The sequence below is a fragment of the Camellia sinensis genome, chromosome 9 (genome assembly GCF_055761805.1).
Source record: "Camellia sinensis isolate YWXY chromosome 9, ASM5576180v1, whole genome shotgun sequence".
NCBI lineage: Eukaryota > Viridiplantae > Streptophyta > Magnoliopsida > Ericales > Theaceae > Camellia > Camellia sinensis.
The window spans coordinates 67,594,949-67,667,037 of NC_138969.1; the positions used below are offsets into that span (position 1 = coordinate 67,594,949).

The following is a 72,089-nucleotide window of genomic DNA, read 5'->3' on the forward strand; positions in this document are numbered from 1 at the left end:
ATGAGAAATTTTATAAATATAACCATTAATTTATAGTTGGATTGTTTAGATCACAATTTTATCGAAAAAAAATAAACAATAGGCAAGTCTTTTAAATATATAGTATTACACAAATCTTTTTTTATCAACTTCTCACTTCAATTTTTCATAATCCGTAAAAATAATATAATTGAAGATATGAAATTAATTGCACAATTATACAATTTTGTTTAATAGTTCATCTCATAATACAAATTCATTGAATCTACTATTGCATATTATTTACATACTATTAATGTAAGAATGCATTAATATTACCATGTAATATATTTTTATATATTAAGAGTTGTTGAGTCTCATTTCATGTGCCACGAATATCTTGTATGATGAAAAATATAGCGTTAGTCATTAGTATATTTTCATTTATGTAGAAAATGTGGAATAATTTTTTTAACAAAGTGAAATAATATTGTAGCGTAATATTTCGATCGATATAGGAATTTCATAATTATTTTCACGATGTTTATAGATCCATACTTATAGTGTTTACAGGGTCACTTTCATAAAACTGTCAAGGTCCATAATTTATGAAAGCATCTGTAAGTAATCAGCATATAATAAAAATTGATCAAAACTTTTTATTTGATTTACTTACTTTCTATATCATTGAGTTGTAGCGATAATATTTGGGTATCATTTAATTTTTTCCTTATAATTTGACTAAAATATGTGCATGAGGTATATTGTTTTTCTTGAACTTCACAACAAATATGACAATTCCTACTTTAACTCATCTAACTTTGCTTGGAGAGCATGTTACAATAGATCTTCTTTAGTTTTTGTTTCAACATCTTCTTGTTTTTCTTCTTGCAAACCATTATAACTCATTGTAATAAAAATATTTTGATGAGTAAAGGTTTGTAGCGATATCATATTATTATAAATTTCAAAATCTATTTTCCCTCAATAATGTGATTTTTTCTGCAAGGGGAAAAAAAAGTACAATTATTATCGTGATAAAAGTGTTTTGTAAAGTCTTTGTTTGTTATTGAAAGTGTTTGTTGTGGACACTTGTTTGTAAGACATGTATCTATATATGTATTGAACATAAGTTGATAAGAGAACAATACACAATTTCACAATTTTTTTCCTAACAAATATAACTATATTACTAAATCGATACATGTTAGAAAATTATAGTATCCGATGGTAATATAGTATTACAGATTGACGATGTATGAATACAGTAATATATATAAATTTACAATTATATTTTTTTTTATATATATTTATATATGTAGACATTGACATATATAAGATATTACAAAAGTAAATTTGAAATCTTTTGTAACAATATAATACATGTAACAATGAGAAATTAATTATTCATAATTAAATAGTTGGTCATAATGTACATGTTTAGTATTACATTTTTGTGTGCATGCACTATTTTTTTATTAGATTATTAAATTCACATCAAAATTGAAAATAATTTGTGAATAATTTATGTAAAATTAAATATTAGTGAAGAAAGATTTTAAAAAGAGAAGTTTATAATTTTTGGTTTGGTTTGTTTTTATTTTGAATCTTTTGGTTTTCATGTTTTTATCTGACACTTTTGTTTTTAATAACCATTTTATTTTCTTTTTATATTCACTTTTTATTTTTTAATTTTACTTTTAGATTTAGATTCACTTAATCTAAATATACTTAGAAAATTTTTTTTTGTGTATTCTTTTTGGAAAAAAAAATTTATTAATATTAACTAATAATAATAACAAAAATATATAATAATAAAAAAAATCAGAACATGCTTGAATTTATAAAAAAAAATTACCAATATTTTACTTTTAATTCTATTTAGATTATTAGATATTAGATTTTCATGTGAAAGTATAATTTAAATATAAAATATAAATAAATTTCAGTATCTTTAATTACCAAAAATGAGAAAATATGAAAAATCAAAAATTGGAAAACATATTTAAAAAATAAAGCCAACGATAGTAGTTCATATTTAGAATTTTGACATCATACCTTGGTTATTAAACTACCATGTAAAATATTACAGTTCATAAAATATATTTTAAACAAAAAGAAAGTGTTCGAAGATAACCTATGAAATTTTGAGATACAACACAAATCTCTATTTTAAAAACTCATGTGCTTTCCTTTATTTAGATTCAAATGAATGCATACACCTTTAAGATTCAACCAAAATTATTCACAGTAATTTAATCCATGATGGACAATTGTAAATATTATGTATATCAGTATAGAAGCAAACACAGAAAATAATAAAGAGTAATTATTTTTTGTTTATCAATCATCATCAATGTAAAAAATATGTAGACAACTTTTTTTTTATTTATTTATAAGAAGGAATATGATTTATTTATATTTATATAAGACTTTTGAAAGCAGATATATCGTTTTTTAGTGTTCAATTTCAAAAATAAAAAGATAGTTGATTTATATAGGATTATTCATTACTTTTAGAAAATATAGTAGATTTGAAAAAGTAAAATTGAGATTTAAAAAAAAAAATTAAAAATATGACATTCTCTTCACACTTTTATAATAGTAGTAGATAGATAGTAAATATATATATGATATGAGATGAGATGATGATAAGAAATAAATAACTACTAGTGTTTCACCGGTGCTGTGCACGGGCTGTGTTTGTATATATGTGAATTACAATTTTTAAATATCTTCTTTTTTTTTCTTTTTTTTTTTTTTTTTGCACACAGAAAAAAGAAATATAACAAATGTATTATATATTCAATCAATTATTTTATGTTTTCTTTTATTTAAAATTTAAAAATAATGTATGGGCAAAATTTATAACTAAATTAAGGAAAAATTTATTGCTAACAACATTTTTTTTTCTACTTCTATATAAATATTTAAAAAAATAAACATGAAAAAAGTAGTCAATATAATATTATACATTAAGTAAAAAAAATGTAATTAGCAATTATGCTTACATAAATTTACTATAGTTTTAATTTCAAATTAAAAATATATATATATATTTTTAAGAGCATTTTGTTTAGCTAGTACTAAATAGAATTTTCATAGCAAAAAGAAAAGTTACAAAATTTTGTTGTAAATTTTCAAATGTCTATTGTTAAACATTCTATTCTACTTGCATGTTTGTTTACTTGCTTGCTTTGGGAGTTTTGATCTTTCATCTTTACTCCACATTCATCGTATTGTTTTATTTATTTTTCTTCTTCTTACTTGATTTTCAAATACTTCTTCCATAGTACATCTTCAAGTATATTGGGAAAAATATCATACACTTAAAATGCACAAAATTACAATATATAGAAGAAAAAAAAAAGTAAGTAATTGGCCAAAACTAAAACCACTTTAAGAAAAAATAAAAAATAAAAACAAAAATCAAATTGTTTGAAATAGAAAATGATTTATTTACTTATTTATTAATTTTTAAACATAAACTTTTATAGAAAACAAAGAAAATTATATAAAAAAAAGTACAGAAACCAAACATAAAATATAATACAAAAAATAAATGAATTATAGAATTTTCAAGAAGTGAGATTCACAAATAAATTTTGTAAAATCTTGTCTATTCATGTACTTTTTGTATATATTTTTTGTATTTTTAATTCCGAGAATGACATTGAAATAGTCTACATTTCTTGCATTAGGTCCATCTAATAGTTTTAACAAACACAGATGTAATAAATTTCAAAACACAAAATGTGACAACTGGGTCTTCCTTTTCCTCCTTTTCTTTCTTTCTTCGCTCCGTCTTTCTTTTATTTTCATTGAGCTTGAAACGTCCGAAAATAGTTCTCTAAATAAAGTTCTTGCTCTTGTTTTGTCCAGTGTTGAATTTCACGTATTCCGGAGGGTGCACGAGTGAGTTCAGAGTGCCGGGCGTTGAACTAGAATTTTTCTGGGCTGTCTGGCTTAGCCGCACGTGCGGGGGCCACAGGCCGCACATGCGGAATGCAGGGGAGGTCTGGGATTGCATTCTGCTTAAATTGCAGGTGCATAGAGGGAGGCGCAGAGGGAGCCACACGTGCGGGGGTCATTGCCGCACGTGCGGGAGGCATGCTCCACACGTGCAGGGGCAAGTGTTGCACGTGCAGTCGGCCTGGGTCCGAAATTCTGTATTTTTTTTCTCATTTTGGCCGAGTTGCATCTCATTTTGGACTTTTCTCTCTCACTCTAAAGCATCATTTTACTCTATTTTCTCTCTAAAAACTTTCACCAAACCACACAAAAACCTTGATCTTGAAATCCATGGAGCATTGATCTATCTTCTTCCACAAACCTTGGAGAGCAACACAAGGACCACATCTTGTACGGTGGCGATTGAGTTTGGGGCATTTTGGATTTTCTAGGGTTTCACTTCTTCTTCTTCATCAAACTTTGAGGTAGGGATTTCTTGAGTTATATATACAAGTATTGCTATTTTGATGATGATTTAAGAGTTTTCTTCTAGTTCTTATGTTGATTTCAACATTGTGATTTAAAAAGTGTAGAGAGTTTTAAAAGTGGGTTTGTATCTTAATCCTTTTGCTAATTTTAAAGGGTTTCCTTCTATTAAACTTAAGAAAAATGGTTTTGATAGGGTTTCACTAAGGAAATGAGAAAAAGTTTGGTTTTTATACCAAGTTGTAACGCCCCCAAAATAATACAATAAAGATAACTCATATGCGGAATAAATATGAGAAACAACATACATTCATACATCAGAGTTCACTGTTTAACAAACAATTAAATGCCATGAAGGCTTACATCTTTTCAAGTCATTACTTGGTTACACGAATAGAGTCTCGCTCTTTACAACTTACGCCCTTGGCTATACAATCAACAAACATACACACATCAAGCATAAATATGAAGTTCTTGCTTTCCAAAAGTCCATCCATGCTATTGCCTTGGAGGTAACACCTCACCTGCACCTGAAAATGATATTCCCGTATAGGGTGAGCCAACAGCCCAGTAGAGATAATCTAACACAATTTATGAAATTTAGCAAAGGTATAAATACCACGTATATAAACAATACCGATATGGAAGCATCCCCAAGCCCGCATATTCATATGCCACTAAGACCAATATTATTCCATTTTCCTTCAATTCATTTCTAATTCATATATATACTACTCAATTCATAACTTAAATCCATTACCTTTCAACAACTAACATAAGATTACAGCTCAATGGTTTTCTAACTATGCAAAACACACATAAACACTTCAAACCTTTCCATTTTACGAAAATTTCGTCCGAAGGAACCGGCACCCATTTATATATATATACTTTTGGGTCTTTCACCCAGGACACTCCAGCCAACTTGCTTTAAATGGAGTCCATCCCTTTTCTCCTCCCAAACAGTTGTTGGCATTGGAGACCACCTTCCAACCACTTTTTTGTGGTGAAAACCAGAAAAAGTGGTCGGCCATCAACTTTATCTGGTCGGCCGACCAGTTTTTGCTGCTGGTTTCTGGTTTGCTGTAACAGAGAACAAGAAAAGGGCATGGCAAAGTATTTGCAACACATATGTGCACAATTATCCTCCCTATCACTACATAAGCTCAAAGGAGTATAGTTCTCGATCCTCGGGCCACTAATCACGCATCTCGATGCATGATGGTCGAAGAGCCAAATTGCACGACTCAATGTGAAATGAATGCACACACGAACACATAAAGCCCAAAACTCCATCATGTATAGTCAAGAGTGTCAGCGACCGGGAATTGAGACACGTTTCATCACTTCGAGTATGAAACGTCCCTCGTTTTCCGTGTTTGGACTAACACCATTCCAAACACAATGCAAAGCAAGCATGGCATACACAATGCAACTCAAGCATGCAACTCAATGCAATGCAACTTAAGCATGCAAACATGCAAGGGACAAACATGCAAACGTGCAATTAACATACTAGCACACACAATGCTATGAACTACATGGTGTACACAATGCTTATGACAACTAGCATACACAATGCATATGGTAACTAGCATACGCAATGCAATGAACATGGCATGCACAAATGCAATGATCAATCATGCAACGACATGGCATACTTAATGTTATGAACTACATGGCATATTCAATGCACAATGGACTTAAACCAAAATGGATAGGCCTCAGCCATGTCCAAATCAGTGGCCATAACACCAAGATAAAAGCACCGAAATGCAAAACATGCATGCACAATGCATTGGCCAATCAAGTAGGCCAAAGAGCACAACTCTCAAGAGTGCTCAAGGAGTGATAAAAGTGAAAGTGTAACAACACTAAGTGCACTGAAATGAAGTAAGAAATGATGCTAAATCATTCAAACAACACAAGTATGACATGCTAGCACCCTAAGGCATGGAAGCTAGCAAATAGGACTACAAAGGAGGCATGCAATGCATGGCACAAATGCATGAACTAAGCATGGACAGAGCTCAAGTAGGTCAAAATAAGGACCCACACATGCTGAGATGATGGCTCAAATACCTAGGCATGCAAACATACAAGCTAAGCCATAAACTAGGCAATAATGCACGACACTTAAAGGCATTCAAAGCATGAATGAAGTGAGGACATGGCAAGTCTATATGCTCTGAAATCAAGTATTAAATGATGCCAAATCATCCAAATAGCTCAAAGATAGCATGCGCGAAGCATCGAAACACAAAGCTAGCAAGGCCAATTGCACTATAGCTATACAAAGCATGAGGCATATGAAAAAGGCAACCCAAAACAGTTCTAGAACATGTTAAAATGAGTCCAAAACATGTATGGATGGAAGCCAAAATGTGCTAGCATAAAGGGGCATAAGACATGGAATATGTAAGGCAAATAGGGTGAATTACACTACACCTTAGAGCATCTCCAACGGTTCACCTAATTTTTCACCAAATCTGAGTAAAAAAATGACAATTTTCTCAATTTGATACAGAATGCTCCAATGGTTGATTTTCATCAAATCTGCTCCAGGGACAACCAGTTGGTCGACTGGTAAAGCAAAAAAAAAAAAAATTTTTTTTTTTGAATTGTTTAAACCTACCTATTTGAAATGTTTGAACCTTTTAGTGGTCAATCGACTGGTCAACCGGTAAGGCAAAAATATTTTTTTTTTGAATTGTTTGAACCTACCCATTTGAACTGTTTGAACCTTTTCATGGTCGACCGGTTGGTCAACCGGCCGAGCAACCGGCTGGTTAACCGGTTCCTCTCCTCCAACGGTCACAAACAGTAATTTGCTGAAATCTGTATCCTGTTCTCAGTTTGATGATTTTTTTTGTTCGATTCTCAATTTGATACTAGTTTGGTGGAACCGTTGGACTTCAAAAAGTGGCTTTTTCACCAAATTTCAAATTTGATGTCAGGTTTGGTGAACCGTTGGAGATGGTCTTAGGACCAACCATGATATGACTTAAGCACCAAAAATCAGAGTTATATTATGGCAAAATAACCCCAAATAATCACTGAACTGATGACTCGCAAGCTATGGCATGAATGCATACGCAATGGCTCATGTTAAGGCATAAAGGGACAAACCCTCCAACGCATTGATTGAGTGATAAATGCAAGTGCATGGCCATGAAACATGGACTGAAATCACCTAATAAATGATACCAAATCATTCACATAGTCCAAGTAATGCATGCCAGAGGATTCAATGCACAAAGCTAACAAGCTAGATTGAACCAAGGCTATACAAAGCAAGTCATGCAGGGCCAAGACAACACAAATCAGACCTTAAACATGCTAAAACATGAACAAAATGTTCTTAGAGCTAAGTCAAAAACATGCTAAAATGACATGTTAGAGCATGAGACACATTAGGCTATTTCATGGAATTGCACTACAAGTGCATGGAGCATACAAGGGCCAACCAAACCAAACCAAAACAGAGTCATGACATGGTAAAACATCACCAAAAACATGCTAAAATGGAAAGAAAACAAGCTAGAATGACATGCTCAAACATGAAGCATACAAGACTAGTTTAAGAGATTTACACTACAAGTCTATTATACATGCATGGACTGACAAAACCAAGTAAAAATAGATCTAAGGCATGTCAAATGATGGCCAAAAACCTACTGAAATGGAGTCCATACATGCAAGAAAGGCATGCTACTTTGGTGAGCCATGAATGGGATTACACTACACATACAAGAAGCATGCAAAAGGTGACCAAACCAGCAACGGAAAGAGTCAAGGAAGGCCTTAGAAGTCACAAAAAAGTGTCTAAACTAAGCCTCAAAATAGTAGAAACACATGCTCCTTTGATAGGCCAATAATGCAAGCAAACAAAATAAGAAGAGAGGGGATCACCCCCCTCTGATTTAAGGCCTCAAAACCACATGTCTACCACTAAAAATCCACTGGATTTTAGTGGCTAGGAGGCCAAGCAAGGGCTAGCTCAAAGGCCTCAAGTGATAGCCCAAAACAAGACCAAACAAGGCACAAAAGGGGGTAGAACACCCCCAACACCCAAGGAGCCTCAAACAAACATGTTAAATACTCAAAAATAAAGCCTTTTTCAGTTGAAAGTTAAGCCAAACAAAGCATGCAAAGATGGCTAGAAGAGTAACCAAAATAAGTTCAAATATGGTGGTGTGTAGCTAGGAGTTGTAGGGCAAAAGTGAAGGAATAACACTCTTTGAGGCACAAAATATAGAGGGCGAGAAGAATATGAAGAGGGAGATGTATCTATCACTCTTAGCCAATTTCAGAACCTGGAGAAGGGAGAGAGGCCTCCCCTCTTATAGAAAAACATGAGCTAAAGCTTCTTGGAGAAGCTTAGAGCTTGGATGCCATCCCTCCATACACATGTATGGAGGATGCAATCTGTGCACTCCAGCTAGCACAGCTGGCATCCACAACACCTGTAGAATATGCAGGAAGGCTGCCGACCAGTTAAAGTGGTCGGCTGACTACTTTTACTGGTCGGCCGACCACTTTTCATGAGAAAGTGGTTGGCCAGCCACTTTTTCTGGTCGGCCAGCTACTTTTTTTGGTTTTTCCGAACAAAAAGTGGTTGACTAGTGTCGAAAATGAAGCCCTAGAAGTCAGCTTTCCAATGGCACCAGCCTTGCATCAAAATTCCAACTATGCAAAAAGTTATGCCTATTTTGGTGAAACCGCGCAGTTTCGGTCCAACCAGATTGATCCCCTACTTCAACCAACCATATCTCCCCCATCCAAGCTTTGGTTTAGGAGATTCTTGAGTGAAAAATGAAGCTCTATAAGTAAGCTTTCCAATGGTGGTGGCCTCATAGCTAAAATCCAAGTGTATAGACAGATAGGCGTGATTTAGCGAGGACCGCTCGGCTCTCTCTTAGCGATTCATACCCACCTTCTTCTTCAACTTGGTTTCTTCCCTCTTCTCCAATTTTCCTCAACTCCAAACCCCTAAACAAGGTGTTTTGAAAGATTTTTCAAAGATTTCAACTCTCTTTCATCCATTTCCACTTCGTCCTTGCTTGGTTTACCTAAAAGCGCAACATTTAACGAAATGCGAGCGTCGGAACATCGTAAGAACTTTATTTTCAAAACATTTTGAAAGAGAGGGTTTCAAGGTCTAAAATCTTTTGATCAAGATTGTTTTGGTCCAAAAGGGATATGAAGTTGAGATTTGACTCTCTCCCTTCCGAAGAAACTGAACCTTTGCCCTGCTCACCTTTCTCCACCAAGTAAACCATCAATAGTGCCCAAGTCTTAAGGGCGGTCAAAAATGGGGTGTCTACACTAGGTCACACCTTCGAACCTCTTACACCTAGGACCATCTCGGAACCACTTTGGTTGACCTCCATCTTCACCCTGGCGTCTTAGCCGAGATGTCATCATCTAGGCCGAGATGCTATCATCTAGGCATCCGACATCCTTGAACCTTATACCTAGTGACCTCGTGCCGAGACTGGTATGACTTAGACTGAGGTGTGGCACATCTAGGCCGAGGTGTGGCACAGTTGGGCTGAGTGTTATCCTTCTTAGCCGAGATCATTGAGACCTTACTTTTCGAAGCCTTTGTCCTAACCCGAGATCATTACCTACCGGAGTGCCCATGTCACCTTGCTTGTTGTATACACTTTGTCATGCTCTTGTCTTGTCAGTCAGTCAACTTTTGAGGAGAGCCAACCAGCCGTTGCCACGTGTCCCAACAGGGGGTTAAGTCAGCCGACAGTAGAGAAAACATATCATTTGTTGTATCTTTGTCCTAGGAAGAGAGAGAAGCTCTAGGAAAAGTAAGAAGGAGTTCTTGAAAGAGGAGTAGATTTTCAAGCTTAATCCTTAGAGTCTAAACCGTTTGATCCGTGTTTTGAGGTTAGATTCTTGATTTGCTCTTGTTGTTCTCCATGTTTATCTAATCACATTGCATGATCTAGCATTATTCATGAGCCATGCATTGATGTAAAGCTTATTTTAGAAAGAGAAAATGATGTTCTTGTGTTCTTGAAATAAAACCATGTTTTGATCCGGAAGTTTGTATCAAGATCTATGTTTTCGTGTTTGTTTTCATGAAACTTCCAAGTATGGGTACCCAGGTCCATGTTTTCGAACTCATCTCATGAAATCTCAGATTTTGTAATAACAAGTTAAGATTTTAGCATTCATGTTCTTCATGTTCCTCGAAGGGAAACCCAGATTTTCCCGACTTCATTTCCTTGAATGTGGTCATCGGGACCACACCTCGGCCAAGAGGTGTGGGACCTCAACCAAGACCTGGTTGGTGCCTAGCATGTTTTCCCGAGATGAGAAACAGTGATTTAACTCCCAGCACATGTTTTGCTTTGTCTTGAGTTAGTTTTGAAAGAATGCCGAGATCATTTACACTCATGCAAGGCTTGTTTTAGGAATGCATTTCATATCCATCTTTGAGCATCTCTTCTTGTCTTCTTGAAATGCATTCAATGGGATTTATTATGTGCTTGTAGGCCTTGGATCCTTGCTTGTAATCCCCACACCCGAAGAGCTATGTGATTGGTATTTTTAATAAAGCTATGTTATAAAGTTTTGATTTACTTCGCTTTGGAAAAGTATTTGATCAAGCATGAATGACTATCCCTAGTTTTGTATCAAGTATTATATTTGTTTTGATGACATTCTTGAAAAGTCCTTAGTGCTAGGGGACTATAATGCAACTAGTACCCTTGTTTTGAAAGTCCTTAGTGCTAGGGGACTATAATGCAACTAGTACCCTTGTTTTGAAAGTCCTTAGTACTAGGGGACTATAATGCAACTAGCACCCTTGTTTGAGATATCTCCCTTGTCTTGCCACCGACGGTTTACCGTGTGGGTTGTCCGGAATGTCATCCCTTGTATTATATTGATGCTAGTAAGTATCCCTTGAAGCTTTGAAAAGATTTGATAGATGAACTTGGTTCATCTCTTGATTTGTACAAGCGATGATATGTATTTGTTTTGATAAAGATCTCGGATATCATTCATTTTAAACCTTTATTTCTAATATCATTCACTGAGTATCCAAGCTCACCCTCTCCATATATATATGTAGGTGACGAGCAAGAAGGCGGTGACGCCTAGATGATTATTTGCAAGTTGTTGGATTCATATTTTGTAGCATCTTGAAGATTATGCTTCTTGGCTTGGCCATTGTAGTTCGTTTTGTATATGTCGGCTTGGGAAGCCTTTTGATCAAGGTGTAATATGTATTTGTTTTATTTGTACTCGAGTTATAAAACCACGTTATGTATGACATTTCATTTGATCTATGCACAGCTCTTGTGGACTATTTAGATTTAAATTTATTACTTCCGCACATGTGAGCCCCATATTTATACTCTGATTGTGTGTGACTTTGTAAGTTGGCCTTTGGTAATCTCGGATTATTGGCCATCATGGCACCATTCTACTAGGGGTGGAATGGGGTCGTGACAATATATATATGATTGTTATAGTTTAACGTGTAAGGCAAGTTGCGAGAACATTTGGAATTATGTGCTAAATTATCTATCTTGTTCCTTAATTAGGATGTGTCGGGAAGGGTTTGGACTTATGGTGGTAGAGGTGAAAGGCGTGGTAGGGGTCGTTGGGGTGTGCACGATGTACCGATCCAAGAGATTCCGGTGCAAGAAGAGGGTTTAGGCCAAGCTAACATGGCCGAGCAAGTTGGGCAAGTGGAGATACCGGGGCAAGCAGGTCAAGCCGCAATGGGGGCCCTAGCCCGAGAAATTGCGGGGCATTGAGGGAGTCCATGAACATACTTAGAGCTGAAACCCAAGCTAGGGAGAATGTCGTAAAGACGAGGGCAAGTTTCCTTACGAGGGAGTTTTTGCGAGCCAAGCCGGATGAGTTCCATGGTGACCCCGAGCCAAAGAAAGAGGATGAATGGCTCGAACAAACTGTGAAGACTTTTGAGATGCTTTATATAGAGGATGGTGAATTGAGGGTGACTCTTGCGAGTTACTACCTCAAAGGGGACGCGGGCCAATGGTGGAAGTATGCCAAAGGCCTAATTGAACCGACATGGGAGGCATTTGTGGTGACCTTCCAACACAAGTACCTACCTCCCACTACTAGGGAGAGGTTGAGAAAAGAGTTCCAAGACCTTAACCAACTTAACATGTCCGTGGTCGAGTTCGAAGCGACCTTTTCTAGTTTGTCCCGGTTTGCACCGGAGTTGGTAGCGACAAAAGAGTGTCGTTGCATTGAGTTCGAGAAGAAGTTGAGGACGAAGATCTTGTTCAAGGTTGCCAGGAACATGATCCGGAATTATGACCGTCTTGTGAAGGCAGCCTCATATGTGGAAGTTACCATGGAGGTCGAGAAAGAGAGACTTTGGAATTCGAAGTCTAGGGGCCAAGGGTCAAAGGGAGATTTTAGGCCCAACAAGAAGAGTATAAACACATTTTCATCTCAGTCTCAGCCGCAACAGTCTAGATCCACTTTCCCCTTGCCTAGTACGGGCCCGGGAAGGAGTGCGCCGAGTCGGTTCTCTTGCTTCAAGTGTGGCCAACCGGGTCACAAGGCCTTTGCATGTCCACAGAAGGGAGGAGGATAGCAGATGTTGCCACCGCCACCACCTAACTGATCTTAGAGTCAGTCTTAGAGTAGAGGGCAGGGGCTTACCTGCTATCAGTGCAGTCAGTCAGGGCATATAAAGAGAGCTTGCCCACAATTAGGAGGCGCATCTAGCGCATCAGGGTTGAGGCAGACTCAGAGCCACCAGCAGGCTTACGCAGCTCAGACTTCATGAGTTCATCAGAGAGCCGCTTCGACTCAGTCTGTACAGCAGGCCTATACTCCGAGGGATGAGCAGGTTGATTAGAGGCCACAAGGGTGTGTGTACGTTGTTACCGCGCCAGAGTAGTTGGCAGGATCCTCAGTAGTGAGAGGTATTTTTATTGTGTGTAATTCTTTGGCCAGTGTGTTGATAGTTACAGGTGCGTCTCATTCATTCATATCTACTGCATTCGCATCTGCATTGGGGTTAGAGGTGGCACAGTTAGCATCTCCGCTCATAGTAGAGTCACCAATTGGGAGTATAGTTGACTTAGATCGGGGATGTCGTAATTGTGAGATAAAGCTTGCCGGGGCGTAGACTCCCATTTGCTTTTGTGTTGTTAGACATGTCGGGTTTTGACGTCATTCTAGGCATGGATTGGTTGCCTTCGTATCGGGCAGTGATTGATTGTTTTCGTCAGAGGGTCACAGTGTGCACATCAAGTAGTGATTGTTTTTACTTTCTGGGAGACCGGGTTGATCGGGTCTTATCGCTAATATTTGATTCTCATAGTAGGAACGAGCTTTGTGGTCTTCTTACTACTCTCTTAGATAATGAGGGTAACGGGACTCGAATTGAGTTGCCGAGGGTAGTTTGCGAATACTCGGACATGTTTCCCGAGGACCTTACTAGTTTGCCATCCCACCAGGAGATTGAGTTCACCATCGACTTAATGCCTAGAACGGCACCAATTTCTATGGCGCCGTATAGGTTTGCACCCGTGGAGTTGCATGAGTTGAAGATTCAACTCCAAGAGCTTTTAGACAAGGGCTTCATTCGCCCTAGTACGTCACCTTGGGGAGCGCTGGCTCTCTTTGAAAAGAACAAGGATGGGTCGTTGCAGTTGTGTATTGATTACCGCAAGTTGAACCGAGTTACTATTAAAAACAAATACCCTTTACCCAAAATAGATGACTTGTTTGATCAACTTAGAGGGTCTTGTTGCTTTTCAAAGATAGACTTGAGGTCGGGGTACCATCAGTTAAGAGTCCGGGAGGAAGACATCCAGAAAACGGCCTTTCGTACGCGTTATGGCCATTATGAATTCCTTGTATTGCCATTTGGGTTGACTAATGCACCGGCTTCCTTTATGGATTTGATAAACCAAATTTTTAGGGATTACTTCGACCATTTCGTGGTCGTCTTTGTGGACGACATCCTAAGTTATTCGACTTCCGAGGAGGAACACGAGGCTCACTTGAGGGTAGTGCTTGATTTGCTTAGGAAGCATCAATTGTATGCCAAATTTGAGAAGTGTGAGTTTTGGCTCACCGAAGTGAAGTTTTTGGGTCATATGGTGTCAAGAGAGGGAGTAACTATAGATTCTTCAAAGATAGATTATGTACAAGATTGGGAACAACCTAAGAATGTTTTTGAGATCCGGAGTTTCTTGGGATTGGTAGGGTATTACTGGCATTTTGTGAGGGACTTTTCTAGATTAGCCGCGCCTTTGACTAGATTGACTAGAAAGGGGGTTAAGTTTGTGTGGAGTGAAGCTTGTGAGAAGTCCTTCCAAGAGCTTAAAACTAGATTGACTATGGCACCGGTGTTGATAATTCCGGAAAGGGGTTTGGATTATACTGTCTTTTGTGATGTGTCTCGGGATGGACTTGGTTGTGTTTTGATGCAAGAGGGAAAGGTTGTAGCGTATGGTTCACGGCAATTGAAAACTCATGAGAAGAATTACCCTACCCGTGACTTAGAGTTAGCCGCAGTAGTGTTTTCCTTGAAAATTTGGAAGCACTATTTATATGGTGAAAGGTTTGAACTTTTCTCCGACCATAAGAGCTTAAAGTATCTGTTTTCCCAAAAAGACTTGAATTTACGTCAACGGAGGTGGATGGAGTTTTTAGAAGACTATAATTTTGAGTTACACTATCATTCGGGGAAGGCCAATGTCGTGGCCGACGCCTTGAGTCAAAAAACCGTGAGTAGTTTGGCAAGTGTAGCCATTCGAGACTGGGTTATGCTGGGTGAAGTCGGCAAGTTTGAATTGCAATTGGGTGAGTCCGAAGAGGGTGCAACATTGTTTATCTTGAGTGCTCAACCTATCTTGATTAGAAAAATTGTAGAGGCACAACAAGGAGACCATGAAGTAGAGTTAATTCGTGATAGAATCTCCAACGACAAGGAAGAGAAGGGTTTGAACATTCACTCAGATCAGAGTGTACGTTACCTAGATCGTCTATTTGTGCCTGGATCTTATAGAGATGAAGTGCTTCGGGAGTTCCATCACTCTCTCTTTGCGGTACATCCGAGAGGCACTAAAATGTATCGTGACCTTAGTCGTCAGTATTGGTGGAGAGGTGTGAAGCAGGACGTCACATCCTTTGTGTCGAAGTGCCGTACTTGTTAACAAGTGAAAGCCGAACACTAGAGACCAGCGGGTTTGTTACAACCCTTACCAATAGCCAAGTGGAAGTGGGAGCACGTTACCATGGACTTCGTAGTTAAGCTTCCTACAACACAGCGGGGCAATGATGCCATTTGGGTAATTGTTGATAGGTTGACTAAGTCCATACATTTCATTCCTATGCATACTAGCGACTCAGTTGAGCACCTGGCAGATTTGTACGTTCGAGAGATAGTTCGGCTTCATGGGGTTCCAGTAACCATTGTGTCAGATAGGGATCCTCATTTTACCGCCCGGTTGTGGCAAAGCCTTCAAGAGGCATTGGGAACCAAGTTGACCTTTAACACAGCTTACCACCCTCAAACTGATGGGCAGTCAGGACGCACCATTCAGATTTTGGAGGACATGCTTAGAGCTTTTGTCCTAGATTTCAAGGGGTCTTGGGAGAGGCATTTACCGTTAATTGAATTCGCCTACAATAATAGTTATCAAGCTAGTATCGAGATGGCACCGTTTGAGGCCTTGTATGGCCGACCTTGTAGGTCACCAGTTTGTTGGGCCAAGGTGGGGGACGCACCGTTGTTGGGTCCAGAAATCGTTAGGAAGACAACCGAGAAAGTTGCTCTCATTCGCAAGAGATTAACTACGGCTCAAAACTGACAGAAAAGTTATACCGATAAGAGGAGACGACCCTTATCTTTCGAAATGAGTGATTATGTGTTTCTTAAGATCTCACCTAGGCGGGGTTTAATGAGGTTTGGCAAGAGTGGGAAGTTGTCTCCGAGGTTCATTGGGCCTTTCGAGATATTGGAGAGGATTGGGGAGGTGGCATATCTGTTAGGTTTACCGCCACAACTTTCAGGGGTCCACAATGTGTTTCATGTGTCCATGCTTAGGAAGTACGAACCCGACCCTTCTTATGTGTTGGATTGGGTCAATTTGGAGGTAGATGAGGATGCCTCTTATGAGGAGCAACCGGTTCAAATCTTGGATACCCGAGAGCAAGTGTTACGGAGCAAGACCATACCGTTAGTAAAGGTGTTGTGGAGGCACCGCGGGGTGAAAGAGGCAACGTGGGAAAGGGAGGTGGAAGTCCGCTCCAAGTATCCAGATTTATTTGAGCATGCTTAGTTATTTGTTTTAATTTTTACTATTTCCCTAGTGTTGATGGGACAAAGTGTTAAATTGTGGGTCACATGTTGTTATATGTGTTGCTAATCCAAGCATGAAATTATGGAAGAATGATATGTTGCTAAAGATGTTTTATTTCACATGTCTTGTGTAAACGATTGCCGTCTTGATGAAATGAAGATGAAAGGAATGGTAAATGTTGGTTGAACATAAATGTTGTAACTTGAGAATGTTGTTAAAATGATTGTAGTTGCTAGAACACTTTGGTTTGGTGAGTTTATTTAAATTTCGAGGACGAAATTTCCTAAGGTGGGGAGGTTATGACAACCAGGTCTTCGTTTTCCTCCTTTTCTTCTCCTTTCTTTCTTTCTTTCTTCGCTCCGTCTTTCTTTTATTTTCGTTGAGCTTGAAACGTTCGAAAATAGTTCTCTAAATAAAGTTCTTGCTCTTGTTTTGTCCGGTGTTGAATTTCATGTATTCCGGAGGGTGCACGGGTGAGTTCAGAGTGCCGAGGGTTGAACCATAATTTTTCTGGGCTGTCTGGCTTAGCTGCACGTGCAGAGGCCACAGGTCGAACGTGCGGGAGAGGGCCGCACGTGCGGAATGCAGGGGAGGTCTGGGATTGCATTCTGCTTAAATTGCAGGTGCGGAGAGCGAGGTACGGAGGGAGCCACACGTGCGGGGGTCATTGCCACACGTGCAGGAGGCACACTCCGCACGTGCGAGGGCTAGTGCCGCAAGTGCAGTAGGCCTGGGTCTGAAATTCTGTATTTGTTTTATCATTTTGGCCGAGTTGCATCTCATTTGGGACTTCTCTCTCTCACTCTAAAGCATCATTTTACTCCATCTTCTCTCTAAAAACCTTCACCAAACCACCCAAAAACCTTGATCTCTTGAAATCCATGGAGCATTGATCCATCTTCTTCCACAAACCTTGGAGAGCAATACAAGGACCACATCTTGTACGGTGGAGATTGAGTTTGGGGCATTTTGGATTTTCTAGGGTTTCACATCTTCTTCTTCAACAAACTTTGTGGTAGGGATTTCTTGAGTTATATATACAATTTTTGCTATTTTGATGATGATTTAAGAGTTTTCTTCTAGTTCTTATGTTGATTTCAACATTGTGATTTAAAAAGTGTAGAGAGTTTTTAAAAGTGGGTTTGTATCTTAATCCTTTTACTAATTTTAGAGGGTTTCCTTCTATTAAACATAAGAAAAATGGTTTTGATAGGGTTTCACTAAGGAAATGAGAAATTGTTTGGTTTTGATGAAAAACCCTAGAAATTGGAGATTTTTTGAAAAATATGGAAATGTCCATGAAATTCTTTATTTTCCTTTTGATAAAAAGATGAATGGGTATAGATTTCATAATGTGGTTTGCAAAAGAAATGGCAATCTTGTTGACATATTGAAATAGAGAATTTGTTTTAAAAACTATTGTTAAATAAATGATGATGTATGGTTGTGAGATGACAATTATTGTGCACTATGGATTTTGAGAATTTTAACATCTGATGTTAATGTTTGAAAACACTACATTGTCTTGAAGAGACTAGATTGTTAAGACTTGTGAAATGAGAAATTGTAGCTATGTTGATGACGTATGATTATCTTGTGAAAGAACATTTAAGAGAGGAAATGAGAAATGTGAATGTTGACATTATTGTAGAAATATTTGACGAATGGAGAGATGTTATGAGGTATGGAAAAATCATTTGCAATTGCATACTCATTCAATTGTTATCTATTTATTTATGCATTGTGAATTTAGATTAAAAGTATTTATTTTCACAAAAGAAAGAGTATTGCAATAAGAACTATGGAAATGTGTTATGGGGTAAATACGTAGATAAGTTCGAATATGGGGTGTAGATGAGATTGATAAGTTGGCCTGAGTGTCCGGGGTGAAAGACCGAAAACACGCACGAAGGAGGTACCACTTCCCTTCCGGTTAGCAACTGGTAAAGTGGGGTTATTGGTAGTGCTTGTGGAGCCTACTTGCAGACACCAACCTAGGGATTACCTGAGTTGTATTTACCGCCCCCATTGATTTAAAATTGGAAGTTTTGGAAACTGTTGAGTTGTAAACCGTTATTGAAAAATGATGATTCTTAAGAAGAACATGAAATGAAATCTTCTTTAAAATAGTATTTCATGGCATTGACATTTGCATTTTACATTGAGAGTTGCATGTATGTACTTTGTGAGACTTCTCTACTGGGCTTTATGCTCACCCCTATGGGACTTTGGTGTAGGTAAAGATGTGGTGATCCCGCCAAACTGAGGGCATGGATATGTTTTGGTGAAGAGTGGATTGCTCTTATTTTTGTTGTGAATTTTTGTAAGCCAAGGGCTAAATGTGTATGGGTCCGAGAGATCATTTTGTGTAACCGGGTAATTGCCTCGGAAGATGTAAGCCCTTAAGGGCATTTTATTTGTTTTGAGACTAGATGTTTCATATGTTATAGATTCATGTGTACTAGTTTATCAATGAATGTATAATCGCATGTGAGATTACTTTTGTATAACATCTGGAACTATGTAAAGGAACATGGTGAATATATCATTCCGGTATCCCTTGAGCCATGGTTATTATCTTAATTGGAAGTGGGTTGATGTATTTTCTATGTTGGATTATTTCGAGGTGTTACACAAAACACAAACAATTATGAGACAAAATATCTAAAAATAAATAAAAACAGCGTCCAATGATGATGTAAAAGCACACCTGATGTTTTAATTGGAGGTATAACCAGATAAATCGCCTTAGAAAATAAAGGCAACCTTTATTTTTCATCACAACAATTATATATCTCAATATATAATTTTAGCGTCGCTCACTCTTCTACATGTCCAATTCTCTATCAATATTAACATGAATACATGAACCAAAAAAAAAACTGAGAAGACAGAGATATGGTTTGAGATCTTTCAATTGCTGAATTCTATTAATTAATAGTTATTAAGCTTCAATGATCGGACTTCTAATATTTGTTATCCATTAAAGTTTAGTTCTTTGATTTTATCTATATTCACTTGATAATTTGAGAGTGAACACGTGTCAAACTTTTACACAAACATTTGGTGCATTTTTTGAGCATTATTAATGAAATGCACAGTGTAAATTTTTTTTTTTTCTATTTTTTTTTGCAATTGCAACCTGTTATTTTTTAATAAGAATTTATATTTGTTTTAGATATTTTTTTAATATATAATTATTTTTTTTAGTTTTTTATAAAAAATAATTTAACAATCTCCTAACTAAACATAGTATATTGGAGAAATTAAAAAGGGTGTGGCAGTAGGTATGGAAAAGTCAAAAATGCTTAAGAAATTTAGCCAAAACCCTTTCATCGGACCATTGTTTAGTGAAAATGACTGACCAATTTGTTTTGCTTCATAAACCCCTGAGAAGAAAAACACATAATTGAGTAAGGACAAAGTAAAATATCTTTTTTTTTTTTCTTGGATAATATTGCTAGAGTAACATAAACCAGAGTAACATGTTATTGTCAGACAAAGTAACACGTTACTGTGAGACAGAATAACATGTTACTGTCAAACAGAATAACATGTTACTATTACTATTTACATCAATTTCAACGGTAATAAAAAAAAATTATAAAGAATTTCATAATCAACATAGATCATAATTGATAGATCTTGATGAGAGAATTCTAAAAATATTAATTTTATTACAAACTGACGTCTACATAAAAAGTTATATTATATTAAAGTTTAATATTTTGATAATAATCATATGTGTTTGAATTTTCAAAAAAAAAAATGTTTATGCTGGTCTTTAATGCATTAAAGTTTAATTATGAGGAGGTTTTGACCAAATCTCCCAAAAGGCATGGGGGTTATGAGAAATTAATAAATGCTGAGATTTTTTTTTTTTAAATCAAAAACTTAGAAAATTAGGATTGGGATATTAGAACTCCCACAAAAGCTTGTGGGTTAAAAACCCTCTTTTCCTTATATAATACTAGCATATCACATGTGCTATGCACGGATTGTGTTTACAATTATTTATATATGTGAATTGTGATTTTTGAATATTTTCTTTTTTTTTAAATGTCTTATTTTTTTTCTTTTTTTATATTATATTAAAGTTTAATATTTTGATAATAATCATATGTGTTGGATTTTTCAATGAATTAAATGTCTTTTTTTATTATTATTATATTATATTAAATTTAAATATTTTGATAATAATCATATGTGTTAGACTTATCAAGAAATTTTTTTATACTTGTTCTTAATGCATTAAAGTGTTATTATGAGAGATAATAATCATGTGCTGGGACTTTTCAAGGAATTCATATGTGTTGGATTTCAAAGAATTTATTTTATGCTTATTCTTAATGCATTAAAGTGTTATTATGAGAGTAAGACTTAGGAGTTGGGAAAAGTTAATAAATGCTAAGATTATTTTTTTTTTAAATCAAAAAATCAAGAAATTTAGATTGAGAGATTGGAGCTCCCACAAGGTTTGGGGTTAAAAACTCCCTTTTGCTTAATATATAGTATAGATTAGTGGTAACCCGTGCTACGCACGGCATGTAAAAAGTTAATAATATATTTTTATACAAAATAATATAAATAGTTAAATTTTTGTATGCAAATTATGAAAACAAAGAAGATTGAAATTTATAATTTAAGTCTCACAATTTTATCACAATTTATTTATTATTTTTTAATTTGTCACAAATTTAATCATGTAACTTTCAACCTCCCTTTCTAGAATTGCAAATTTAAGTGGGCTCAACCCAAGCAACTTGAGTCAGAGCTTCAATTTTTATAAAGATTGAACTATATAGTTTTTAATTAAGTGAGGATCTATGCAGAAATTCAAAATTTTAAATTAAATTTGAGTAGACTTGGGTAGAAATATCAAATAATAACCTGAGCAACCAAAACAAAATTATATAAATATATAAATTATTTGCTACTTTATTTTTTAAAATAACAAATAAAATTAATTAAAAATTTAATATTAATGAACAAAAAAAAAAAGCAATATACTTAAGATTTCCAGTAGAATTTTTTTTAAAAATATTTAAAAAATACACCTTTTAGAAATGGATCATCACTTTTGGGAAGTGCCATATTAGCACACTTTTTTTTTTTAAATCTTTTTATCTTTTTTGGGTCACATTACATTTCTACTTTTCTACACATTTTTTTGATAAAAAGTAAAAAAATATACTTAATTATCTTTTTTGGGTCACATCAAATCTCTATTTTTCTATACATATTTTTGTAAATAGTAAAAAAGTATACTTATTTAGCACTTCCCAAACTACCACTAAGTTGATATTAAAAAAATTTACTTTTTATAATAGCATAAATAATTTAAATATGATTTTTTTGAAATTATTTTTAATTCAAAAATTACAATAAAATATTAAATAAAATAAAACAAATTTCTTACAAAATAAAAGTATTTGAATAAAAAAAGGTAAGAAATTTAAAATTTAAATATGATATTTTCACTTAATCTAAAAATAATTCTAGATGAATAATAAATTATCACCTATAACCCTCATTCTTTCTTTTTTTAAATAAAAAATTTTAACGAACTGTCACTTTTAATAAATAAAAATAATAAAAAAATCAACGTTTCTTCCTAATTTATTTTAGCAAAACTAACTTTTTAACACTTTGAACCAAAGATATCTTTATTCTTTATTTTAATTTTCTATAATTGACAATTGAAATTTTAAAAAAAAAAAAAATCTAACAAAATCCACCATGTTTGGTAAGTACTAAAAAAGTTATGTTTTGTTCTTTTGTGAAAAAAAAAATTATATTAAAAAATATTATTGTTCAAGTCCTTATAGTTTAGAAGGATATAATTTTTTTTATAAAATTTAAAATAAAAAAAGAAAAAAAAATCAGTGTGTTTGGTTTGAGTTTTTTGGATTAAATTTATTGAAAATTGAGTTTTCTGGTTTTTCTGTTTTTTTGTTTTTAGTGAATATTCTTAAAATTTTAAGCATTTTTTTTACTTTTTTAGATGCACCTTGCTTAGATGTATCTAAAAAGTAAAAAATTTGTAAAAAAATATTTTAAAAATTAATAAATACATATAAATACAAAAAATATACTGAATTCTCATTTTTTTTTTTTTTTTTGTATTTGTGGTATTTAGTGAATTTTTAAAAGGTTTTTTTTCACAATTTTTTTTTACTTTTTAAGTATATTTATGTTAGGTATGTCTAAAAAGTTATAAAAAAAATGCTTAAAATATTAAAAAAATTCAGTAAAAATAAAAAAATGCGGAAAACAAAAAAGTAGAATTTTTTAAAAAGTATTTTTGGAAAAATGGAGCCAAGCAAAGTGTAGCGATTAATAATTTGAGCACATGTATTTAAAATAAATTATATTTAGACCAATAATATTATGACACGTGTGAATATTGATCTCAGTCTTATTGTAGTAGTAATATATTATGAAGAATAATTTAAATTTGAAATTTTATTTAATAATTTAACAAAGGATGCAAACTTTTCACAATTTTTTTTTACTTTTTAGGTATATTTATGTTAGGTATGTCTAAAAAGTTTTTAAAAAAAAAAATTGCTTAAAATATTAAAAAAATTCAGTAAAAACAAAAAAATACGGAAAAAAAAGTAGAATTTTTTGAAAAGTATTTTTAGAAAAATGGAGCCAAGCAAAGTGTAGCGATTAATAATTTGAACACATGTATTTAAAACAAATTATATTTAGACTAATAATATTATGACGCATTATTATGACACATGTGAATATTGATCTCATTCTAATTGTAGTAATATATTATGAAGAAGAATTTAAATTTGAAATTTTATTTAATAATTTAACAAAGGATGCAAACTTTAAAGAATGACTATTGATCTCATTTCAATTATAGTAACATAATTTAAGTAAGAATCCAAATTTGAAAATTTTTTTTAAGAATATAAAATTAATTTTTAGACCAATCATATTGTGACACGTATAAACAAAAAAAATAAAAAAAATAAAAAAAATGAAAAAAAAGAATTACAACTTTCAACCTTAACGACATGATAATATTTTGCAACTATAATAGTATATAGAATGTTTTCCATATTTACTGCCCCTCAAATTTGAATTTTGAAATGAATTAGTATACTTTCTATTTTTTATTTTACATATTTATTTTAATTTATTTATTTATTTATTATTATTATTTTTTTTTTATTTTTTTTTTGCTTAAATGAGAGCTATAGAGGATTTTTTTAATTATTTAAAATCAAAAAATTAGAAATTTTAGTTTGAGATATTGAAATTCTCACAAAATTTGTGGTTAGAAACCCCTTTTTACTTATATAATAGATAAATAGATAGATAGATTTAATAAGAATTTATATTTATTTTAAATATTTTTTTAATACGTAAATTATTTTTTTAAAGATTTTTTTATAAAAATAATTTAACGATCTCATCACTAACCATAGTGTATGGGAGAAGTTAAAAATGGTGTAGAAAAAGTTATAAGAAGTCAAAAAGACTTGTGGATTGGAAGAAGTCAATAAATGCTGAGATTTTTTTTTTTTAAATCAAAAATTTTAAAAATTAAGATTGGAATATTGGAGCTCCTACAAGACTTGTAGGTTAAAAAATTCACTGTCATAATGTTGTTGTGTCTGGCCTTTTTTTTTTTTTTAAACATGAGTGTCACATCATTAATGATTACTTTAAAGAATCACTTTTAGTGGTCTCTAGTATTGACATTTTCTTAAAACAAATAAAAACAAAAATAAAGGCGTGTTTGGTGAGTTCCCAAAAAGGCCTTAGACGCCTATAATGAGGTGGTCACAGGTGATCGCTGGAGTTGGTGACTGAAGTGTTGCCTAGAGATCATTAGGTATTGAATGATGATATATGTATTAATTAGTATATTAATTAATGATATAGTAAAATTTTTTAAAAAAAATTAATAATTGTAATGTAATTAATGAATAAAGTCAATAATAATATAATAACTAATTTCGATATATTAATTAATATACTAATTGATACATATAATACCAATATTTCTTATTTGGTATTCAAGATACGGTGGTCAAACGTGATGGGCGACAGTGGAAGAGATGGAATTGAGTAAAAAGTTTTCTTGGAAAAAACAAAAAGAAAAGATGTTTTTTTTCCTCAAAAAGCATTAGCCTCCTCTTCTGTTCGAATTCGTACTGAGGCGTGTCGTTGGACCTCTCAGGCCTATCGTGTAACATTTTTTAATGATTTAAATTATTTAATAAGTACAGCTTATTAAGTATTTTTAATTATGTAAAAAATTATATCCATCAAATATTAATAATTATTTAATCAAATTAAATTTCTGTCAACGATAAATAAAATTTTTAAAATAAATTATTCACACAACACTATAGCTATAAAACCACCATCTATTTATTATTTTTTCTTTTTCTTTTTTTCCAGCATAAAACCACCATCTATTAGTTTCCACTAATTTGTGGCTTATCATTCCACATTTTTTTTCCCAAGGAGCCGTAATTTTTAATTAGGTTGAGTTTGTTTCCACGTAATTCTTTTTTTAAAATTATTTTATTTATTTTTTTTGTTATTTGATTAAACAAATAGTTTTTAAAATGAAGATTTATTAGAAAATCATTTTTTAAGTGTTTGTATTCTAGTCTATAAGATATTTTTGTTTTTCAATAAGTCCTATTATTTGAATATTTGATCTATCAAATCTTAATTCTCATATTTAAAATATTTTACGGACATTTCCACCGTTATAAATATTTTTTGAGCGGTTACCAATTTGGTGATATGAACATTCATATTTTACAATGTGAATATTCACATTGACAGTGAACATTCACATTACGGAACATTCATACTGTAAATGTAAATATTATTAAGAATATTTTGGTAACTATATCACTCATAAGACTTATTGAAATATAAAAAAATAATATAGACTAAATAAAAAAGAGTTTATAAAAAAGTACCCCTTTTTAAAATGACTTATTATTAAAAATTTCGTAAGTTATTTTTTAAAAAACTCACTTTTAGATTGGCTTTTTCCACACATTGATATTTTCAGACGTAAAATGGTAGCTTCGTTACCTTTCTACCCAAAGCATACAATACAAAAATTTTATTTTAAGTGTCAACTAAATACTGAAAATACTGAAAAATAAGGAGAAAAATAATTTTTTGTGCAAAATCAATTTATATGAAAAATATCTTTGGTTGTAATAAACATAGCCAAAAGGAAAAATATTTTTTTCATACAAATTTACATGAAAAATATTTTCGGACTTAAAATATTTTACATCAAAAAAAAAAAAAACATAGTTTAATTTATGTCATTTAATTTAAGCCAAGGCGTTTCAAAAACTTTTACGCTGTGTTTGGTTGGGGGATTTGGGAAGGGAAATGGAAAGGGAAATGGAAATGAAAGGAAAAGGAGAAAGAATTAATAGAATTCCAAATCCCAACTATGTTTGGTTGTGTTGGTTATAAAATAGAATTGATGTCCTAAAAGGTATCCTATTTCTTTATTTATTTCTCACCCCCTTTCTTTTCCCATATATTTTTTATTATAACCAAACATAAATAAGATTACATTTCTCATTCCTTTTCCAAATCCCACCTCAAAAACTCCAACCAAACACAGCATTAGGGCAACCTTGCAAGAAATTATTTTTGCACACACTTGATTATCTCAATGCACATTTTTTTCTCAATACACGCACCTATTAATTTGTTTATTGATTAATTTTCTCAATCCACACATTAAAAATTACAATTATATCATTCACTCATAATTATTGTACACACACCACTTAACCCTCCTTTCTACACACTTCTGATTTACCCAACTTTCACATTTGCAAAACCACCCACGTGAAGACCCTTGAAAACCAAAGTCTGAAGTGAAATCAAATGAAGACACTTTTCCTCTGTTGAAGACCTCAATAGAAGACCTCCATTGAACCTCCATTGAAAACCCTCCAAATTCGACAAGAGTACGCGTCTCACCAGATTTTGTAATTCCAATTACCTATTTCCTCAAAATAGAGTCGTTTCTCCCATTTTCCTTACTAAAATCTCTGTCCAGCAACCAGATTAACTTAAAATTTCAGTAGTAGATTTAATGAGCAACTAACAGTGAGTCCTTTATACACTATGTAAGAATACAAATTCAAGCCATAAGAGAACAACCAACTTCCTCAGTCTAGGAAAGATATATCTTTAAAGATCAATTTCTTATGTTAGTTAATAAATATATTAGTTGGTGGAACTTAAAAAAACTCTCTAGTTCACAATATGTTTAAAACTCTGAGTTCTCTACTACAACTATAATTTAGAAAATCCAGTGATACAAGGGCCATCTTTGTATATTAGAGTGATATAATTAGAGAAACATTAACTTTGAACAATATCAATACCCTAAAATGGACAAGATACTTGGTAACAGGTTCATCCAATCAACATCATTGTTATAAGCAAATGATTTTTGTTATTTATTAACCAGACGATTTTGTTATTTATTAACCAAATGATTTTTGTTATTTATTTCGACTAATTAGTTCCGAAAAGAGATTAAAAAAAATTGATACTTAGCTTACGAAAAATGTGTACTTAGAGATTTTTTTTGTTCTTGAAAGATGTATACAGAGAATTTTTTCATATAATATTATGGGGTGTTGTTTGATGTCTATTATGATCATTTTAATTTAGGATATAATTGTTATTAAATTAAAATTTTATTAAATATGTACCTTGAGTTAATTAAATGCTTGGCAAAAGCAAGGCTGGTGGAAATAAAATTTTCCCAGCCTTGCTTTTGTCCCCAAAAAAAAAATTAAATGTTAAAAGGACAAAAGTATCCTCAAACTTAGGGTTGAACATGGGTTGGGCCTGGTTTCGACCAGGCTTGCACTAAATTATTATCATTTCACAAATTCAAGACTTGAAATCCAAGTACAGTAATTTGCACGGTCACAAATTTTGGAAGTAACTTTAATGTTAAGCTTTTGTCAATCTTGCAATATTAGTGAGATCACTAATTGCCGCCAAAACAAAAATTCTAGAAAATCGACCTAATCATGTATATCAAGTAATTCAATGCTCCACCTTACATACTACATCTTGTGAAGAGGAACAAATTTGTTTGGGAATATTAAATTTTAATCAAAAGATCAAATATTCTTTCATTCTTTGTATTTTTGCACGTTTTTTCATGAGAAGTTAAAAAATCATTTCCAAACATTTCAATTTTTGATCTCATGTTTTAGTTAAAAAATCAAAAAATCACTAAAATAGGCCAACTTCCCAAACCAACCCTGAATATTGTTCACAAACGCAAACAAAACAAAAATTACAAGAGATCTCTTGAAACCAAGCTCATAATAACTAGTTTGTGTGCGTCCACACGCTCGAAAGTGAGAGATGTTCATAGCTTCAATACCAAGAGTAAGCACCACAATTTAGGTTAAGAAGTAAATTAACAACAGAACAATGAGGGGACTAGCAACCACAAGCTTCTCACAAAAATTGAAGAAATTTGGCACGCTTAAGACCCCATTCCGATTTTACATTGCAATTTTAAGGGGTTATAATTACATTAACTTCCACGTTTTGTAAAATTTCTATACAAAATTTTTATTACACAAGCTCGCAAGAATGATGAATAGGATATAATGACGAATTCAAACTCTTAATTCACCTAAGACTGAGATTTGCTTCCACGTATTCAAATTTCTCGGGTTCATACAGGTTGGAGGAGAGGGATGAAGCTCTCATATAACTTCATCTGCTTTCCTTGTTCTCCGACTGACAGATTCCCCTCTGTAGGGAAAAGTTTCTCGTACTAACTAATAGAGCAAGAATAGCTCTACTGAAATTTAAAGGATAATCATGAAAACCATTGACGCCGCAAAGAGAAGATGAAACATTATATCTGCATTGAAAAGACCTGCAAAACACGAGAACATGAAGTCAAAGAGTAGCAACTTCAATGAGAGCCATAATAGTCTTTATTCCACAAATTCAAAGCTCAAACTCGCAAAGTATAAAATAAAATAAAAATTAAAAAAGAAAAAAAAGAATTATCATGAAATAAGCTCCAAGAATTATCAGGAATTCCCCCCCCCCCCCCCCCCCCAATTGATTGCACGTCAGCAGAAGAAATTCTGAAGTAATACATAAAAATATATGAACATCAAGTGTTGACACATGTTGAGCTTTATGATGAATTGATTTCATGATTTATCATGCCCTACTGCTTTTATCTGCTAAAACAACTTACACATAACTTTCACAATCAGGTGTGGTTTTTCTATGTTGTCATGTATCATTTTGAAGAAAAAAAAAAGAGCAAATATTGATTCCTTCCGAAGTTATGATCCAACCACAACTGACTAGAGGAGCACTTGAAAGGATGATAACTTGTAGCAATTAACAGTATGTGATTAGCTTTCTAGAAAGCATGAAATTTTCAAGTCAACTTTCAACAAAAAAATAGATGGTTCCACCCCAAACGAATATTTTAATCAACTGCAAAACTAAAAGAAGTTAGCAGAGAGGCAACTTTTGTTTCCTCGTATCTGTTTTTTGAAAACTTTAAACCTGATGATATTGTATCTTTCATCGTTGCTGCTAACCAAAGGGGAAGCCAATCAACATCGCCACCCAATTTTTGACAATAATCTCTCTCCTGCATTTCTATGAAAATATTGAAATTCTTAATCATCATACTAGTGAAGGCAGTAATTTGTTCAAAATTAAACCATTCTTCATCTAATTATTTCTGAAAGAGCAGCTCTTTTTTTGCAGTAGGGTGATTTCAAACAGATGGGGCAAGAGAAAAAGAAAGATAAAGATATCGATGCCTTCTCAGCTTCTCATTTTTTAATTAATCTGAAGGAGAAAAAATCTTCAGTGAGCCAGCAGTCTCCACTATCTTTTAAACACAAGCCTCTATACAGCTCTTTCAACCAATCATGGTATTTAATGAATAAATTAACACCGTATTGTGGTTGATTTTCTAGCAAGTTTTGATGTCATGTACAACTATTGAACAAGTTATCCAATTGATTATGGTACTAACAATACCACATCTAATACCAACATTTCACCTCAGTATTAAATCAAACCTCTGGGGGTACCTGTACCTAGGGATGATAAACGAACCAAACGAGCCGAACAATTAATTGTTCAAACTTGGTTTAATAACTTTAACGAGCTTCAAAATTTGTTCAAACTTTGGTTTGTTAAACTTTTGAGCCGATCTCAAACGAGCTTTTATCAAGCCAAGCTCGAGTAATTTGATATTTTATATAATTTTAGGCTTATTGAATCAAGTCGAACGAGCAATTGACTATTCAAACTAGGTTTGAAAACCTTAACGAGCTCTAAGACTTGTTTATTTAACGAACCGAGCTCGAACGAACTTTTAACAAGCCGAACATGAGTCAAGCTCGAGTTGGTTAACTCGTTTATCACCCTTACCTGTACCACACCCGGTACGTGGCGAGCCCTTGGGCGCCACATCATCAATACCGTAGACCACATGTCCTCATAAGACTAATTGGGGTTGCATGCCTAGCCTAAGCGGAGCGTACACACCACAATGATAAGTCATAGTATGAAAAGCCCGACAACAGGCAACACCATGGCCCGCCTTGAGCCCATGGTTGTTCATATCTTACTCACTACCAGCCCAATAGCAAAATAGTCAGGCCTTTGGCCCACTTGTGTTCATTGGGCTGCTCAACTGAGGATGGGCCCTTGGCTCACTCATTGACTTGGTGGCGTAGGTTGGGAGTAGGACCCAAGCACCCCTACTTGAGATCAATAGAGGATTATGGACTAAAGGCAAAGGCCATGGGATCGTGAAGGTCTTGCTTGGTTGACTTCCTGGCAGGGATGTAAGAAAAACTGGAAAAAAACGACCAAACCTGTTGAATCGGACTAAACCGGTCATATTTGGTCTGTTTTTAACAAGAATCGGTATGTGTGGTTTTTTAATTTGATTTTTTTCAATTTTTGATTCAGTACCAGTTCAAGCACCTTGTGCACCGAAGTTCCTGCCAAGCTAGCTCCACTTTGACCAAGCTTGGAGAGAGATCATGTGGACATTACACTCACGCCTCTATTGCATGCATGATACTTTATTCTCATACCTACCAGCCTGAATCACAGACGGCAGTAGGGCTGATATCAGCTTCCTGCTGAATTGGGAAGAGCTAGCTACTTGTTCAAGAGATTGCTTGGGCTCCAATATTTCAAGAGTTTATATAATGTATCATGTAAGTAGTAACCAACATATGAACATATCAACAATCTTCATCAACATCACAACACACAAGTGTTTAAGATCTCTCACTGCCAACCTCTCTATCTCTAAGCCTGCCTTGGCCTTCTCCTCTCCACCTCCAGTGATCTCAGACCCGTGAAGTGCTTGCCATCTTCCCAGAGGTCAACAATTGACCACCTCACATACCCACAACCTCAAAGGTTATGTATTTTATTTTTACTTTATTTTTGTAAAGAAATTGAAAATTGTGCAATTTAGACTATGTTACATCGACTCAAGAACAGGTATTGAGTGTGGGGGTGTGTCCAAGCGCCCGATATTTCTAGTCGAAATTTTAGGACATTGAGATAGACATCCAAAAGTTGGAAATGAGTAGAAAGAAATGTCTTAAACACTTAATACATATTGAATAATATTCTTAGATAAGATAAGATGTTGTAAATTATTTAAAAATGCACTTCAAATTAAATGGAATTTAAAGAAAATGTAGAATTTATTTCTTCCATTTATGCAAGATGTTAGAATTATTTCTTTACTAGCTAATGTTAACATTTTTTTCTTCTTCTTCAGACTTCATATAAAATTAGAAGATCCAAGTTTTTAAATTGGGTATAGGTGTCAAACACATCGCACACTCTTACTTTTATCATATCTGGTGGACACAAGTACACTAGGGATTAATACAAAATTTAGGTAACATGTGGTGAAGTTAATCAAAGTTGCTTTTTCTTAGTGATAGTAGAGAGTTGACCCTAGTTGTAACTTGCGTGAAGCAGAAGCAAGAGCAAAAATAGGGGCGAGACAAAGTGGAAGCACATAGAAAAGTCAAAGGTTGGGTCTGGGCCAGCTTGCATGCACTTCGACTAATCCCAAGGCCTTGAAGTTAATGACTGGGAAAACCTCTAGTAGACCCTTGGGGTGACTCGAACTTGAGTCCTTGGACCTGATCCTCAAATCTTTAGGTTGTGTTTGGTAGAGTTTTGTAAATATGATTTAAGAGTATGAGTTATATTTTGAGTTTGTGAGTTGTGGAATTATGATTTGAGTGTAGAAAATTTGTTTGGTTATGATTTTTGAATAGAGTGTTGAATTAAGTTTTGAATTAAGTGTGCAATTGAGTTTTGAAAGTTTGATTTGACATGTGAAATAAGAAAATTTGTTTGCTTATGAGTTTTGGAAAGAATTTTCAAAACTTAATTCAAATTGTTATAACTCATAACAAAACACACTACTTTCACACTATTGAAAATTCTAATCAACACTCATAATTGACCAAACTCTTTTTAAAATTCAATTAAAAAAATTAATTATTAACAGAAAATAACATTAATCAATTTTTTAATTGAAAATACTACAAAGAAAATAATTTTTTTTCAAAATAAATATTCAAAAAATTTAAATCATAAATATTTAAATAATTTAAATAATCTAAAATATTTAATAAGTAAAAAATTAAAATAAATATTCAAAAAATTTAAATAATTTAAAATATTAATATTTTAAATTTAAAAACTTAATATTTTAAATTTAAAAACAACTCTACACTCAAATCGTAACCAAACACATAAAATAAAACTTAGTTAAGAAATTATTTTTAAAACTTATAACCAAAGAGATAACTCGAAACTCTAACTACTTTCACAACTCTACACTCAAATCGTAACCAAATACATAACAAAAAAAATTAAAATATTTAAAAATATTTTTATAAAATAGAGTTTGAATTTATTTTTATAAAATATTTTAAAATTTTAAAAATTAAAATCGTAATATTTTGAAATTAAAATATTTAAAAATATTCAAAAAATTAAAAAATTAAAAAAATCGAAACATATTTAAATATTAAAATATTTAAAATCTTAACAAAATTAAAATATTTTTAAAATATTTAAAAAATTAAAATATTGATTTGAATTGAGTTTTGAAAAGAGTTTTAAATTATGTGTTTGACTATGAGTTTTGAAAAGTAATGATTATGTTTTGAATTGAGTTTTGAGAAATAGGTGTAGGATTATGATTTGAAAGCTCAAAACAAACAGTACACTCAAATCAATGGGTGGAACTATAATTTGAAATCGTAACCAAACGGAGCCTTAGTGTTTCTTAGGTTGTAATATTATATTAAGTGACTACATTATATAAGCACTTAAACAGTTACAGCCTCACCAGCAGCCTGCATTTCTGACCCGAAAGGAATTGAAAATGAAAAAGAATCTGTGTGCACTATCTATGAAGTGGAGTAAATATCCTTAATCTCCTCTTCCCTATCTCCCCCCTTTTTGCCTTTTTTTCTTTCTCACCGACTGGAGAATCCATTTCTTTTCTTGTATTGTATATGATCAAACATAACCACAATAAATGCTCATTACAAAAGTAACAATTCATCACCAATAACATATATCTTTAGCCATCAATCATCATAAATCCAAATTGAAAGATCTAATTTAATTCCTACGAGAAAAGTCAAAATTTAAAATAAATATCTATTCTTTAAATATTTTCTTTTACATTGGTATCTTTTCTTTTGTTATTTTGGGATTTGTACGTTTGAGTGGTCACATCTCAATCGGAACCACAATTCTATCTCAACAAAAATGACATTCTATCAAAATTCTTACTCTGAGGAATCGCAGCTCTAGCGCACAAATGTAAAGCCAAATAAGAGTTTCTTCCTGCAACTAAGGGGTTGACAGTTAGGTTTTTAGCCAAGCATAAAGAATCCTCAATAGGTTATAGGTAAGTGTCTCAAGCATAATGGAAGGAAGGAACAGCCTTTCGAGGGCAGTAATAATGCAAACCATAACTTCCCATGGCTAAGAGTACATGACCGAGATTTCTTACAATTGGTCCTCCTATTGATGATGGATAGAAACTTGAGGTGGAGAATAGGGAATTTTCTTCTCTCTTGGTAAGATGGAGTTTCTGAGGTGGGTCCCATCAATGATGAAGGGTTGAGATTTGGCAACCAAACCTATACTGAAGAAGATCCTGAATTCATCACATTTGAAGTCAAGACCTACGGAAGATGTTCTTGATTCAAAAATCTAACATGCAAATCTTCAGAGAGTGACCAAAAAAGCTAATTTGCAGAATCTATCCTTATAGCATGGATCAGATCAGACACGGTATTCACCGCAGTCTAGGCAAACTCTAAGACAACCAGATCACTGTAAATCACATCAGAAGCTGGCAATATGCAACACTACATAAAAAAGCTTAAACAGTATAAAAAATCCCTGAAAATTTTCCAACTATTATAAGACAACAAAACCATAAAGTGAAGAAAAGAGATCATCTACCACATACAGCATAATCCAAAAGATTAATACAAGAGCTGCTGAGTCAAATCTAGCACAATATCACTTATCAATTATAGTCCAGAATAATTCAAAAGCACATACAGTGCAGAATAAACTAAATAAAAAAACAAAACATATTTTTCTGACAACATTGAAAGAATTCAAATTCTATGATTGCTTATAATTTTTAGTCTACTGATGGTTGAAGCAAGAGCAAAAGAACCTATGAAGCACCGACACATCAAAACAAGTGCCATAAGGGTGTCGGACGTGGCAGGGACATGTATGGCGTGTCCCTTTATTTAATTAATTTTTTTCCAACGGACATGCCAACTAGTCCCCCCCCCCCCCCCTTTTCTTTAAGTGCTTTTGATGGATGTTGGATGTTAGATGTTGAATGTTTATTACTTTTTGCTTAGATTTAAATATTCAATAAATCATCTATAAGAAAAAAATATATAAATGATAAGAGTTAATTTAAAAATGATTTCTTTAAAAAAAAAAAAATCGAATTAGTGTTAGCTTTTTGTTAGTTTCGATTGTTTGTGGATGTAATATCAATCTACTTAGCAAGTAAAAATAAAAATATATATATATATATATTATTGCCCTGTCCATGTCCCTATTTTATTGAAACCACTATGTCCCCTCTCCATGTTCATAGCACTAGAGAAGGAGAAAAATAAATCAAGACTCGGTGACCGGTAAAATGCAAGACCAAAGTCAAACATGTAGGACATTGTGTGTAGCCAACATGAGCCACGTGACCTATCTTACACGGCCTCTTCTATTTCTCCCAAAATACATGTGTCAAGTGAGTGTGAAATATGTGTCCAACACCCGTATCCAATTTATTCAACTTTTCACAATGTTTGAAGAATAAGAAACTCAAATTTGCTAGAAAAGAAACAATAATAATCTCTAACATAGATGAGAGATAAAATTCCACATTTTTTCTAAAGCTCAATTTTAAGTATATTTCTACATAATTTACATCTTATCTAAGAATATCTATATAATAAGGCACAAAGGTTTTTAAATTTGTCTTAGAAACAATTGTCCTATTAGGACATTTGAATGGTTAGGATTCATTTTTGACTGGAATGGACGGTAGAGATGAGAATCAACTCAGCCAATCTCCTACAACTTCCCGCCCAAGAGCACACGTAAAAAATAAACCTAAAACTTTGGACCCACGATAGGCTCATCTGATCTCACTCTCTCTGTATACTCTCATCTCTCTCTCTCTCCCAGTCTAACTTCCCAATTTTCAAATTTCAAAACACCCCCTCTCTCTCTCTCTCTCACTCACTCACAGCCTTACTTCCCATCACACCACCGGTACATCTCTCTCCGACGGCGACACATCTCTTCCCGACGATTGTCTCATGAACCAACCATAGTGGTGCTCATCACCTCCTCCAGCCACCTCTTCCAGTGATCACCACCGCTGCTGCTCAGTCTACTGCATAACAAAGGGGATAAAGGTTGGTTATTTGATCTCTTAGATAGAGAGAGTAGGAGAAATGAGACAGAGAGAGAGAGAGTAGGGAAGATATATCTCATAGATAGAGAGAATGAGTGGTGGAAGATGAAGGGAAGAGAGAATGAGTTTCGATTTTTTTTTTTTGTGTGTGTTCTGTTTGTGCCGGAGCAGTGGCAGCGAATGAGGAAAGAAAGTAGACTTTGCTGTATATTAATCTCATGAATGAGTGAATGTAATTGCTTTGGTAAAATTTGAAGTGACGCATTTTGTGCTTAAAATTGCTTTGGTAAAATTTGAGTGCATGTAATTGCTTAAGTGATTTAGTAAAGGCAGATTCGACAATGAAGGGCTACAGATTATGTGATTTAACAAAGTTATATTACAAATCTGGGTTTCAGTGTAGTGGTGGTGGTGTGTGTGTTGGGGGGGAGGGGGAGAGCTTTGATGGGTATGGGTGGATTGGGCTCTGGATTTTGGACACCACCATGGCTGCCTCCTCTGTTATTCCTTTCTCCACAGCCAACCGAGATCATCGCAGCAACCTACGCTCATTACCGCCTCTAACAACCTCCCCTCCATTAGATTGTCATTGCCAGTTCAAATGATGGGTTCAAGTTGCTTAGGAGTTGTTTGAGACTTGGTTGCTATTAGATCTCTGAGAGGAGAGTTTGCCAAGAGATGAGAGATGATGAGATGTGATGATGAGAAAGAGAGACGTTTCAATAGAGATGGAGAGAGAGAATGATGAATGAGAGATAGTAGAGAGAGTTAGAAACAGAGAGAATGAGAGTGAGTGGGAGAAGCTGCCGTGTAAGCCGGGCAAACGTGGAATGAAAAACATCACTTTGATATAAAATTATTGGGTGTGGCTGTCTACCACCTCACTCTTTTTGTTTTGTCTTCTTCTTTTTTCTTTTTTTTTTAATGTATTATTTATAATAATTTGAATTGAAATACTCAAAATACACAAAATCACATAAATCATGCAAAATTATAAAATTTTATTTTAAATTCGTAAAAATTATTTTTAAAATTTTTAAGCTTAAATTTTATAATATTACTCTAAATTTTATAATTTTTAAGTGTATTCAGATTTAATGAATCTGAAAAAAAAAATAATAAAAATTTATTAAAAATAATAAAATTCAAATTGAAAATTTTAAAAATTGTTTTTGAAAATTTCAAAACTAAATATGTTTTGGATTTTAAATTTGTAAAAATTATTTTCAAAATATACAACCAAATAAAATGTCAAGTTTGATAAATTCTTTTCAAAAACATAATTATAAAATTTATTTAAAAATTCAAATCAAACGGATAATCTATTTATATTTTGACCTCAAATTTTGTTTTTTGTTTTTTTTTTTTACAACAAATTAGCTAAATTACATTTTAATTCAATACTTTTATATTAAGTATATTTTAATCTCAAAATTACTTTCACTGTGCACGAGCATGCGCTAGAGTATTCCGGGACTTCTGGATACATAGCTCTTGAATAGGCAAGTTTGATTTATTTAGAGCATAAATTTGTTCAAATTATAAAACAATAATTAAGATATATTTTTTGAAAAATATTCTATGCATATATTTTTTACTTTCCTGCTTCTCTCTCTTTCTTTGTTCTTTTCTCACAAATCCTCCCATGATCTTATGAATAATCTCATGAATGATCTCATGATCCCACCTTCTTCTCTCTTTTCTTTTTATTTTTTTTACTTCCCCCCCTTTTCCTATTTGTTTATTTATTTTTATTTTTATTTTTATAATATTATAACTATATTTTAATCTTAATATTATTTGCACCGTTCCTTTATCTCTCAATTTGTTTTTTTATTTTTGGCTATATATGATTTTTCTTGGACGGGGCTTTGTTAGTGTAAAAGAATATATTATTTATGGGGTAAAGAGAGCAATACAAGCATGCAATAGAATACAAGACTTTAAAAAAAAAAAAAAAAAGTTACTTAGGAATTATCACCTTCAAATTAAAATAATATTATCCGAAATATTTTATATATATATATTTTTTTATTTCACTATTTTATTTTTTGTTGGTGAAATAAAATATAGGACCTTTTTTTTTCTTTTTTTTTTTTGAGAGACGGATAAAGGCATAGGAGGGGAAATCTCTTCCCAAGAAAAACAAATAAAAAGAAAAGGGAAAGAGAAGATTGATCCGATAAGGGAAAAAAGTGAGAGACCACCCCACCTGGATTTGGTTAATTTATTTTGGGTGATATTATCTTTTTATTTTTTTTATATGTTTTTTCAATAAAGTTAAAAGTTAATATTTAATTAATTTCTTAAAACCACTCAAAGTATATGGTAATATCACTCTAAAAATTTGTAACATAAATATTAAAATGATATAATATGTTTTCATTACAAATATATATTTTGTTGGGCGGTAACTCTCTCATAATAACAATAAATAACTCTCTCATAATAACAATATTAGGTAATTAAGAATGGAATTTAATCAATTGAGTTTAAAAGGAACAAAATTTAATAATTTAATCAATTGAGTTTAATAACAATATTAAGTGATTCTGAATGGAACATAATTTAATTAATTTCAGTTATTTAGATAAATTATATTTCTTTATAACCAAAATAATATTTCTTTATATTTTTTTAATATTTGTATCAAAAAATATTACAAACTCCATAAATTTTTAATATATAAATTACAATTATATTTTAATTCTCACAATATTTATACCGTGCCTTTAGGCACGGGCATATACTAGTTATATAATATGTAATATATGTGTGTCCATAACGAGTCCCCTTACCCGTGTTATATTTTGGATATATATCTCAATATCCTAAGATTTAAGTTTATGAAGATCTAAAGCTTGGACACGACCCTACCCAATACTCATACCCGAGCCCATGTGACAGATGCGTATCACAATGAGTCAACTGACACCAACATTATGTCATGATCAACTTGTGATTCAATGCCAAATTGACCTCTGAATGAATCCATCTGTACTCATTTCAGTTCCATTTCACATTTTTTATGTATTGTGACACAACCTTGGAATAGTGCTGAGAAATATTCTGAGTCAAGTCGATGTACTCATCTTGTAATCAGCCAAAAATTTTAACCAGGTTCTTTGTGAAAAATTGAAAAGATTTTTAGGAAAAATCTGGGAGTAGGGGTTAATTCACACATATATGTCATGGTTTTGTAAACATTAGTCTTGAATTATCCACCTTATGTTCTAGTCTACGATTAAACCCCAATGTTTTTAAAGTGGAGCTTCTCCTTTATGGTGAACATGCATCTTCTGTATTTTACATTTTTAACACAACTAATTCCAGGTAAAATCAGAGAAAGAGAGAGGAAATAGTGGATTCTTATCTGTTTACTTAGGCTATGTTTGGATCATGGATTTGGAAAGGGAAAGGAAAAGGTGAAGGAAATGTGAATGAATATATAAGCCAAATTTTTTCTCCATTTCCCTTCCCTTTTCTTTTCCCTTTCTAAATCCCTACTCAAATCCATGATCTGAAGACAGACTTACAGTTACTATGAATGAGCCACACCTTTGTTGTTGATATTCATGTACTATCAAACAATATGGCTTAGCTGCAATCCATGCAAGTATCCAAATCAATTTTGACAACCAGTTCACCAAGTATTTTCTTTAAAACGAAGCAACAAATAAAAGCATATATATATAATTAATAGTCAGGAAAAGCTAATTGGCATGCTTACCACTTTGCCCAGATGCAGCAGCAGGAAGTGCAGGAAGTTTGACAGCTACAGTTCCAGAAAGTAGAGATATAAATTAGTAAGAGCATCACACAAGGCTGCAGATATTACTTTCAAATTATACAAGGGAAATAGATTTCCATCTAGATAAATAGAATTAACCAGTCCGCAACTATGTTCAATTACTTTTATTGCATGACGAAGCTGGTCCTTGGAAAGTAGAGGGCCAAGGAGCTGGAATGTTGTCATTCAAATCACAAACGACGGTGACTCCCGCAGATTTGTCAAATGTTGCATCGGATGGCAAACTAGGCAAAAGGCATCCAGACTCTGTTCCAAAAATAGACAGGGCAAGGCAAGTTAGATGCTATCCATCAAATAGTGTGACTTACAGACAAGTGCAATAAAAATAAAAATAAAATACTTTTCCAAGTCATTTTGTTTCTAGCTTAAAAGAAGAAGGAATGAAAAAAGGGAAACGGGCTAGCTTAATCATTTCCATTACTTCCTTTATTGATTAAAAAAAAGTGGAGAGGGAGGAAGAGAAGGGTAAGGATGGGCTCATTAAATCTTTTTTATTTGTACTTCTCCTCACTAAATCATGTGCCCTATTATAATAAAACACCAAGGAAAGACATTTAGGCATCGCATATAGTAAAACTACGAAGATTAAGGATGTAAGCAAGGGCCTTAAAAACTAGGTACAACCTTTTTGCCATGGTCGAGGATTATCTGCATTCACTTATGGGAGCAACATTTCCGAAAAACATCAATTCCAAGGTGTTATTATGGGGAAATTTAATAAAAGATGTGAAGTATTGAATTTACCTTGAATTCCAACGGGAGCTTTCAAATTGTAGATTCCATATTGAGCCAACAGAACACAATGACAAACAAATCACGTATTAGTATCAACCTCAATTTGTGTTATCAAAAGGATTTTCTGTTGCTCATCAGATTGCATTATGGAACAAAACTAACCTTGAAGGGAAAAATCCTTTAGGCTAATACGACAGAGATAATAAACATTTTCAGTAATATTTGCTTTCTGTAGTTTCATTCCAAGTGAAGCAGCACAATTTAAAGCTTGTAAGTTAGTTATGAAGCTCTGCTTTTGTAAGTGAGATACATAGCTTTCCATCGCATTACAACATGCTGCCTGGTTCCTTATCCCATTTCCACAGCCCTTGGCGACATGACTTATGTTGGGAAAAACCAAAGGGCAAACTGAAGCAGAAAGGAAAAGAGATTAAAAAATATTCAAATGATAGGTAGAATACAAATGACACCAGCTCAAGTGATTGATATTTCTGGGAAAAAACAACAGTACAGAGACTATGAACTAACATAACCTAGAAAAACAAAGCAAATGTAAAAAAAAGTACATTTTCTTGGGAATTTTAGAAATTCCAAGGGTTTATAGATACCATCTAGGCCTTACCAGTGCCATCACTAAATATGTGGAACTTGTGCTATATAATTAATTTTAGGGTTAATTACACTTTACCCGATCAACTATCACTAAATATCACCATACCCCTATAAACCTTAATACCGTATATTTATACCCCCAAACTATCAAAAATCATACAAAGACCACCTTTTGAAGGGGGTAAAAGTGAAGAAACTTTGATAGTTGAGGGGTCTAAATGTATAGTTTTGAAGTTGAAGGAGTAATGTGATATTGAGTGATAGTTAAGGGGGTAAAGTTTATTATAAGAAAATTCCCTCATTAAACCTTTGGGTAGTGATTGATTCATATATGTAACAATTTCAAAAGGTATCATCATTCACAGCACTTGTTCTGATCTCATTCACAAAAAAAATTGCATCCAGCTCACCTTTGTTGACGTTGCAATTAGAAACTCCTCTAAGAACGTCTTTTGCACGCAAAGGATCAAGTTTACTTGCCAACCATCTGTGAACAATAATTTTACAATCATCAACCCTAGCTGAGTGGTCAGACAATGCAGGAGACCCATCTATACTCAAAAGATCATAGGCTTTTAATGCAAGCTTTCTAGCAGCTTCTGATATAGCATTCTGACAAATTTGGTTACAACATTCATTCACGACGTCAATCTTTTCGCAAGCTTCAAGAAGCATTGAACCATCCACTGTGCTCTCAAACTCATTAACATCTTTGACCGGGCAAGAAGCTGCGGTGAGGTTTGAAGGACGGATTGAGCATATCTGCTGCAGAATATCACTAGCACCCTGCCCCACCAGAAGTTGGTCAAAATCCGACAGGCAGTGCTTTGCTAATGTCCCATTTAGAGCAAGCATATTGGTATCTTTGCTCGATTGGCCAATAAGAACAACTAAAGTGGCTTCCAACTGTGGACAACAGATTACATTAGCTAGAAATGGTGCAAATGTGGCTGCGCAATCAATTGATGTCATGCTCAGCATACTTTCAACAGCAGCAAAGTTTAACATACACATTCCTGCACAAAGGAAAGAAAAGAAATAGAGTTTTGTGAAATTTATTTCACTTTTGAACCTCAATGGCTAAAGAAGAGACCTAATAAAAGTATGTAAAACAACCTGATAGCTTCGGGACAGTGTTATTTGTAAATGGTGTCAACGGTAAAGGTGCAAGAAGAGGATAAAGGGGCTGAGGAGCTGCACTTGGGGAAATCTGAGGTGAAAGGGCATCTGTCCTTGTGTCCTTTATGACAGAACTTTTGAAGTAATCCAATGGGCTGCAACAGGATTCATGGAGGCCTGGAAAAAGGAGCAAAGGCCAGTGAGAGAGATAATAGTTACTTAAATAATTATGTTTCTTTCCCCAAAAAATAAATAAATAAATAAATAAAGGAGAAAAAAAAAATGTTCAGTTTCAGATATGTACGTGTTACACAAAGATGCCTAAGGCAAATGCTAAAGGGGAATCAGCAATGCACTCAAAAAGAAACCTACGTGTACACACACACACACACAGAGTACAGTTATGCGTACACTGCTACGATGTTATTAGGCTCCAAAACTCCTTGAGCTAGGGAAACATAAATACCACTCAAAAAAATAAATAATATAAACAATTGCAGCCTGCACTAAAGGTGTCTTCTTTTTTGGAGCCAACAAGACTTTAACTGGTAAAAAAAATTCTGCACGACTCCAAGCACATAAATCCACTAGTGCTTCTTTCTATACACCCTCCTAACTTGGGTGCTCACATCCCATAACCACGGGATGTCTGCAATGCTCGCACCTCCACTTGGCAAAAATCCTTGAACACATACCTTGCACTCATATACACTTGCATCCTTGTATGACACTCCGTATACCCTCCATGCACTCCCATCTGTCTGGGCTTTTTTTTTTTTTTTTTTTTTTGGATAACCAGGTGTCTTGGCCAGCTTACGCGCACCTCGACTAATCCCGAGACCCCAAACTTAACGGCACCTCAACTAATCCTGGGGCCCCAAACTTAACGACTGAGCAAACCCCCAGTGGCCCAAGGTTTGGGATGTTTGATCTTTGTGAGATTCAACCCTGCAACCTCGTCGGTAGTAAGCCCTTTGGTTGCCTGCCTCACCTCCCACTAAGTCAAACCCCTTAGGGTTTGCCATTTTTTCTTTTTTTTTTGGGTGTATGTATGCCTCAGTTATCATCAACTTTGGCCTTGATACGCTTCCATAACACTAAACCGCCACCCTTGTGACCGTTGGCCCATCATGCCTCAAGATTGCCAACTATCGCCACCTATGATGCACGAACACGAGGACATGCAAATTTTCAAAAAATAGGGGATACAAGAAGTTAGAGACACGCTCAATATATATAATTTTATTTATTTATTATATATAAAATTAAAAATATTATTTATTTATTTATTTTATTTACTTTAACGTCAAATATCATTCATAAATTAATTTTTTTTATAAATAAAAATATTTTTTTCTATTTATGTTCAGATTCATCAAAAAAAGAAAAAAAAAGGGGATAAAAAAGGGTTTTGTTCAAAAAATAAATAAATAAAGTAAAAAAATAAAATAAAATAAATAAATAAATAAAAACAAACACAGAGAGAGAGTGGCACACAAAGTCAGAGAAAAGGAGTCAAACACAGAGAAAGAGGAGAGTGAATCAAGAGAAAGAGTGGTTGAACAGAGAGAGAGGGAGATCTGAGTTGAACACAGAAAGAGCAACAGAGAGTCGAACACACACACACACACACACATATATATAGAGAGAGAGAGAGACGAAGAGATTCAACTAAAAAACAGAAACGAAGAAAGAAGAAGAAAAATGAAGAAAAGAACATACCTCGATCTAGGGCTGAGGGCTTTAACGGGTTCTTTTTCACACACACACACACACTCTCTCTCTCTCTCTCTCTCTCTCTGTGTGTGTGTGTGCGTGTGTCTTCCATGGGTTGGGGTTTTTCCCTCTCTATCTCCAACGTGTCCCCAAGCGTGTCCAGCTGGAGAAATTTTAAAAAAAGGGCGGGACACGCTAGGTAGAGTGTATGACACGTGTCCACCGCGTGTCCGACACGTGTTTGTGTCCGACACGTGTCAGACACCCATACATTGCTTCCAGAGAGGTGTCCGTGCTTCATAGGTCGCCTCTAATACCACTTTTTAGGAAAATAAGCCCAATGAAACTCTGATACCCCTGATTAAAAAATATCCCTGTGTGCTAGCAGAAGCATGCCCAAAATAAATACACACAATGTTTAACATGGTTTGACACTAGTGCTTACATCAACGAGAGAGATATTCCACTATATGAATAAAATAGAGAATACATATGAGATGGACCAAAATACTCAAAATTCACACTACTTCAACACCATGCTCGAGAGTAGTTGAGTCGTTACTCACCCTAGTGTCTCACGGTATTTTTTTTTTCACATTTTATATCTCTTTTTTTCTTAACTACTCTGTCTCTGTCTCACTCATTGTGCAGACACCAATTCTCTCACAATCAAAATATCTCATTCACCCATATATATACATGAGAAGGTTGAAGGGATACCAAAAACTCTACCCTTTGCAATTTTCCAAAACACCATTACACTTCCCAAGCTGTGTACCATAAAAGAAACCACGACTGCCTTTTCATCTCTCAAATACTAGCGAAGCAACCATAGACAACACTGCACAAAATCAAACATATATAACCTTTACATTTTGCAAAGTCAGCCATCACTTACCAAAAGTAATAGACTTGTGCAGCTCACTCACGTGTAACGGTACACAACAAAGCCAATGCATGAACCATGCAACTCCCCAGGACAAAACCCACTTTTATTAAATATTTGGTTTTTCAAATTTACTCAATGGGCAGAAAAAACCCAACAGGTTGTGACTGAAGGAAAGATATGCTACGGATTAGCAACAAGATGTCCAAAACCCCAACTGAATGAAAGACAATATTCAGATAGCCCACACTAAGTAGTTGTTTTCCTTTTTTCTCTTTTTCGGTTGTAACCTACGAACCTTAACTATACTTGTGTTGTGCTTAGTGACATATCTTATCTTTTACATAGCCAGTCTGAAACCCGAAGAAAGGAGTAGGATTGTAGTAGGTTGTCAGCCAACATAAAACTTATATTCAATCATTATCAACATCGATACAAGTCTTGGATTAGAATCTAAAATGCACTAGAACACCCTTACTGACAATCCTTTACTCTAACAACATCTAGGGTTCCTCTAACAATGCAATCCTCCTATTCATTGCTTTGACCATTTCCAAACACCTCATAGAATTTTTAATTAGTTAAAAGAAATAAAATAATTGGAGAGGCAGTAAAATAAGGCCTCAATGCTTGAGGTACAAATTACAATACATAAAACACAGTGTCAAGTGCATAGATCTTTCACAATTCAGCAAGATTTTGCACCAAAAAAGAATAGTCCAAGGGTGATCAATCATCCATTAAACAGTTAATACAAGAATCAAGGATTGTCCAGTCTTGAAGAGTGTTGCCACAAGAATCAAGGATTCAATAAAATGGCTTGAATCTAGGTCAACTTTGTGGGTATAAATGTATCAATCAAGTGAATTTTCTTTCTAATGGAAATAAAATCAAGTCAATTTAAGAAAAACAATGAGGGCTGGCCTTCAGTTCCACATGAAGAAGCAAGGGCCAAGGTAGTTATTGAATCTTCTATTGGTAAATAGATAACTGTGTGAAATGATGGACCTGCTAGCCTCAATCATTATAGAGGGTAATGCAACCAAGAATTCTCAAATTATTTTTGAAATTTAGATTTCTCAACAATGAATCCCTTCCCCCCATACAACAAAGTGTCATCGTCGAGTTTATGGCTATTTCGAAATTAATGTCTCAAAGTAACCCCAATTAGGGCGACATTCTCAACAAGCATCCAACGCACCATCCCTATTTGATAGAAATTCACCAGCAAGCCCTTGGGCATTTGTTACATGGACTGTATTTGCATTTTACTTACATACTTGAAGAAATAAAAAATTGCCCCTGCAATTTATGCACATGTGGCACTAGTCAAACATGAAGTAGAATTGAATGGAGGTGTGATTCTACTTCCGAGCCACTTATGCAATGCAGAAAGTTTCCTCTAATTTTAATATAAGATAAGTGCCTTTTGCCTTCTACTCTTATTGTGAATTGTTGTTCGATAGTGGCCTAAGGCTCAATGATTGGTCTTTGTGCTAAGGCTAACATCTTATCCCATCTTCACCTTATTGCTTCGAGAGCTCTTCAGAAAAATGAAGTGTAACCTATTGCTACTTGATTTCACATAATCAATTGAGTAACTTCTACTCCTTTGGCCTTCTCTTTTTATGTCTATTGATCTCTTGCCCACTTGCATTCTATTGGGATGGAAATGGCTTAGCCCACAAGAATCATTTGATGAAAGCACTGCAGCCTAGTCAAGCAAAAGATTAGACCTTAGCAAGTCAGCGAACAACAATTCTTCTATGTAAGTATGGCTTTCCACCCTGGACTCTACCCCAAGTAATTGGAACAAAGGCTTTTTGAGTTCAATTGAGTTTTGTTTCTAACCTAAATAGTTAGGACAATTGAGTCATACTAAAAACAAGTATTAAAGCAAATTCAATTCGATATCAGCAGATTTGGCACCATTTCACTTAATTCTAAAACAATAAAATTAGTTGCATAAAAATGAACAAGTACACATGGCTCAAGACGAATTGCCAATGTCGTAGGATGCACCTGTGAAAATAGAAGGAAAACTGACTTCCAGGTGTGATGCAGTTAATCAAAATGGTAGTCAGGTGTCATTGCATGCGGATAATAATAAGATCATGGGGCAACCAAATATAAATCCATACACTAGAATTGCAAAGGAGGGAAAGTTCCTAACGGTTTTTAGACACAGGCTATAAAAGGGAATGTTGAGGAAGATTAAAGGACATTACAACCAACAACTTACCCTGATTCTCTCCACCTGAAGTTAGCAATTAGGCTCAGACTTAGGATGAGTGCATAATTATAGAGATGTTCCCTTTGAGTAAGACTTGTAATTGTGTTCTGTAAGCTCGGTTTTTCTACTTTACCACTTTTTTTTTTGGGTAAGTATACTTTACCACTTCAATACAATTTAATGAGGATTTAAAATTTTGAAATCATTGCAACTCACGGTACTGTGCCAAGGGGCTTTGTAGTTCATACAGAACAATCTTTGAACAAACATGCATTATGGTCGAAGAATTTTTTTTTTTTTTTTTTTTTTTTTCTTTTCAAAGAGTAGGGAGTGAATATACCAATTTATAGAAAATTCAAAAAATATATAGAAACAGAGCATTGAAATTTATAGAAACATTCAACTAAGAAATCAGCGAACCCTATACCAACACTTCAAACAGCAAAATCATGAGATGTACCCAATGAGTGAAGTAGGGTTGGGCCATCCTTTAGGCCATTTCAACTTTCACCTAAGACCCCCAATTTTTTTTCTCTTTTATCATTTTTAATAGGCCAAAAAAAAAAAAAAAATATATCTTGTTGTCCAAAAGCTCACCAAAAACAAAAATAAAAAATAATTAAATAAATTTTTCTTAACTAAAGGCGTAATAAAAATAAAAATAAAAAACTTTCTTGTCCAAAAGCCTAACAAAATAAAACCTCTTTTCAAGCATAGGACCCCAATAGTAAAGATAGACTCCTTGTCCAAAGTCCAACTAAGAAAAACAAACTTCTTTATCTAAAGATCCAGAAGAAAAAAAACTCTCCTTGTCTAGAGGTCCCCCAATAGTATACCTATAAATCCATCTTGATTACAAGAATAGATATGCAAGGAAAATGATTTTTGTAAACCTAATATAAGGTTTCGCCTAAGACCCCCAAAAATATTAGGCCGCCCCTGGAGTGAAGTATCCATTAATATGTCATCCTTTAATTTGTACTTTAATTTCTTTCTAAATAAAAACACTCTATTTCTGTTTAGTTTTTCCTTTAAAGTCCTCTTAATTGAGGTGAGAGAACTGAGAGTTTGGCCAAAGGTCTAAGTTCAATAAGAACCGGGAAGTAAGAGCATCCATAGTGGGATGGCTAAAATTTAAAATTGTTCATTACATTGTTAACTTAGAAAAAGTGATGAAAGAAAGACCCAATTTTGTATGTTAAGGTTTTTTCTTTTAATTTAGAAAGTGAATGAGTACTTCAATAGCGTTAAAAAAAAAATGTCAGGCCCCGTTTCCTTTTCTCTCTCTTCCATCTCCCTCTTCTCTACAAATTGTCGCTTTTGTACGCCTATGTAAGGTTTTGAGCTTAACTAAGTGGCTAAGTAGTTAACCGAAGTTCCAATAAGAACTTTGGGGGCAAACAATAATCATATCATGTTATAAGTATCACATTCTCATAGAGGCAATCCCTTGTTGCAGCATTAATGCCTAGTATGAAATCACAACTAAAGGGGACCAATATGACTGCCGAGCTCCCTGCATGAGCCAAGCCCAGCTAACCTTATGGACGTGGGCTGAGCAAGGAGATAGACCGAGCTCACTAGACGGACCAAGCTCATTAGATGGACCAAGCCCAATCTAGTGTGCATATTTGGGCCAAGATGAGCAATTGCTAAGGCCGGACACCTCACATCAAGACTTGGGCCACATATCAAGCACGTCAGGGTCGAGCTAACCACTACTGGGACAAGGCAGGCATGGGTTGAACATCCGTAAGCTAGATCGGTCCACCTGGACCATCATGTTGGCCAAAGCCTTAAGCACAGCGCGGTCAGGCTGGAAGAGCTTGACTGGACACCTAAGGGAGCACTCCCTGGGAGAGCTAACTCTTGGACTAAGCAACAAGGCCTTGGCCTTGGACTTGACTCAAGGTTGCAACAAAGGATTACACGTCAGTCACAATCCCCAGGTGTTGGATAAAACGGTTAGGGAAGAATCTTGCATCACATGAAGAGAAACGAATGAGCTCACATGGCGGATTAACAGAATCGTGATCCCCCCACTCAAGCGTAATGATGACCTGAGCAATGGGGCATGTGAGGTGGTTACCCTATGTGCACCTTGGAAAGCAAGGCAAGTTTGCCTATATAAGGTAACCCTTGGCCTCCTTGAGGGAGCATTCTATTCTCTCTAAACTTTCTCTCGATATTAACTTCTCTCTATTCTTTTCCTGAGTCCCTGACTTCAATATCGGAGGAGTATTCCAGCTAACCCTGGCCAGGCAGTTCTCATTGTGTTCTTAGTCTTGCAGATCTTGGTTCCTAGATAGCTTAGTTTGGTCACGGAGCTCCAGTTCATTCAACAGTGTGAAATCCATCCCCGCACAACAACTTCTCCACTAATAAGGAAAATTAATTCTTGCTTGATATGTGTCATGGAAAATTATGAACACTTATTAAACTATTAAGAACATGGAGAAAAAATTAAAAATAATTATAAATTCTCTCCTAGACTCTAAAGTTCAAAAAAAAAAAAAAAAAAAAAAAAGCACTAGCATTGGCCTAACCCCATTAGCGACACCATCCTGGAAATCAAAAATCAAGCCAAAAGAAACCTTAAATGACCAAGCAGACAACACATCGTCATAGCGAGAATGAACAAGTGTCAAGAATGCAAAACTGTAGCAAGTCCAACAAATTAAATAGCCAATGCAGCATAGTAAAGGAAATATAAACAAATTAAACAATATCCACCACTAACCCAATTCACATCAAAGCCTACAAGACAACAATGTGAATAGAAAAATTCTACAAAACCCATTTCCCCAACCCTCCAATACAGCACATAAGTGAAAAAAGAAAGTAATTTTAGGATAACCCAAGTTGGAAATTCAATAGATCATACAAATAGAAGAAACCCAGCAGGTAACCGAGAGATAAGACAGGAATACTCACAGAGAAACAACAGAAGCACAATGAGAAGATTGATAGTGAGACCGTGAACCATTCCACCCCTCATGCCTGCTCTGTGGCTCAAAACAACCCAAAAGAAAGAGGCAACCAAAAATGATCAACAGATTGAAGAACACAAAAGGGTAGAGACTGTTCAAGAAAGTCTTGGACTAGGAATTAAAAGAAATGGTTGGGGATATGTGAGAAGAAAAAAACAGAGAGAGAGAGAGAGAGAGAGAGAGAGAGAGTAAAAGGAGTTAGGGAGTTAGGGGCGCCATGAATGAGGTACTGAGTGTGTGGGGACAAAAGCAGTAATCAGCAATAGCTGTCCACATTTGAGAGCCTTGGACCCATTACAAAAAGAACCAAAATTTGAAGTGTAAACTGGGAGTCGAGAGTAAAAGAGAATATATACATAAATATGTACCCTTCGTTTGGCATGTAAGTTATTTTTAAATTTTTTAGTTATTTTAATTTAGAATTAAAATTTTTATACGAGATTTTTACGAAAAAGAATAAAAAAATTTAAATTTAAATATAATATTCTATTATATTAAATTTTTTAATATATTTTATTTTTTTTAACTATTTTAACCAATATTCATAGCCATAATATAATATACGCCCACTAGGCGCTTTAAAATCCATCAATGGCCTTTACTCCAACACTTTCGTACCCACCAGCCATGATTCACGCGCCCAGCACGCGAGAGGCAGAGCTCACGACCTTTGTGAGTCTGTCACAAAACTGGTGCAATTTCGACGAATTTAACTTCAACAATTCCAGTATGAAGGTTAACTTTTTAGATTCATTTTATAAATTTAATAATATATAAGTGATATAATTAGTTAATAATTAAAAAAAAATGAGAGAAAGTATTATCTTTAATATCTTAATTGATTGTCACAATGCTAGACCTGAAAATTAGATCTAATTTTTTGTCTTGAATAGCAATACTCTTCGGCCATGTTTGTTTGGGCGGACTGGATTAGTATTCCCATGACTAATAGTCCTAGGATTACGAATCCGTTGGATTATGTATCCTATCTTAACTAATAGTCAAGTTTAAAATAATTAGTCCGTACTTCAATTGTTTAACCAAATATCGGATTAATAATTTTATTGGACTATTAGTCCAATCCCAAGCTCATTCCCAAACTCATGCCCACCCAAACAAATATGGCCCTAGGTATATTTGATTGACAGGATTAGAGTATGAGATTGGAATTATTAATCCTATGTTTGTTTTGAAATTTTATTTCAGGATTATTAATCCAACGGATTATTAATCCAACAAATTTGATAGATTATTAGTAATGCGGTAGGAATGGGATTATATATTCTGAACTGGGAAATAAAATAAAAGGACTTTTTTACCTTTGACTAAAAATTAAAACACTTATTATTTTTATATAATTTTATATTTTAGAAGGCTAAAAATAATTTTAAAAATTTTAAAAATATTTTTTGATATTTATTTTATCAAATTAATTTATATTTTTTAAAAAAAATTAAAAAAACAAACCAAACATGGACGTTGGATTTTATATTTTTATTTTGCTTTTATTTATTTATTTATAATTTTTTTCAAAACCATGTTTATGAAGAAATTTTGATAAAGTAAAGATTGTGAAGAAATATTGATTTAGGGTAAGATTGGAAAAAAAAGATAAATATAGTTATAATCTCACATTCGTATTTTTTTTATCCAATGTAAATCAAACAATGGATAATTGGATAGTGAATACCACACTAATTTGATACGATTATTAATACATTCACTATTAGTTCTTTGAATCAAACATGACCTCTGAGTATAATTCTAAATTTTTTTAGAATTTTGATAAGGAACAACGGGAAAGAGTTTCTTGTTGAGCCTCTATAGCCTCATCACACAATTCATATCGATAATTCAAACTGTTCAATATGTAAGCATTGTTCAGTATTTTAGTCTTGAAAAAAATTATATTAATCGAATATCGATAACCACTTATATAAATTTGATCTAATCAAGTAATTATCGATATCTGATGAACGCGATTTTTTTTTACAGTGAAGAAATATTTGACAGGCCCTAAATATTAAACAATCCTGATCACCAATGCGGAATTCATGATGGGCCCACAAAGCCCAAGCTCCAGTCTGATTTCAGATTCTCGAGAGAAATCTGGGCCTTTTGATAAAATATTTTTAAATTTGGTGTGATTTTAAGCAAAAATTTAAAAGTTTAAATTAAATTTAAATGTGTTCGAATAAAGATACCAAATATTTATTAATTATTGTGAGGCTTTCAAGCTTGAAACTCTCAACATAGATTTTTAAACTTTTTGAATTTCTAAAACAAAAATGCTTTAGAGCTCTAATATAAGAGCTCTAATAACTCTAATGGAAAGGTAAGACCCACCCTGATGTGATGTTTGTGTCTTGTTTTGTTTTGTTTTTTTTTTTTTTTTACTTTGACACATTACTAGAGCTCAAATTAGAGCTCTAGATTTAGAGCTCTCTAGCATTTTCCTTTCTAAAATGCATAAATACACCTGTTATTCAACCATTAGTTATTACATTTTAAATGTAATTAATAATTAATTATTTGGTTCATATGGTAATAATTATCAAATCACTTTAATTTGAAAAATAAATCAATTTTTGAATTGTTATTAATTTCAAAACACATTTTTTTTTGGCTAATTTATTATCAATATGGTAATGTTTGTATACACACGTATATATTACATTATGATTTTTTTGAATTCTTTATATAAAAAATATTTAGTTTTGATTTGTTTTTTACAAATAAACTATTATTATTATACACAAACGTAGGCAATGTCTTTAATATTTTTAGTTTATAAAAATATTTTTAAAAAATACGTGGCATTGAATTCGCCCTAAATCTTTTCAATTTAATTTATAAACTCATGTTACAAATTGAAATATTTGATAATACAGTTTGCTCCAGTGAATGGATCAAACTGGTCCAAGCTCCTCAAGCCTACGTCCAAATGATCAAACCCACCGGATGACCTGCAAACAAGTTTAACGGGGAACCTGGGTAGTCCCCTAGTGAACCCTCCAGCGAACAAGTTAGGGAGAGAAGTAGAGTGTAGAGAGAGAGATTACAGATAGAAAAGCTTAACATTCTTCTTGTCTTCAACGTTTGCTTATATCCTTTGGTAATCATTTCGTTGTCCCTTCCGACCTGTCCCTCCTCGCCGAAAGCCTATGCTGTAGCTTACCTTGATCAGGGTAAGGGGGTCCTGTTCCGACGGAGAGGTGTTGTCGTAATAAATGCTGTGATAGGCTGCATTAATGGTAATGTGCAGTGACAATAACTTTGCAGATCTTTGTCTGCTGATGTGGCTCGTCCTTCTCCTGCCGTGTGTCTGAATGTTATTGGCTCTTTATGCCATGTTGGACCCAAGCTGTCTTGGACCTCACCAGCTGGGTTATGCATTGGGCTCCAAGTGATGGGCTTGGATTGTCCATAGGTGATTCGTGGCCTTTATGGGCTTATACACGTCAGTAGTCCCTCATTCCCGAATGCAGCTTTAGTCCAACGAAGGGAATATTAATGAAGGAGATGAGTGTGTTAGGGATTGGCAGGATGGAGGTCGACCGGCAGGGGTGATCGAGGGGGTGAACCGACTGGGAGGTGGTCCGACTGTGCGGGGCGACCGAGTGGAAGGGCCGATCACGGAGAGGACCGACCGCAAGGTTGGCCGAGTGGGATGGTCAACAACAAGGAGGGCCGACCGCAAAGGGGGGCCGACCGCGGTGGTCGGCCGAGCGAGAGGGCCGACCACGAGGAGGGACGACCGCGGTGTTGGCCGAGTGGGAGGGTCGACCGCGAGGAGGGCCGACCGCGAAGGGTGAGGTGGAGGGGCGTGGGGCTCGAGACGCGGCGTGTCGTGGTGATTTGAAGTGGGAAAGACAGGGTAAGGGGAGGAGACAGTGGATCATAGTCGTATACGTGGCAACATCCCGCGGGAGGGGAGATTAGACGTTAGATCAGAAATGAAACGATAGGTCATTATGGGTGTTGAAAAGACAGTTTTGGCGGATGATTTGAAAAGTTTTTAAACTGGCGAAAATTAATTGGGATCCTTGGAATACGGGCAAACCGTGGGCTTTTGGCATCATTCGATTCACCTACTTGTTTACGAAAAATCAAAATATTCCAAGTGTGAATTCCTTTGTTGCTCGCGATACACCTCTGCAACACTTTTTCAACTTCCTTGCACCTGCATCCGAAGCGATTCGCAAGCATTCCACAGAAATGGCCCAAGAAGAAACTGTGAATGTTAGGGTGGATCCACTTGGTGATGATGATGTAGTGGAGTTGGCGCAGCAGTACCGGACGGAGAGGGTGGGAGAGTTGGTGGGACGATCCCATGGTTCCACCATGATAGCAGCTCCAAGGCCAATCAGCCAGGCAGAACCAGATCACTGGCACACAAGGGCAGACTGATCCACTCTTACACTGGCAAAGTTAGAGGGAATAAGGGGGAAGTCCCAGATTCCTTTAGAAATAAGGTTGAGGCTGCCGACATCTACCGAGAGGGCGTTGGATGTACGGTCGGGGGAATTTAGCTTGTACGAGGAAGCATTGCGGGGAGGTGTGAGGCTACCGCTGCCTCAAGTTGTGGTTGACGTGTTGAATAAACTAGATGCAGCGCCAGGTCAGTTGATGCTAAACGCCTGGAAAATATTGATGCCGTGCGCGAGTTCCTGGCCGCAAGTAACGGAAGGGTTGGCCTTGACAGTAGATGAGTTCTTCTCGTGTTACAAGGCCTCCAGCCAGCAAGACACTTGGGTTACACTGTAGGCGGTGGCGGGGCGAGGTTTGGTGGCGGGTCTGCCATCTTTGGTAAAAGGCTGGAGGCCATAGTGGTTCTTTGTGGCGGCGAACGGCGGGGCGGGAGTTCGTACAACCTGAAAGGTGCCCACCAAATCGGTCGAGCCCAAGCTAGACAAGGCGACTGAGGACCGGGTGAAGATGGTGAGGAATTGGAGGGAGGAGAAAGGAGTAAGGTGGGACAAGCTGGTCCTACCGTCGGTGTTGTTTGCCTTAAACTTGGGACCGCAGTCGTTGGGAGGGGGTCCAGAAAGGGAGGAGTCAAGAAGAGCCTGCCCAGAAGAGAAAGAAGGAAGTGAGGGCAGAAGAGACCAGTGTGGTGAATGAGGCAGAGGGGGGGAAGTGGAGGAGACCCTAGGAAGAGTAATGGCCCCAGAAGCGGTGGACATTGCCTCAGAGGTCAGGGAAGTCGTTCCAATAGTGGCGGCGATCGCCGCAGGGGTCGCGAGGGTCGCCCCTGAAGTGCAGGTAGAAGGAGGGGTAACTGGCCCTGAGCCAAGGAGGGGAGAACAGCCGCAGGGGGGGCCTGTACCCCCACGAAGGGGGAGTTAGCCTGACCATTGCGATCTACCACGCTCATGCAGTGGCTGGGCGGCTGGAGGGAGAAGAAGGCCCAGCCAGGGCAGGGGCAGACCGCCTTGTTGGAATTGTAGAAGAGGCAGCCTTGCGCTCAGCAGCTAGATTCAATGAGGCTGAACTGCTGAGGGGGTTATGCTCCGTTCAAATGGAGGTGACCGCCTTAGCAGGGGCTCTGCTGAGGAAGGCGGGGGCTGCCAAACTCAAGGCAGAGGAGGCTAAGACTCAGCCTGCCAAGTTGAAGAAGAAGAGTGCAGGTTGGGAGGGTGCCCACTCTGATCTGCAAGCGGTCAAGGTGGAGTTGGAGGACACACGCCGCCAGGTTGTGTCGCTCAAGTTCCAACTGGCTGGCGAGCAGAAGAAGTTGGATGAAGCCCAAAAAGCTTGTGCAGTCGCAGTTGCAGTCGAACGACATGAGGAGGCGATGAGTAGTAATGAAGAGTTAGTCAAGCAGAAGGATGAGGCAGACATGAAGATTGGTGGTCTACAGAAGGAGTTGGAGGGCAAGCGTGCAAAGGCACTAGAAGAGAGGGAGAGCCTTCAGAAAGAGTTAGAGGCAGAGAGAGACAAGGCGACTACTAAGAGGGAGACCTTGAAGAAGGAGTTGGAGACCTTGAAGAAGGAGTTGGAGGCAGAGAGAGCTAAGGCAACCTCTCGAAGCGGCGACCCTGCAGAAAGAGCTGGACGAAGAGAGGGCGAAGGCAGCCTCTAAAAGGGTGGCTTACCCCGATCTGTATATGGCAGCGGTGGATCAATTCAAGGGGTCTGCTGAGTTTCAAATGGCAGTGGATGCCGCGGTCGCCAGCAGCCTGGCGAGGGAGGAGTCTGAAGGGGCGGGCCCATCGAGGACGACCGCTGGGGACATAACTGAAGCGGAAATGATTGAGAGCTTCCAGCAGTCAAACTTCTATAAACACGATATGGCAGAGTTCTGGGACAGTGGCTGGAAAATGTTCAAACGTAGGGCTGAAGAATTGTTCCCAGACTTAGACCTCAGTAGTGTAACAATTGGTGAAGATGATGTAGCCCAGACCTCCCTGGATGAGGGTATTGAAGAAGAAGACCTGGTCTCTAGTGAGGAGGAATAAGTGGAGTGAAGAAAGTTTGTACTTAAAAGTTTTTTTTTTTTTTTTTTTTTTTTTTGTTCTTGTTTTAAATGGCTGAAATGAACTTCATGTACAAATTTCTGAATAAATAAAATTGCAATTATGTTTTCGTTTGATTGTCTGTGCTTGTACAGCTGAAATGAATGAGGTGTATAACTCGTTGTGAAGTGCAAAGTGAAGTTAAACTTGTAATAAAAACTCAATGTAGAGTAAAGTTAAGAACTCCTCAATGCAGAGTAAAATTTAAAATATAATAAAATTATAAGTTTGTGTTTGCCACACTGCTGAAGTAGATTAGTGGTTTATTGGAGTGAGGCTTGGCTTGTAAGGGAACAGGCTGACTTGTAAGAGTTTGATTGGGAAGAAAATAACCTGACTTGTAAAGAAAACGTGTAAGACCGTCTTTGGAATTTGACTAAGCAAAAAGTGGTGTAAAGACTTGGACCTGGAATTGTGACTAAGTGTATCCACTAATTCCACAAGTAAGAAGTTTGCATAGATGGCTTTGACCGAGCCCTGCACACGTGCTTAGTTGGGACTTAAGCTATGATGCACTGACGTCGTAAGGAACTCAGTCTGAACCTGGAATTGTGGCGCTCGGTCCGGCTGAGACTGGTTATGCTTAGGCTGGCAGAGGCTTGGTCTGGCCGAGTGCTTCATGCTCAGTCTGGCTGAGGCTTTATGATGCTCAGTCTGGCTGAGGCTTTATGATGTTCAGTCTGGCTGAGGCTTTTTGATGCTCAGTCTGGCTGGGGCTTTATGATGCTTAGTCTGGCTGAGACTTTATGATGCTCAGTCTAGCTGAGGCTTTTTGATGCTCGTTCTGGCTGAGGCTTTATGATGCTCAATCTGGCTGAGGCTTTATGATGCTCAGTCTGGCTGAGGCTTTTCATGAGTGCTGCAATCAAAACGTCATTGAGACATCATATAGATAACTGAGATGCATAATTGATGGTAGGGGAAGTGTAACCCAGTTAATTAAAAAGTTACATTGCGTAATGAGATATCAAGAATGTATAAATTTGCCGGAAAGAAAATACAATAACTGAGCGATACAAAAGTAGGAGCTTATTGAAAGTAACGTTTCAGGTGTTCGGCGTTCCATGGGTGGGGGAGGTCTCAACCTTCCATGTCTTGGAGTCGGTAGGTGCTCGGACGTGGTCAGGCTTTCACGACGTAAGGTACCTCCCACTTGGCTGCCAGTTTACCCTCAGTCGGATTTTTGGTGGCAAGAGTTGCCTCTCTCAAGACAAGGTCCCCTACAACGAACTCCCTTGGTCGGACTTTCCGGTTGTAATGTGTTCTCATTTTTTGTTGGTATGAGGCCAGTTTGACAGCGGTGGTCTCTCTGAGTTCTTCGATTAGGTCCAGGTCTGCCCGACCGAGCTCTTCGGTTTGTGTTGGATCCGGATGTAAAACCCTGGGAGTAGGCAGACCGACTTCTACTGGAATAATCGCCGTATGTTAAGCGGAAAGGGGTTTCCCCAGTGGGAGTCCGAGCTGTAGTTCGGTAAGCCCAGAGTACATTCGGTAGTTCCTCAACCCAAAGTCCCTTAGCAGCTTCGAGCTTCGTTTTGATGATCTTCAGGAGAGAGCGGTTAGTGACCTCGACTTGGCCATTGGCCTGGGGATGACCAGGGGAAGAGAAACATGGTTGAATTTGGAGGTCGGCACAGAACTTCCTGTACTTGGCGTTGTCAAATTGTTTGCCATTGTCGGAGACAATGGCCTGAGGGATGCCAAATCTGCAAACGATCGACTGCCAGATGAACTTGGTTGTGTTCCGCTCGGTGATGGTGGCAAGGGGTTCTGCCTCTACCCACTTGGTGAAGTAATCAATGGCGACGATCGCGAACTTGGTCTGACCTCGGCCGGTGGGGAGTGGACCGACTAAGTCGATCCCCCATTTGGCGAACGGATAAGGGCTGCAGAGTGTGATCAACTTTGTAGGAGGAGCATGAGGGATGTTGGCAAAACGTTGACATTTGTCACATTTGAGCACGAAATCAGTCGCATCTTGATTGAGAGTTGGCAAGAAATAACCAGTACGGAGTATTTTGTGGGCCAGGGACCTGCCGCCCAAATGATTACCACAAATTCCCTCATAGATTTCTCGCATTACATAGGTTACTTGAGCCGAATTGAGGCATCGTAGGTATGGGCGTGAAAAATCACGTTTGTACAGAGACGCCACTGACCAGGATGTAATTGGACGACCGGGCCCTGACTTTGGCGGCCTGCTGTTGGTCATCTAGGAATTCCCCCGTTGTCAGAAATAGGAAGGTGTCGGAGGCCCAAGGGATGGGTTCGTTTTGGAGGAACTGCACTTCTTGTAAGTCGGGTGAGATGGCCGGGTGGGCTAGGTATTCGAGTCGGACACCGTGGCTGAGGTCGGACTGGTCTGCAGAGGCCAACTGAGCCATCTCATCTGCTTTGGAGTTTTCTGCCCGAGGTATGTGCTTGATGTGGAAGGTATTGAAGAGGCAGACAAGGGAGAGGGCCGTATCCCTGTAAGCCCGCATCATATCCTCCTTGGCATCGAATTCCCCCGTAATCTGGCCGACGATGAGTTGGGAGTCGTTGAACACCCGGATGTGGCTGACTCCAATGTCCTTGGCGAGGCGGAGTCTTGCTATCAATGCCTCGTATTCGGCCTCATTGTTACTGGCATTAAACAAGAAACAGAGAGCACATTTGAAATAGCCGCCCTCAAGGGTGGTGAGAATGAGGCCAGCCCCGCTACCTTCCTTGCGGGATGATCCGTCCACGTTGAGAGTCCATGAATGCGGGTCTTCTGGCTCGGTAGGGGTTAGTGGGGGTGGGGGCACAGCGGTTAGGGTAAGACTGGTGAATTCCAGAATGAAATCCGTGACAGTCTGTCCCTTAATTACTGTTCAAGGCCGGTAGGAGATGTCAAACTGACTGAGTTCCACTGACCACTGCATGAGTCTGCCGGAAAGTTCTGGTCGTTGCATGACCTTCTTCAAGGGTTGGTCGGTGAGAACCACTATGGAATGGGCCTGGAAGTACGGACGGAGCTGTCTGGAGGCGGTGACCAAGGCCAAAGACAATTTTTCTAACAGCAGGTAATTCTGCTCTGCTTCCCTGAGAGCCCGACTGATGTAGTAGATCGGCCGTTGGACGGAGTCGTCTTCCCTGATTAGAGCTACACTGACTGCGGTGCTTGAGACGGCTAAATAGAGGAAGAGGGGCTCGCTCGTAATTGCTTGTGAAAGGAGGAGGGGATTTGCCATGAACTGCTTCAATTGCTGAAAAGCTTCTTCAGATTCAGTTGTCCATTCAAAAGTTTGCCGAAGAACTTTGAAGAATGGTAGGCACTTATCTGTTGCGCGGGAAATGAAACGGTTGAGGGCCGCAACTCGACCAGTGAGCCTTTGAACCTTTTTAACCGTTCTGGGTGACTGCATCTCAATCAAGGCCTTGATCTTTTCAGGGTTAGCTTCAATGCCCCGCTAATTGACCATAAAACCCAGAAACTTCCCAGATTCTACGCCGAAGACGCACTTCTCTGGGTTGAGCTTTATTTGATACTTGCGTAGGGTGGCGAAGGTCTCTCGCAGGTCGGACAGTTGATCAATAGAGAGTTTGCTCTTGACTAGCATGTCGTTGACGTAGACTTCCATATTCCGACCTATCTGATGATGGAAAACGGCATTGACCAACCGTTGGTAGGTGGCCCCAGTATTCTTCAGTCCGAATGGCATCACGCAGTAGTGATAGGTACCTCGGTCCATAATGAATGATGTATGTTCCCGATCGAACGGGTGCATCAGGATTTGGTTATACCCGGAGAAAGTATCCATGAAGCTAAGCATTTGATGACTGGCCGTGGCGTCAACCAGCAGATCTATACGGGGAAGAGGATAGCTGTCTTTGGGACAAGCTCGGTTTAGGTCAGAGTAGTCGACATAGAGTCGTCATTTGCCATTGTTCTTGCGGACTAGGACCACGTTTGACAACCATTTAGGGTAATCCACGTTTTTGATGAATTGGACCTCAAGGAGCTTGTCAACCTCTGCGGCTATAAGTGTATTGCGCTCTGGATGGAAGATACGCTGCTTCTGGCGGTAAGGTCGGAAATGGGGTTCGATGCTGAGGCGGTGAGTTATGAAAGATGGGTCAATGCCCGGCATGTCTGAATGGGTCCAGGCGAATACATCATTGTACTCGATCAGAAGGGCGGTAAGGTCGACCTTGGCTTGGGGGGATAGTTGGCTGCTGATCTTGGCAGTCTTCATGGGGTTGGCGGGATCGATGGGAACCTCAACGAGCTCCTCAATCGGTTCTCCTCTAACCAGCTCGTCCTCATCTCGGACGTCAAGTCCTTCAATGATCAGGACCTCCTTCAACTTGACTTCCTTGAGTGAGGCGACATAACATTCCCTGGCTACAGTCTGCTCTTCCTTTACTGTCCTGACGTCCAGGTCGGTAGGGAACTTAATGGCGAGGTGATAGGTTGAAGTGATAGCTTGGAAAGCATTGAGGGCGGTGCGGCCAAGGATGATTTTGTAGGCAGAGGGACAGTCGACCACAACGAAAGTGACTAACTTGGTAGTCTGTCGTGGGTATTCGCCGATGGTGAGGGGGAGATCGATGGAGCCGATAGAGGTCACCCGGTCGCCAGTAAAACTAACCAAAAGGGTTTGGAGGGGAGACAGGCTTTTCCTCCCCAATCTTGAGCTGGCGGAAACAGTTGAGGAATATGATGTTTGAAGAACTACCATTGTCGATGAGGACCCGTCTGACCTTATAGTTGGAGAGGAGGGCAGAAATGACGAGAGGGTCATCATGAGGATAACGGATGCCTGTACAGTCGGCGTCCATGAAAGTGATGGGCTCTGTCCATTGCTTGTGCTGTTTGGAGGGTCGGTCTACCGTGGTAACTGCTCTGTCCGAGCCTTGCCTTATCTTCCTGAGTTCCGCCCTCTAAGCGGAGCGGGATGGTCCGCCACAAGCAAGGCCACCTGAAATGACTCGGATTTCACCAACTGGCGGAGGGGGATTACCTGGCGGGCGAGGCTGTTGTGAGGGGCGATCATGGCCTTGGTTAGGTGGGGCTGGCTGCCAGGGTGGGGTACGCCAGCGGTTGTTTCTGAGGGGCTCGGTTCTTTGCCTCTGCTGTGGGCGGGTGTCCGTGAACCGGCTAAGACGCCCTTGACGAATGAGGGTCTCGACCTGGTCCTTGAGGTTGATGCAATCATCAGTGTTATAGCCATGGTCCTGGTGGAAACGACAATATTTGGACTGGTCTTTCCGGTTGGAAGGGGTCCGTGAGGGTAGGGGCCATTTGAGGGGGTAGTCCTGTTGGATCTGGTGGAGGACTTGTTCCATGGGAGAATTAAGGGGCGTGTACCGCTTGAACCGACCGGTCGGTCGAGCTGGTGCCGACCGGTCAGCGCGAGGAGGTCGGTCAGTATAGTGGGGTGTTTGGCTGTTATACTGGGTGTTTCTGGGTTTTGAGTCTTTTCTCTTTTCTCTGGGGGTCGGGTTTTAAGATATTGGATCCTGCCGAGCGGCTAGTGAATCTTCAGCATTCATGTATTTCTGAGTTTTGGAGAGTAGGGCGGCCATGGAGGTCGGGGGGTTTTTGGAGAGGGAGAAGAAGAAATCGGACGATCGTAGCCCGACCATGAAAGTCGTGAGGATGACCTTGTTATCGTTTTTCGCTACCTGCAGGGCTTCGGTGTTGAAGCGGGTAACAAAACTGCGTAGCGACTCCCCCTCAGTCTGGCAGATATTGAGAAGTTGGGTTGCAGGACGGCGTTGGCGCTAGGCTCCAGTGAAATGGCTAAGGAATGAGTCGCTGAGATGCTGGAAAGTGGAGACAAAGTCTGCTGGTAACTAGCTGAACCACAGTCGGGCTAACCCCTTCAATGTCACGGGGAAAGCCCGACACATGATCTCGTCAGGGAAGGCATAGAGGATCATAAGGGTACGGTAGGTCTCCAGATGGTCGACTGGGTCCGTCATACCATCAAAAGAGTCAACGGTGGGCATCTTGAACTTGGCAGGCAGAGGTTTGTCACGGATGGAGGCAACAAATGGTGAGTTTACCGTGGTAGAGGGTTTATGCTGAATGTTCTGCATGACCCCTTGGAGCTGGAGTTTCATTGCTCGGAGTTCAGCGTCCCAGAGGGGAATGTGGTCACCATGGTCAGTCAATGGGGGCTGGACGCTGCTGGCCTCCCCTTCAGGGGCTGGTGCCACGACCGAAGGGTGTGGCGGTGGAAGTGGTAGATTTACATACCGGGGGGGGGGGGGAGGTTGCAAACCTTCTAAGTTGGGTGGATAGGGTTGCGAAACAGTATGGCTCGGGCTCTTTCTTTGTTGGGTGAGATATCTGGAGGTGGTGGAGAAGGCATCGGAGGGTTTCTTTGGAGTAAAGCATTTATCAGGGCCTGGTTTTGTTCGGCCATGCGGTTAATGCTGTTGGTAACCTCAATGATATACTATGGTGGGTTGTTTCGATTGGGAGGGTCGGTTTGATGGTCGGCTGCATTATGGTAAGAAGCCATGGATCTAGTCGTGACCATACACTTGGATGGATAGGATGAAAAGGTTGTTAGGACAAGGTCTCCGGCGACAATGAGCACAATTGGCGTCCGGATAAGAACCAGTTCCCACAGACGGCGCCAACTGATAATACAGTTTGCTCCAGTGAATGGATCAGACTGGTCCAAGCTCCTCAAGCCCACGTCCAAATGATCAAGCCCACCGGATGACCTGCAAACAAGTTCAATGGGGAACTGGGTAGTCCTCCAGTGAACCCTCCGACGAGCAAGTTAGGGAGAGAAGTAGAGTGTAGAGAGAGAGATTAGAGATAGAAAAGCTTAATCTTTTTCTTGTCTTCAACGTTTGCTTATATCTTTTGGTAATCATTTCGCTGTCCTTTCCGACCTGCCCCTCATCGCCGAAAGCCTATACTGTAGCTTATCTTGATCAGGGTAAGGGGGTCCTGTTCCGACGGAGAGGTGTTGTCGTAATAAATGCTGTGATGGGCTGCATTAATGGTGATGTGCAGTGGCAATAACTTTGCAGATCTTTGTCTGCTGATGTGGCTCGTCCTTCTCCTACCGTGTGTCTGAATGTCATTGGCTCTTTATGCCATATTGGACCCCAGCTGTCCTGGACCTGACCAACTGGGTTATGCATTGGGCTCCAAGTGATGGGCTTGAATTGTCCATAGGTGATTCGTGGCCTTTATGAACTTATACACGTCAATATTCATAATAAATCATCATAGCGTGAATTAAAACATCTGCATAAGTTTATTAACGATAGACTATAACTCATTCTTAAATTTTAGGAAGTTTGGAAATTACCATAAACTAGTCAAATTAAACTCATTCATAAAAATTTAAAATAATGACTAGAATTATTGATTAAAATAATATCTTTATAATTAGTCTAACTTCTCCCGCCTGAATCAACACTTGGGCTAAATATACATTCAGAAAAATTGATTTATTTATGAAAATTACAGAGAAATTTGAAATAATATAATATAAAATAAAAAACAAAGATATCAAGATTTCAAATAATATTTCAATTGCTAGCCATGAGCCTACACCACTCATAATAAATTTTAAACTAAAATTTTTACCCAAAAAACGTTATTTTTAATTCTTAAATGTTGCACTGACAATATGAGTTGTACTAAATTAATTATAATTAGATGATTAAATATACATTCAGAAAAATTGATTTATTTATGAAAATTACAGAGAAATTTGAAATAATATAATATAAAATAAAAAACAAAGATATCAAGATTTCAAATAATATTTCAATTGCTAGCCATGAGCCTACACCACTCATAGCCTCCGTTTGGGAAGTGGGTTGGCTTTTTGGCTTTTTGGCTTTTTGGCTATTTTAGCCTGGGCTATTTTAGCCTGGTTTGGGAAGGGCTTTTTGGCTTTTTGACTTTTTTGACTTTTTTTGTGAGAGAGGATTGTAATGATTATGGGTTGGATTTGATGTTTTGTTTTTTGTGGCTAAAATAGCCTATTTTGTTTTTTGTGGCTATTTTAGCCAAAAAAGCCTGGGCTTTTTCTTGCCAAACGGAAATAAATTTTAAACTAAAATTTTTACCCAAAAAACGTTATTTTTAATTCTTAAATATTACACTGACAATATGAGTTGTACTAAATTAATTATAATTAGATGATTATGTTACTCAATACCAAGCTTGCTAAGTAAAATGACATTATATTAAAGTAATGGAATGGTAATATTTGAAATTTATTGCTTTGTTATGACAAGGTTTTTAGATTTTTTTTTATAATAATTTAAGAATAAAAATTAAAGCTCATGTACAAGCGTATAAAAATTAGGGAATAAGTTCGAGTTTTAATTTAATGAATTTATTAATAATGTGTTTACAAATTAAAATCCATTCTTATTAAACTCATTCCTAAAAAAAAATTATTTATAGTACAATATGATTTTACTATAAATAACAAAGAAATTAAATTTCAAAATTTTTTACTTTATTACTTTGATGTAATGTAAATTTACTTAACGTAGATGTTTTAGTATGATTGATGAGATAAATACATAATTTTGGACTTGATTAATATTTTTAAATTTATCAATTTCATTAGTTAACATTATGTCTAACACATTCTTCATGATAACTTAAACTATTATACTATTTTACTTGTGATTAAATAATAAAAAAATTTACTTTCTTCATATATAAAATTGAGTTTATATTAAGAGAAATTTAGTCTAACATCCCTTTTTAACTTTTAATAATAGGAGAGGTTCACAATATTTTTTTTTATAATCTAACATCTCTCACCCACGCCCATATATATCACACTCACTCTCATTCCCTCTCCTCCTATTTTCCTCCCCTAACCTCCCACACTAATGCCTCAACAACCTCCATGACACCGCGGCAAAGCACTTCGAGTACATGTTTTGTGTGGATTTCAAAGCTTCCATGGCGAAGGTGACTATGAGATGGGTCACTCTCTCTTATCTCTGATCCATGGAGAAAATTGAATTTGCATTTGAAAACTCAAATCCTGGAAATTTAATGTATGCATCGATGAGTGCTTGTTTCGTGCTTGATTTGTGCAGATGATTTCCAGTAAGATTTCTGAATCAGAAAGAAATTGCAACTAGCTTAAGGTGGATGGGGTTTTTGAGTGCTGATATGGTGGATAGGGTTTTATACACACACACACACACACACACACACACACACACATATGAATATGATTTCTCTATTTCCATTATCTCCAATGAGCAACATCACTTGCAAATTCTTGTAAAATATCCACATTCCAATTACAGTCGTAATCCCAGAACCACAGCCATAGATTTGACCCAAATAGTGGACAACATAAAGAATGGGAAGTTTAACTCCAAAAAGCCCAATTTTCATCTGTTTCTCTTCTTCACCCTTTCTGTCCAAAAAATGCTTCAAGAAGTTCAAGTGTTTCAGAATCCGATGCCACCAAGTAAATATTTCATTCAAGTATCCTTGTTCTCTTCCATTATAGTGTTCAATTTTCTCTAGTTTGGTCAAAATACAGAAAATTATGAACAAATCAGAGAAAAATTAGTCAAAACATAAAGAAATTTGTAAGCAATCCAAATAAATTTCAATCTAGATAAATTTCAAAACACATAGAAAATTAAAGAAATTGATCAAACTAGAGAAATTTCAGAACACAGAAAAAATTAAAGAAATTTCGATAAGAGAAATTTCAAAACACAGAGAACTTTTAGTGAGTTACCGCTGAGAATTTGACAGGATTTGGCATTCTTCTTTTCTTCTTCTTCTACTGCTGAAATTCAAGCAGAGTGAATTTTCTTTAGACTGTGTGAATTTTTTCTAGATATGGAAACTGTGTGAATTTTCTTTGGTTATAATCATTGTTTGTAATTTTGTGAATTTTCTCTGACTGTGATTACCGTGTGAATTTTCTCTGTTTGTGATCACTATTTGTAATTTTATGAATTTTCTCTAGCTGTGGTCATTGTATAATTTTCTCTAGCTATGGTCACTGTGCAAATTTTCTCGAACACTGTGTGATTGTGATGTGTCTAAAGAAATTTCAGTGTAAATGTCCAGAAAAATTCTAAACATGAACACATAAACACATTCAAAGAAATTCTAAAGGGATTCTGATGTATTTAGAGAAATTCAAAACATGAACACACAAACACACTCAGTGAAATTTATTTGATTTGAAATTTCTCTTATTTCAAAATTTTTCTAAATCAAAATTTCTCTGAAAAATGTTAAGGGACTCAAATCGCTATGAAAATATTACATGTCATTTATTCTTTAAAATTTTAATATCAGGGGACCTTAAAAAAAATTCTACTATTATTAATTAAGAAGTCCACTTTCAAAGAAAGCCAATTGAAGGTATGTAATATCTTAACCATAGTATAATATCATGAATAAGCTTACCTTAAGTAAGTATAGTGATAAGATAAAAATATTCAATCAAAATTTAATTGTGAATACATAGTTCATTACATTTTTCGTATTAGAAACATTTTTCATAACTGAAAAAACAAAAAATCTAAGTTGATTGAACTGGAATATATTTAATAAAAATAAATAACTAAAATTTAAGTGATGAATTATAATGCTTTTTTTTTTTATAATTAATAGTACTTAATTTGTTTAATATTAAATAAAAAATGATAAATTTTTTTTATTAAATATAAAACTCACACTAGTACTAAACATCTTACTAACTTAAATTAATTTTTTTTTAGATGAATTTTCAATGTATAGTTAATATGTTTGCAAGTTGTAAACACACTAACACTACTTTCAAATATTTATATTAAAATGTAATATTTATTTTTTCAAATTTTTTTTATTACATTAATAAATTTAAAAAATTTGTTTAACAACATATAAAATACTTTACATAAATCATATTGTTAGTGTAATGTTGAAACAAAAATAATAAGTCACTTAAATTTTTATTCAAAAAATATAATTAAATTTATTATTTTTATCTTAGCACGGGTTCATGTGTACGCGGCAATGTCTTCTCCGGCAAACTATACATGGGTGGGACTTGTTTGAAGTTAAAAAAGTGTTGGCACTCCATTGTGGAAAATGAATTGGTTGGCACAATACATAAATTTTGATTGATTCAAAATAGGGTTTTATATTTGAAATTTGATTCGTTTTATTTATTTATTTTTAACTTTTTTGTGTAAATTATTCATATAAAAAATGGTCGCATATATAATTTAGTTTATTCTCTGTAAAAGCTTAAGATATTTCGAATGTTTTTTTCCCCCTCATTTGATTAGAAAAATAGAAAATGTATTTGGCAAGAACAAATAATTGACTACTTAATCTCTTTTCATTTATGTTGCTTGGCTGCAGGTTGTCATCTCCAAAGGATGTTTTGTGGTTCCATTTCTTTCGGCAGTCCATTTAGATGAAAATTTGTATGAAGGAGCAATCACTTTCAATCCATGGAGATGGATGGACCCTTTGAATCAGGTCAGTCAAACAGAGATGCGCACTTAGATTCGCTAATTATACTATGTATATATCTATATGTTACATAATAGCAAGTTTAGGAATACAAAACCGGACACAAAAACACATGAATGGATAGGATTTGCAGCATTTGTTGATGGAACCTCCTTTTGAAAATTTGTGTCCGTTGATGTATTTTGTGTCTTGTTTTGTTCTGTATTTGATTTAGGTGTTTCTAGACTTATTGTTTGCATATTACCACTTTGCTTTCATCTACTCTTGAAAATAAAAAAATAAAAGCTGTTTTTTTGTTTTTGTTTTTATTTTTGTTTTGTTTCCTATATAAAGGAAAAGAGAAATTGGAGAAGCAGTCCATTTTATGCTCCGTTTGGAGGAGGAGCTCGATTTTGTCCAGGGGCAGAGTTGGCTCACCTTCAAATTGCTCTCTTTCTTCATTACTTCGTTACTACATACAGGTTATTTTCATCCCTCAAATACTTATGAAAAACATTATACAGACAAACAGACTTTTACATAGTACCAAAATAAAAAATAAAAAACTTAAGAAAAATTATGTTGCATTAATTAATGGTTGTAAAAGATGTCCTCAAATTATGGGTTTGTTTTTTAAGGGTTTATATATATATATATATCACCAAATACATTTCACCATTTTTTTCAACTTCCTAGATAGATCCACACAATAAACTCCACCATATTTGCATGTAGGACACATCACATTCAAAAATTAATGGTGGGTCTCATTATTTATTTATAAATATGATGGATCATATACATATTGTTTTTTGTGTGGATGATGTGAAGAAATTATGCTGTAAATGAAGTTCTTATTTCGCTACAAATTATTTTGGTAGGTGGACCCAACTCAAGGAGGATCGGATGTCTTTTTTTCCTTCAGTTCGATTAGTGAATGGCTTTCAAATCCAAATAACCAGACGGGATGACGAGTTGAAAAAAATAAAATAAAAATAAAATTTTTATTTTCCCGTTATATACATTACATACTATTAATGCCCTTATCCTTCCATAATTTGTAAATCATTGTAAAATTTTTATTGTGAAGAAATTGTTATTTTTATACATGAATTTTTATATTATTATGCAATTATTATGGAGAAATTTTAATATTTTTAATAATTTTATTGGAGGATTTTTTTTCTTTTTTGTGACGGCATTACACTGTCGCAAAAAACAAAAAATTTTGTTATTTTTATTGATTTTGTTACAGGTTTTACTTTTTGCGACGGCACTAAACTGTCGCAAAAAATAAAAATTTTATTATTTTTTTAATACTTTTTGCGACGGCAGTACACTGTCGCCAAAAAATAAAAATTTTCATATTTTTAATACTTTTTATGACGGCACTACACCGTCCCAAAAACAATGTTCTTGCCGTTGCAAAAAAAAACTACTAGCGACGGCATTTTTTGCCGTCTCAAACAACATTTTTAGTGACGGTTAAATAGTGCCGTCGCAAAAAGTCGAGAAATTTCAAACATTATTAACGACTGCAAAGTGCCGTCGCAAAAACTCTTTTGCAACCCCCTCAGTTGCGACCCCCCAGTTGCGACCCCCCTCTTACCGTCGCAAAAAGTCATTTGCCGTCGCAAAATTTTTTTTGCGACGGCATTAGGAGTATTAGCGATGGTATTTGACCGTCACAAAAAGCTGAAATTTTAGTAGTGATCTTTGCATCTTTTTTTTTTATAAAAAAAATGGACAATATATTATTAAATTGTTGTCATCATTTTTTTAAAATACAAATTGATAGTTGTCAAGATATGTACATTTAAATCTTTTAAAATAAAAAAAAATTTGCTATTTGTTTATATTTCTTAATATTTTTATTTGGTTTGTGTATATAAATCTTACTTCACATCATTAAAAATATTTAATATTTCACACTATTGAAAATTTTAAAAAACTATCATACATTAGTAAATCATCACATATATAATAGCTAATTTATTTAAGAATTACTTCAGACAACAAAAAGTAGATTAACAAAGGCATATTATAATTAATCAAAATGACTAATATATTAAATAAAGTAACGCTAATTTTGCTTAATCAATAGTAGATATTACATTAATCATCTCATATAATATAATAAATTAAAATAAAATTAATTTTAATTCCCATTATATTCAGTTAGTGGTTAAAATTTGTTTCCATGCTATTTGTTTTTTCGTTATATTGATTCATTAAACACAAATAGGTTTGGAATGATTATAAAAAAATAAAAAATGAAAAAGTTTGAAAATGCGTTAAACTTGAATTGACAAACTTAAAGAATATAAATATTTAAATTATTCAAAAAAAAATTTAACATTTTAAAGATGAGATATCGTCCATTTCTTCAAACTCTGAATCCAAATAAATAAATAAATAAATAAAATTTTAAAAAGAAGAAATTTGTGGTTTAGTTCTCAAACGAAATAAGTTACTAAAAATAAATTTAATCATGAATTACTTCAACAGGATAATCAACAATAAAAAATCAACTGATGAATACATTTAAAGTATAACCCATATCCAATAAATTTTGATGTGTTCTTCATTTTCAATCTAACATCTACACCAAAAAAATAAAAAATAAACACAAATAATCAATAAGAGAGAGAGTTACAAATTGATAATAGCAGTGCTTTTATAAATATAAAAAAAGAATAAAATCTCAATTAAATGACACATTATTAACATAAATAAAGAAATAAGGAAAAATACAGATTGTAACAAACAAAAAAAAATTAAAAAAAAATCCATTTATATGAACTCACTTTTTTACAAATGCAAAAACTCATATAAGTACACATTTCAAATGTAAAAGCAAATATTTACAATTTTTAGCCACCTTAAAGGGATCAGAAATGGCTCAATGTTGATTGTTTCACCTCCTAATTTTCTGTTCATGGTTTATTTTGCAGGAACTTATTTTTATATTGAAAAGATTATGCTTAAACAAAAGATATATATGGAATTCTATCATGTTTAAAATTTGTATGGATAAGTAATTGATGATTTTAAAAGATAAAATATTAAGTTCCACTTAAAGATAAACTTTAAAAATAGAAATTCTAAAACAAACTAACAAAAGATAAATATAGATTGTTAAAAAAATTATCATCTTTTTGGGATATTTATATCCCAATCTTATTCTTTTTTTTATTTAAATATTTTGTTATCTTTTATTTGAATTTTCATTAAATAGCTATATTTTTATTTTTGTATATTTTTTCATGTATATTTATTTGTTATTCGCATATACATAATTACCTTCTTATTTTAAAAATCATTTGACTCATAATATATTTTTTTTATTTAATTTTTTTTAATTGTTTATATATAAATAGTTAACTTTTTATTTTTATAATTAATTGACTCTCAATATTTTTTATTTAGTTATTTTTTTCATCTTTTATTTGACTCTTTATATTATTTTGTAGTTGAAATTTGAATAGTTATCATTTTATTTTATTTATTTTATATTTTTATCTCTACCTCTTTGTTGTTCATATTTAAATATTTATCATTTTATTTAAATATATATAATCATTTTGGTTTTTGAGATTTAGATAATTGACAAATGATTAAAAATTAGGAAAAGTGAGAAGGGAGACTTGAGAAGTAACACGTAAGAGAGAGAATTCATAAGAATTTAGTATTAAGAGTTTGGAGATTTTTTTTAATTGTTCATATATAAATAGTTAACTTTTTATTTTTATAATTAATTGACTCGTAATATTTTTTATATAGTTATTTTTTTTTATCTTTTATTTGACTCTTTATATTGTTTTGTAGTTGAAATTTGAATAGTTATCTTTTTATTTTATTTATTTTATATTTTTATCTCTACCTCTTTATTGTTCATATTTAAATATTTATCATTTTATTTAAATATATATAATCCTTTTAGCTTTTGAGATTTAAATAATTGACAAATGATTAAAAATTAGAAAAAATGAGAGGAGAGACTAGAGAAGTGACACATAGGAGAGAGAATTTATAAGAATTTAGTATTAAGAGTTTGGAGAATTCTCATACTCCACTACATTTGTTTATATATATAGTATAGATAGATAGATAGATATTGATATAATTTCTAGTTTATAACCACCTTTATTTGATGTTTTTATGTCTTTATTTGCATGGTTTTTAAGTCGTTGCACTTAAATTGCACTTTTTGACTATTTAAAATAC

General features: G+C 35.5%; 1 protein-coding gene across 2 annotated transcripts; it reads right to left on the minus strand.

The window, feature by feature from the left end:
• Positions 1-28,253: 28,253 nt before the first annotated feature.
• Positions 28,254-50,265, minus strand: LOC114277729 (putative GPI-anchored protein At1g61900). Of its 2 annotated transcripts, XM_082887022.1 has the most exons (9): positions 49,840-50,265; positions 42,068-42,247; positions 41,362-41,967; positions 40,502-40,747; positions 40,349-40,366; positions 39,707-39,850; positions 39,524-39,568; positions 39,352-39,394; positions 28,254-28,665 (listed from the first exon to the last, which is right to left on the minus strand). In XM_082887022.1, exons 1-9 carry the CDS (start codon positions 49,901-49,903, stop codon positions 28,500-28,502), a joined length of 1,512 nt encoding a protein of 503 aa, XP_082743148.1. In that variant the 5' UTR covers positions 49,904-50,265; the 3' UTR covers positions 28,254-28,499. The 2 variants fall into 2 exon arrangements, with proteins under 2 accessions (XP_082743148.1, XP_028075477.1); XM_028219676.2 differs by lacking the exon at positions 39,352-39,394.
• Between the last annotated feature and the right edge of the window lie 21,824 nt (positions 50,266-72,089).

Bases quoted from the DNA above. Each gene is read 5' to 3' on its own strand.
- LOC114277729 (XM_082887022.1), bottom strand. From the start codon at position 49,903: ATGAGGGGTGGAATGGTTCACGGTCTCACTATCAATCTTCTCATTGTG. The intron at 39,569-39,706 runs GTAATTGAACAT...CTGGAACTGTAG, and splicing joins AGCTTCGTCATGCAATAAAA to CTGTCAAACTTCCTGCACTT. The intron at 28,666-39,351 runs GTGTGGCTCATT...CGTGTTTTGCAG, and splicing joins CATGAATATCAACAACAAAG to GTCTTTTCAATGCAGATATA.